Source organism: Arachis stenosperma, chromosome 1 (genome assembly GCF_014773155.1).
Source record: "Arachis stenosperma cultivar V10309 chromosome 1, arast.V10309.gnm1.PFL2, whole genome shotgun sequence".
In the NCBI taxonomy this organism is placed as follows: Eukaryota; Viridiplantae; Streptophyta; class Magnoliopsida; order Fabales; family Fabaceae; genus Arachis; species Arachis stenosperma.
In genome coordinates, this window is record NC_080377.1 from 87,949,067 (window position 1) to 88,021,155 (window position 72,089).

The 72,089-nt window shown below is 38.3% G+C and overlaps 2 protein-coding genes, 1 long non-coding RNA gene and 1 other non-coding gene across 4 annotated transcripts; 3 read left to right on the forward strand and 1 right to left on the reverse strand.

The window, feature by feature from the left end:
- Positions 1-15,643: 15,643 nt before the first annotated feature.
- LOC130934015 (uncharacterized) lies at positions 15,644-17,759 on the forward strand. Its single transcript, XR_009067753.1, has 3 exons — positions 15,644-15,732; positions 15,813-15,872; positions 17,747-17,759. It is a non-coding gene; the product is annotated as an uncharacterized LOC130934015 (long non-coding RNA).
- Positions 17,760-22,703: 4,944 nt separating this feature from the next.
- LOC130981870 (uncharacterized) lies at positions 22,704-23,726 on the forward strand. Its single transcript, XM_057905614.1, has one exon. The coding sequence runs from the start codon at positions 22,704-22,706 to the stop codon at positions 23,724-23,726; it is 1,023 nt and encodes a 340-aa protein (XP_057761597.1).
- A 16,811-nt stretch (positions 23,727-40,537) lies between these two features.
- Positions 40,538-40,644, reverse strand: LOC130953452 (small nucleolar RNA R71). Its single transcript, XR_009075626.1, has one exon. It is a non-coding gene; the product is annotated as a small nucleolar RNA R71 (small nucleolar RNA).
- Positions 40,645-67,039: 26,395 nt separating this feature from the next.
- LOC130981880 (uncharacterized) lies at positions 67,040-68,521 on the forward strand. The gene is made up of 3 exons (XM_057905625.1): positions 67,040-67,120; positions 67,442-67,915; positions 67,994-68,521. Exons 1-3 carry the CDS (start codon positions 67,040-67,042, stop codon positions 68,519-68,521), a joined length of 1,083 nt encoding a protein of 360 aa, XP_057761608.1.
- Positions 68,522-72,089: the final 3,568 nt, after the last annotated feature.

A 72,089-nucleotide genomic window follows, 5' to 3' on the forward strand; every position in this document is an offset into this window, starting at 1 on the left:
ACAATTAGACATCTTCTACTATGGGCTTACAGAAAAAGCTCAGATGTCTTTAGACCACTCAGCTGGTGGATCTATACACATGAGGAAGACAATTGAAGAAGCTCAAGAGCTTATAGACACTGTTGCTAGAAACCAATATTTGTACTCTAGCAATGAGTTCTCTCCAAAAGAGGAAGTCATGGCAGTAGTCACTGATCCTAATCCTCAAGAACAGATGATTGAGCTTAATCAACAATTGCTCCGGATGACAGAACAGTTAGCAGAATTTAAAGAGATGCTCTATGAAACTAAAGTTGCTAACAAGAACATAGAACTGCAGTTGAATCAAGCAAAACAGCAAATATCTAAACAGATAACAGAGGAATGTCAAGCAGTTCAACTGAGGAGTGGGAAGACACCGAATAACACTGCTCAAAGTAGTAAAAAGTCAGTAAAGGAACAATTGACAGAGGATAGCCAAACCACTATCCAAAATCCCTCTGAGGACAGTAAGAGCCCAGAGAGGAATACTAATGGCGTTCAAACGCCAGAAAGGGAGGAAAAGCTGGCGTTAAACGCCCATTCCCTGCCCAGTTCTGGCGTTCAAACGCCAGAAAAGGGAGAAAATTTGGCGTTAAACGCCCAATGGGTAGCCAAGTCTGGCGTTCAAACGCCACAAAGGGGTCAGACACTTGCAAGTGCTGATAACAACCCCCTTAAGCATGCTTATTCAACCACTTCTGTAAGGAATAAACCTGCAACAACTAAGGTTGAAGAATATCAAGCCAAGATGCCTTATCCTCAGAAACTCCGCAAAGCGGAACATGATAAGCAATTTGCCCGCTTTGCAGACTATCTAAGGACTCTTGAAATAAAGATTCCGTTTGTAGAGGCACTTGAGCAAATACCTTCTTATGCTAAGTTCATGAAAGAAATCTTAAGTCATAAGAAGGATTGGAGAGAAACTGAAAAGGTGTTTCTCACTGAAGAATGCAGTGCAGTCATTCTGAACAGCTTACCAGAAAAGCTTCAAGATCCAGGAAGCTTTATGATACCATGCACATTAGAAGGTGCTTGCACCAAGACAGCCCTATGTGATCTTGGAGCAAGCATCAATCTAATACCTGCATCCACTATCAGAAAGCTTGGGTTGACTGGAGAAGTCAAACCAACCCGGATATGCCTCCAACTTGCTGATGGCTCCATTAAATATCCATCAGGCATAATAGAGGATATGATTGTCAAGGTTGGGCCATTTTCCTTTCCAACTGACTTTGTAGTGCTGGAAATGGAGGAGCACAAGAGTGCAACTCTCATTCTAGGAAGACCTTTCCTAGCAACTGGACGAACTCTCATTGATGTGCAAAAAGGGGAAATAACCCTGAGAGTCAATGAGGATGAGTTCAAGTTGAATGTTGTCAAAGCTATGCAGCATCCAGACACATCAAATGACTGCATGAGCACTGATATTATTGACTCTTTGGTGGAGGAGGTCAATATGACTGAAAGTCTTGAATCAGAGCTGGATGACATCTTTAAAGATGTTCAGCCTGATCTGGAGGAACTAAAGGAAATAAAAGAAATTCTGAAAATTCCTCAGGAAGAAGATACGCCTCCTAAACCAGAGCTCAAACCACTACCACCATCCCTGAAATATGCATTTCTGGGAGAAGGTGACACTTTTCCAGTGATCATAAGCTCTGCTTTGAATCCACAAGAAGAGGAAGCACTAATTCAAGTGCTAAGGACACACAAGACAGCTCTTGGGTGGTCCATAAGTGATCTTAAGGGCATTAGCCCAGCAAGATGCATGCACAAAATCCTATTGGAGGATGATGCTAAGCCAGTGGTTCAACCACAAAGGCGGCTAAATCCAGCCATGAAGGAGGTGGTGCAGAAAGAGGTCACTAAGTTACTAGAGGTTGGGATTATTTATCCTATTTCTGATAGCCCCTGGGTGAGCCCTGTCCACGTTGTCCCCAAGAAGGGAGGCATAATAGTGGTTCATAATGAAAAGAATGAACTAGTTCCTACAAGAACAGTTACAGGGTGGCGCATGTGTATTGACTACAGAAGGCTCAATACAGTCACCAGAAAGGATCATTTTCCTTTACCATTCATAGACCAGATGCTAGAGAGACTAGCAGGTCATGAATACTACTACTTTTTGGACGGCTACTCAGGTTACAACCAAATTGCAGTAGATCCTCAGGACCAAGAGAAAACAGCGTTTACATGTCCTTCTGGAGTATTTGCCTACAGAAGGATGCCTTTTGGTCTGTGCAATGCACCTGCAACCTTTCAGAGGTGCATGCTCTCTATCTTCTCAGATATGGTAGAGAAATTTCTGGAAGTCTTCATGGATGACTTTTCAGTATTTGGAGACTCATTCAGCTCCTGCCTTAACCATCTAGCACTTGTTCTGAAAAGATGCCAAGAGACCAACCTAGTTTTAAACTGGAAAAAATGTCACTTTATGGTGACTGAAGGAATTGTCCTTGGGCATAAAATTTCGAACAAAGGAATAGAGGTGGATCAAGCTAAGGTGGAGGTAATTGAAAAATTACCACCACCTGCCAATGTTAAGGCAATCAGAAGCTTTCTTGGGCATGCAGGATTCTACAGAAGGTTTATAAAGGATTTTTCAAAAATTGCCAAACCTCTGAGTAATCTGCTAGCTGCTGACACTCCATTTATCTTTGATAATGAGTGTCTGCAGGCATTTGAGACTCTGAAAGCTAAGCTGGTCACAGCACCAGTCATCTCTGCACCAGACTGGACATTACCATTTGAACTAATGTGTGATGCCAGTGACCATGCCATTGGTGCAGTACTGGGACAAAGGCATGGTAAGCTTCTGCACGTCATTTATTATGGCAGCCGTATTCTAAATGATGCACAGAAGAACTACACAACCACAGAAAAGGAGTTACTTGCAGTGGTTTATGCCATTGACAAGTTCAGATCTTATTTAGTAGGATCAAAAGTGATTGTGTACACTGACCATGCTGCTCTTAAATATCTACTCACAAAGCAGGATTCAAAACCCAGGCTCATAAGATGGGTGTTGCTTCTGCAAGAGTTTGATATAGAAATAAGAGACAGAAAAGGGACAGAGAATCAAGTAGCTGATCACCTGTCCCAGATAGAACCAGTAGCAGGAGCATCCCTCCCTCCTACTGAGATCTCTGAAACCTTTCCGGATGAGCAATTGTTTGCTATTCAGGAAGCTCCATGGCTTGCAGACAGTGCAAACCATAAGACTCAAAGTTTTCCTTCTGTAACCATGGAGAGGAAGCATGAAGAGCTTCTCTCAAATCAGAGTCAAACAGAGCCCCCACAGTCAAACTCTAAGTTTGGTGTTGGGAGGCCACCACCAACTTCTAAGTTTGGTGTTGAACCCCCACATTCAAACTCTAAATTTGGTGTTGGGAGGTTCTAACATTGCTCTGAACATCTGTGAGGCTCCATGAGAGCCCACTGTCAAGCTACTGACATTAAAGAAGCGCTTGTTGGGAGGCAACCCAATGTTATATTTATTAATTTCCTTTGTTATTTTATGTTTTCTATAGGTTGATGATCATGGGAAGTCACAAACTCAATTGAAAAAGCAGAAACAGAATGAAAAACAGGAAGAAAAACAGCTCACCCTGGAGGAAAACCTTGCTGGCGTTTAAACGCCAGTAAGGGCAGCAAATGGGCGTTTAACGCCCAGTCTGGCACCATTCTTGGCGTTTAACGCCAGAAAGGGGCACCAGACTGGCGTTAAACGCCAGTATTGGGCACCAAGCTGGCGTTAAACGCCAGAAATGGGCACCAGCCCGGTGTTTAACGCCAGGATTGGTAGTAGGAGCATTTTTGCTCGCCACTTGGTGCAGGGATGAATTATCCTTGACACATCAGGATCTGTGGACACCACAGGATCCCCACCTACCCCACCTCTCTCTCTCTTCTTTCTTATTTTGCTCGAGGACGAGCAAATCTTCTAAGTTTGGTGTGGTAAAAGCGTTGCTTTTTGTTTCTCCATAACCATCTATGGCACCTAAGGCCGGAGAAACCTCTAGAAAGAGGAAAGGGAAGGCAAAAGCTTCCACCTCCGAGCCATGGGAGATGGAGAGATTCATCTCAAAAGGGATGCACTTTCCTCCACAAAACTATTAGGAGCAAATCAACACCTCCCTAGGAGAATACAACTAAGGGTGGAGCACCAAGAACATTTCATCCTCCTCCATGAAATTAAAAGAAGATCATAGAATCATGAGAGAGGAGCAACAAAAGCAAGGAAGAGACATTGAGGAGCTCAAGCACTCCATAAGATCTTCAAGAGGAAGAACAAGCCGCCATCACTAAGGTGGACCCGTTCTTTAATCTCCTTGTTCTTTATTTTCTATTTTTCGAAATTTTTATGCTTATGTTTATCTATTCTTGTGTCTTATTACATGATCATTAGTATCTTAGTGTCTATGCCTTAAAGTTATGAATGTCCTATGAATCCATCACCTCTCTTAAATGAAAAATGCTTTAATCACAAAAGAACAAGAAGTACAGGATTTCGAATTTATCTCTGAAACTAGTTGAATTAGTTTGATGTGGTGACAATACTTTTTGTTTTCTGAATGAATGCTTGAACAGTGCATATGTCTTTTGAATTTGTTGTTTTAAGAATGTTAAAATTGTTGGCTCTTGAAAGAATGATGGAAAAGGAGAAATGTTACTAAGGATCTAAAAAATCATAAAAATGATTCTTGAAGCAAGAAAAAGCAGTGAATACAAAAAAAAAAAAGAAGAAGAAAAACGAAAAAAAAAAGAGAAAAAGAAAAAGAAAAAGAAAGAAAAATAAAGAAATAAAGTTGTGATCCAAGGTAAAAAGAGTGTGCTTAAGAACCCTGGACACCTCTAATTGGGGACTCTAGCAAAGCTGAGTCACAATCTGAAAAGGTTCACCCAATTATGTGTCTGTGGCATGTATGTATCCGGTGGTAATACTGGAAGACAGAGTGCTTTGGGCCACGGCCAAGACTCATAAAGTAGCTGTGTTCAAGAATCATCATACTTAACTAGGAGAATCAATAACACTATCTGGATTCTGAGTTCCTAAAGAAGCCAATCATTCTGAATTTCAAAGGATAAAGTGAGATGCCAAAACTGTTCGGAGGCAAAAAGCTACTAGTCCCGCTCATCTAATTTGGAGCTAAGTTTCTTTGATATTTTGGAGTCTATAGTATATTCTCCTCTTTTTATTCTATTTTGATTTTCAGTTGCTTGGGGACAAGCAACAATTTAAGTTTGGTGTTGTGATGAGCGGATAATTTGTACGCTTTTTGGCATTGTTTTTAGTGTGTTTTTAGTATGATTTAGTTAGTTTATAGTATATTTTTATTAGTTTTTAGTTAAAATTCACTTTTCTGGACTTTACTATGAGTTTGTGTGTTTTTCTGTGATTTCAGGTATTTTCTGGCTGAAATTGAGGGTCCTGAGCAAAAATCTGATTCAGAGACTGAAAAGGACTGCAGATGCTGTAGGATTCTGACCTCCCTGCACTCGAAGTGGATTTTCTGGAGCTACAGAAGCCCAATTGGCGCTCTCTCAACGGCATTGGAAAGTAGACATCCTGGGCTTTCCAGCAATGTATAATAGTCCATACTTTGCCCGAGATTTGATGGCCCAAACTGGCGTGGAATATCAGCCTCAGAATTTCCAGCGTTTAACGCTGGAACTGGCATAAAATTTGGAGTTAAACGCCCAAACTGGCATAAAAGCTGGCGTTTAACTCCAGAAAAGGTCTCTACACGAAAATGCTTCATTGCTCAGCCCAAGCACACACTAAGTGGACCCAGAAGTGGATTTTTACGTCATTTACTCATTTCTGTACACCCTAGGTTACTAGTTTACTATTAATAGGATCTTTTGACATTGTATCTGTACCTCGTGACATTTTTACACGTTTCTTTGTGTACATTCCATGGCATGAGTCTCTAAACCCCATGGTTGGGGGTGAGGAGCTCTGCTGTGTCTTGATGGATTAATGCAATTACTACTGTTTCTTATTCAATCATGCTTGCTTCCATTCTAAGATATCACTTGCTCTTAACCCGGATGAATGTGATGATCTGTGACACTCATCATCATTCTCAACTATGAACATGTGCCTGACAACCACCTCTGTTCTATTTTAGATTGAGTAGATATCTCTTGGATTCCTTAACCAGAATCTTCGTGGTATAAGCTAGAACTGATGGCGGCATTCAAGAGAATCCGGAAGGTCTAAACCTTGTCTGTGGTATTCTGAGTAGGATTCAATGACTGAATGACTGTGACGTGCTTCAAACTCCTAGCAGGCGGGGCGTTAGTGACAGACGCAAAAGAATCAATGGATTCTATTCCGGCCTGACCGAGAACCGACAGATGATTAGCCATGCTGTGACAGAGCATAGGAACATTTTCACTGAGAAGATGGGAGGTAGCCACTGACAACAGTGAAACCCTACATACAGCTTGCCATGGAAGGAGCCTTGCGTGTTTGAAGAAGAAGACAGTAGGAAAGCAGAGATTCAGAAGACGGAGCATCTCCGAAACCTCAACCTATTCTCCATTACTGAAAAACAAGTAACCAATTCATGATCTTTTGCATTTTACAATCAATCCTAATAATTTCTGATATCCTGACTAAGATTTACAAGATAACCATAGCTTGCTTCAAGCCGACAATCTCCGTGGGTTCGACCCTTGCTCACGCAAGGTATTACTTGGACGACCCAGTGCACTTGCTGGTTAGTTGTGCGGGATTGCAAAAGTGTTATTGCAATTTCGTGCACCAGACAGCCGGACCTTCAGCAGCCCCGTCCTCTTCTACAGCAGCAACTCCATCTTCTTCGACAGCCCCTTCTTCAGCACCTGAGCCGACTTATCTACTGGTTCAGCGTCTGTTTCGGTTCTTAGAGCGCGAGAGGCGCCATGTCAGGCGCCGACTGGATCGGATGGATCAGGCACTCCTCTCCCTTGGCGCTGAGTTACCTCCACTTCCAGACTCTCCGGCCTCCGATGAGCAGGATCATCAGGAGGAGGATGCGGATGCGCCGACTCAGCAGGATGCACCTCCAGCCGCTCCTGACACCACAGAGATTCCACAGAACCATGAGGAGCTGGCCCCACAGCCTCAGACAGATTCAGCACCTACCGTTGTACCTTCCACTGATCCTCCAGTTTAGCATCGAGGACGATGCTCGATCTTAAGTGCGGGGAGGTCACCGGTAGCATCATTAGAGGACCGGTGAACATTTTGGCCACTTTCCTAGTTATCTTACTTTGCATACCTTTTGTATATATTTGATGCATTTTGAGCTTATTTTGGATACTCTTACTATTTTAGTTCGTTTTGGATACCTTTACTACTTATTTTGGGTTTTAGATGTTCTGGATGCTTTTGGATATTTTTAGGTGTTTTGGATGATAGATTTTATACTTTTAGTTGGATTTTTCTTTATACATTTTTGCATATTCTCTTGTGTATATCTTTTTTTTTTTTAATTTGTGGTTGTGATTAGAAACCATGTTACCCTGTCACCCTTTTTGCATAAGAAAGTGTTTTAAGTGAAAAGAAAAGGGTAAACTAAGGAAAATTTTTGAGATTTTTCAATCACAACAATGCTTAGTCAAATATTGAGATTTCCCAAGAAATTTAATTATAGGGCACCAACCCAATTGATTGAAGAAAATTATGGTGAAACTTGCTTGAATTCTTACTTTGTGAAGCATGTATTGAATTAAGAACACAAGCTTGTGAGACTTGAGCCAATTGATGTGGTTACATTTTATAACCACTTATTTTCCATCCTTGTGTGAAATTGTTCTCTATCTATGATTATAGCCACTTATATATCCATTTATTTCTTGTATTCATGCATTTGTATGATTGAGGCCATTATTTTATTAGCCCACTTACCCAAATAACCTACCTTTTACTCTCTATTGTTAGCCAATTTTGAGCCTATGCTTAGCTAACTTGTTCTCATTTTAGCACATTACAAGCCCAAGGCGGAAAACCAATGGAAAGTCCTTGTTGGGATCTTTGATTAGCTTAGGCTAGTGAGAGTGTTTATTATTCAAAGTTGGTGAGGCGTGGGAACATTGGATGGGATAAAAAGGGTAGTACACTTTCATATTTAGGAATTGGGAACATATTCATGTCTTGATTGAATGTATAAGACCTTATGCAATTGATGTCCTTGCACAAAGTATAAAAAGAAAAGAAAAAAAGAAGAGGAAAATAAAATGAAAAAAAGGGGATATAGAAAAAAATGAAAAGAGAAGAAAAAAAAATTAATAAAAGGGGACAAAATGCCCCAAAGTGAAGTCAATAAAAAGGAATCAATGCATAAGTGTTATGAATCAAGGAATAGAATGCATGAACATGTAAGAAAAAGTGAAGAATGGGTAGTTAGAATAGTTTGAATTTGTATAGGTCACTATATAGTTAGGTGGAAAAGTCTATACTAATCAAAGATCTAATTCTAGTCCACTTAACCATAAATGATCCTACCTTGACCCTAACCCCATTACAACCTAAATGAAAGACCTCATGATGAATGTATGCATGCATTGAATAAGTGTTGATTGTAGAAGAAGATCAAATTTTGGAAAGCATGATTAGAGGAGAATTGAGTGAATTAACCCTTAAACACTTGAGTCAATAGAGCGGATACACATCCGGTGAGGGTTCAAAAGTTCAATTACATGTGTTCACCCATATTATTTATATTCTTGCAAGTTTGAACCCTTTTTGATGATTCAATACAATTGTGGTTTGGACTTAATTCCTATTGCCCTAGCTCTTGTGCTTACACATGTTCTCTTGGGAATTGATTTGGTTGAACTAAGCATTTGCATTTACTTTAGGTAGTTGCATTTAGATAGGACTCATATAGTTTAGTTGTATTCAATAAATGTCATACCCCTTAGTTCCTTCTTATTTTAGCATGACGACATGCTAAGGTTTAAGTGTGGGGAGGTTGATAAACCCCATTTTTAGGGTTTATCTTGTATTGAATTTAGAGTATTTTGATAACCTTTTCTCGCATTTAACCTATGAATCAGCATGATTTTGTAATCTCTCCCGTATTTGTGCTTAAGTGTAAAAACATGCCATTTAAGCCTTGTTTTGATGAATTCTAATTCCTCTTTGATTCCATAAGATGACTTGATGTGTTTGCTAGTAATCTCAGGTTGAAATAGGCTAGACATGGATTAAAGAAGCAAGGAAGGAAGCATGCAAGTGGAGAGAAGCACAAAAGACAAAGAATTGATCTCGGCCAAGCACGCGCACGCGCACAAGGCGCCCGCGCGCACATTGCAGAATCGGCCAGGGACGCGCACGCGTACCGTGTGCACACGCGTCGAAGCCCGCACATGACTTCATTAAAGCAACACGTGCCTGGCGATTTGGAAGGGTTTCTGAACCCATTTTGGCGCCAATTACTGATAGAAAGGAATAAAAGGATCAAGGATTGAGGGGAAGGCATCAATCTATCATATAGCATAATTAGGATTAGTTTAGAGTTAGTTTTAGAGAGAGAAGCTCTCACTTCTCTCTAGAATTAGGATTAGGTTTAGGTTAATCTCTCTTCTTAGATCTAGGTTTAATTCATGCTTTAATTCACTTCTCCTTTATCAAATCTTAATCTTCTCCTCTTCATCTTTCTAGTTAGATGCTTTAATAATTGTAATTCTTCATTTTGTTTTGGATAGATTGTTGTTCATTTATTTTCTTTCAATAATGCAATTTGAGGTAATTAATGATAATTGTGATTTCCTTGATTGTTGTTGTTAATTCTTTGTATTCAATTGTAGTTAGAATTCATTCTTGTTGTGATTTACTATACTTTTCTTTTGTGCCTTCCAAGTGTTTGATGAAATGCTTGGTTGGATTTTAGTATAGATTTTGTTCCTCTTGGCTTTGGTAGAGTGATTAGTGACTCTTGAGTTATCTAATTCCTTTGTTGATTGATAATTAGGGATTGCTAATTGATTTGAATGCCTCTAAAGCTAGTCATTCCTCTAGGAGTTGATTAGGACTTGAGGAATCAAATTAATTCATCCACTTGACTTCCCTCCATGGTTAGAGGTTAGCTAAGTGGGAGCAATGAACAATTCTCATCACAATTGAGGAGGATAACTAGGATAGGACTTCTAGATCTCATATCTTGCCAAGAGCTTTGTTAGTTATTAGTTTATTTCCTTTGTCATTTATATTTCTTGTATAAAATCTCAAAAACCCCAAATATAACTCACAACCAATAACAAGACACTTTATTGTAATTCCTAGGGAGAACGACCCGAGGTTTCAATACTTCGGTTTATAAATTTAGGGGTTTGTTTTAGTGACAAACAATCTTTTGTATGAAAGGGTTATTGTTGGTTTAGAAACTGTACTTTACAACGAGATTTCATTAGTGAAATTCTAAACCTTCAAAAATCTAATCATCAGTAACTACAAGGGGGTCCACCATAACTATTGTCTTCGTATGAATCATAGAATGGTTGTTGGTCATAGTGCATTGGAGGGGTTTGTTGCTAAGAGGGTTGATTAAATCCTTGTGGCTCCTCCCATCGTTGATTGTTCTAACCTCGATGCATGTTCCCATTATGGCTTCCATTTTCTACAACATAATTTGAACTAAACTCATAGCCAAAGGGGTGAGAATTCATAGTAGTAAGAGAAAATAATAACAAAAACTAATAAAAATAAGCGACAAAGTCCTAAAACTAACAAAAACAAGTAAACTATAAAAAAACAAATATTTACAATAACCAATAATAAGGCACACGTTTGTAATTCCTCGGTAACGGCGCCATTTTGATGATCGAATTTTTGTGTGGTCTAGAATTTTACAATAAATTCTCGTTACAAGTATAGTTTCTAAACCAACTAAAATCTTTTCATACAAAAAATTTGGTTGTCACAAGTAACAAACCCCTAAAAATAATAGCCGAAGTATTCAAACCTCGGGTCGTCTCTCAAAGGAATAGCAGGGAAGTGTATTTATTATTAGTTATGAGTTGTATATTTTGGGGCTTTAAGATAGGAAACAAGAAAAGTAAATTGCAAAGGAAACAAACTAACAACTATAAAAGCTCTTGGCAAGGTGTGAGAACTGGAAGTCCTATCCTAGCTATCCTTATCAATTGTGATGAGAATTGTTCATTGCTCCTGTTATGGACCGCTCTAGGCCTAGTCCACCTACTCGCCGGGTTGGAGCAGCACCTCCGGCCCAGACCTAAACCAACAATAAAGGAACCCGATGGGTCGGCTCTCGTATACCCGACCCGGGCAGCATACGGCCACGCTTCCTGTGTGGACCAAACCACCTAGCTAAAACGGTCGGGTCGGAGTCCTCGGAACTGGATCCGAATCCCCGACCTAACGGTTAGGATTGCCAACGCTTTTCCACGTGAGCAGGAGGAGCACAAAGTATCTTGGATAGTGGGCCAGGTCACCTTTAGGCCCACCCAGCACGGTATATAAGGGGAGAGGTCAGCACTCCCCCAAGGTACACATCATTTTACCTAATTTGGCTACCAACTCGTACGGACACTGACTTGCTCGTCGAAGTGTCCTTGCAGGTGGCCACCCCCTCCCCGCTCCACATGCTTCCTCTGACATTATCGACATTCGAATCTTCGCTCTACGTCAATCCAGGGTCTCATCCGTTCCCCCGTGTCTAAGCACCCGACCTATCCAGGAACCGAAGTCTCTAGGTAACGAACAGCTCCCACTTAGTTAACCCTCTAATTTTGAAGGAAAGTCAAGTGGATGAATCAATTTGATTCCTCAAGTCCTAGTCAACTCCTAAGGAAAGACTAGCTTTAGTGGAATCCGAATCAACTAGCAACTTTCAATTATCAATCAACAAAGGAGTTTGATAACTCAAGTGTCACTAATTACTCAACACTTGGAAGGCACAACACAAAAGCACAGAAAAGCAATAAGAGATAATAAAATCCAAACAACCAATTGATGGCATCAATAACATAAATCGAAGAAATCAATCATAAATATGAAATACCTCAAATTGCATTAAATAAAAAATCAAATCTAACATGAGAATTCATAAACTAAATGGGGAAGATAAAGTAAATCACCAAAAGAGGATAAACTAAAATGCTAGAATAAATAAGAGTAGAAGAGAACTAAATTAAAGTAGAGTAGAAATCTGAAATTGAAAATAGCTAAATATAAGAATCCTAAAACCTAGAGAGAGGAGAGAGTCTCTCTCTCTAGAAAACTACATCTAAAACCTAAATTGTGAATAATGGGAAGTTGTGTAAATGCCTCATAATTCCCCCACTCTGCAGCTTCTATTCTGTGTTTTTGGGCTTGGAACTGGGCCAAAATGGAGCCCAGAAGTCACCTCCAGCGTTTTCTACATTTTCTGCACGTGGCGCATGTCATGCTTACGTGTCAGTCACGCGTACGCATCGATGGTCTTCTTCGCGTGTCACGCGTATGCGTCAGGTGCGCATGCGTCGCTGTGCAATTCTCCAAATCACGCGCACGCGTCAGGTACACGCACGCATCAGGTACGCACACGCGTCGCTCCTCGCTGGTTATCTCCTTTAATTCCTATGCTCCTTCTACTTTTGCATGCTTTATTTCCATCCTCTAAGTCATTCCTACCCTGTAATCCCTGAAAACCCTTAGCATACATATCACGGCATCGAATGGTAATAAGAGAGGATTAAAGCTAGCAAATTTAAGGCCAAAGAAGCATGTTTTCAATCATAACACAAAATCAGGAAGGAAAATGTAAAACATGCGAACTTTATGAATAAGTGTGAGAGTAGTGGATAAAATCCACTCAATGAAGCACAAGATGTACCACGAAATAGTGGTGCATCAAGAGTCTAATGTGAAATTCAGCTGTCTACATCAGTGTTCTGTTACCATTTGTGCATCAAAAATTAGCCTAGGGACTAATGTGAGTCACATTCATAAAGTTTGAGGACTAAATAGAGGCAATTGAAACTTCATGGACTAAATTGAAGCTTGCATGTAAGTTAAGAGACCAAATAGAGTATTATCTCTAGACTAGCAAGATGTATTATCGTATGAATATACAGGTTAATGATCAAATTAGTCCTTGAAAGATTAGTCGATCGTCATTTTTATCCTGAATGATTTTTTAATCAAATTAGTCCCTTAAAGATTTAACATTAATCTCGTTTGTCCATTCGTCAAATACTTAACACCTTCCATTAACATTTTCCACATGTATCATTAAATGATAAATCAGCAATGATAAAATGACGTTATTTTTTGGTATTAGGGTATATTGTGTCAAAATGTGCTGTTTCTCTTTTCCTCTCTCTCAAAATGCATGAAATATCGCAATAGTCAGAGAGAATAGAATGGAGTTCAGATGAATCATTTGAAGGGATGAGGAAGCCATAATTGGTGATACTGTGCAGAGTGCGATTGCGCTCATTCTTCATGGTTTAGGGTACCAATGCTAAGCCATGGTTGGCGCTATGACCACTAACTAGTGACATTAACGACATGGCAACATGGAGCAATAGTGACACCAATTACACAGAGAGCCAGAGAGACTGACACAGTGATGCAACAGAAAAACCGACAGTAATTTTGGTCAGATTTCAAAGTTTAAAGGTAGACAAAAGTGAGAGATTGAGAGAAGTGAAAATGGAGCCATGGAGCTTGGAGGTGGAGGTAAGGTTGTGGATTGTAAATCATAAAAGTGAGAAAGATTGAGAGATTGGGGAGTTATTACTTGGATTTCCATATCTTTAACTCAGATTGGGCTTTGAATTGGTCAAAATGCATTCTGGACTAAGAAGATAACTTTTAGATTGGCTTCTTTCTAAAATGCAACCATGTGCCTCAAATGCCATCCTGACGATTCAACGACTTTCTCCGATGTTGCTCAAGGCAACTTCCTCCAATTCAAAGTGTAGAACCGCAACAGAAGGGAGAGGTAGAATTTTAAAATCATACCCTTTGATCAAAGCATTGTGTTCTTCTCTTTGATTAGAGCTATGTTACCTTTTCTCTCTTTGTGTGTTTGATATTTTGTATTTTGTGTGAAGAAGGAAAGAAAGAGTGTCTGAGCAATGATTGGTGAGAGCTTCAAATAGGGAGAGATGAAGAGAAACAGTGTTGTTTTGATATGTGTTGTGTCACTTAACAATTCATGTGGCAAAATATTAACAAAAACGGAGATGCGCAAGGAACAAAAGGCATTCTACTCCATCCAAGCGATTCAAGCCCCACCTCAAGTCCTTCAAATTGAGGCACCCCCTAGAATATGTGGCTTGTGCTCTAGCACCGCACATTACACTGATCAATGCCACCAAGTACAAGAGGACTAGACTCTCGCAGTAGCCAATGTGAGCCATAACCGTCCACCTTATCAGTCTCAAGGCCAAAACAACTACCCTCATGGTAATAATTCCAATCAAGGGTGGAGGAATAATGCACAAGGGAACAATCAAAATCAAAGATGGAACAACTCTTTTTCTTACTACCACAATAACCACCAAGCCAATCAATACCACAACAATAACCATCAAGAACCTCACCAAAACTAAAATAATCATTCTAGATACCAGGCACCCCACCAAAGACAACAATCTAATCAACCTTCTTCTTCTTCCACCAACCAAGTTGATGATTTAAACTGTGCACTCCAACAAGAGTAAGAAATACTTAGAGCTGTGGTGGAGAAAAATGAAGAGAACAGTAGAGCACAATTCAGTAACATGAGTGCTCAATTGTCCAACATAACCGTATTTCTCTCAAAGATGTGCCTACCTCCTACCAACAACACCAACACCAACCAAGCCTCTAGCTCATCTAGCCTTCCTTCTCAACCCCTCTCAAAGCTAAAAGGTAGCATCAATTCAATCTGTAACAACCCTGATTTTCGAGTATGCGAGATATTTTCTGAAGGCACGGATTTCGCCAGAAGATCAGTAAAGGGAACACTTCTTTTATATCAACAAGTATCTCAATCCTCATTGTCATTATGTCATCCTTAAGCTAGAACCTTTTCCAAGGCAAGCTCGATAACGCGGACACGAAGAACATAGTTTTTGAACCGTATCGGTTAGGAGTTTAGATCCGGTTTTTCGTAGATAGTCTCAGTTTGACGAACTGGACTCGATTCATGAGAGAAGAGAGATAATAGGGTAATATTATCATTATATTAGTAATAAAAGTTTCTTGAATGATATTATAAGGTTACCTGGTCAGTTTTAGTTAAAAACAGAAAATCGGTTTAACCGGATTTACGGTTTACTGGTGCAGCTTAGCACCAGCACTCTCTGATGACTTTAGCAATGCTAAGGCCTCATTATTCATGTTTTATTCTCATAATAAATATGTTACTAGTGTCATTTATGCTAGTAGCTCAGAAAATAATTTTTAGAGATGTTTTTGCAAGTGTTCCGATACACATAGTTTTAGTAGTTATACACCAGAGATATTTTAATATTATTTTAATCCACCTCCAAGCCAACCAATCACAACTCACCCTACACCCCGAAAACCCCCAAGGCTGCCTCATTTGCTCATTGTGGCCGAAAATAACCAAGAGAAAAAGGAGAGAAAGTTCTTGGTTCATAAATCTTCAAAGCTTGATTTCTTCTGAACTAAAACTCAAATCAAAACACCGATTTCACCAAAATGATCCTCTCTTCTTCCTCTACATAACCATGTGAATTATCAAGGCTGGAAATAAGGTGAGATGGCTGTCTCCCTCCCTCTTCAATTCGGTTTCAAGGAAACATGGGTAAAAATGTGTTTTCTTGATGTGTTTTAGGAGGAAAAAGTGCTTAAGGACCACCTGAAAGTTTGATTGAATTAGGAGCAGCAAAACCAGGTAGGGTGTCACGAAATTAATCTTGATTATTTGTGTTTGATTTGTGTGAATGTTGTATAAATTGGCTGTGCTAAAAATTGGTTGCATATATGATTGATTCTTGGTGAAAATTTGGTGAAATTTTGATGAAATTTGATGAAATTCAAGCTTTATGTTCATGTTCTTGGAGCAGCTGGAAAAACGAAACCCTAGGCTTAAATTGAGGTTCAATTTGTGATGAAATCATGTAGAAAAGATGGGGTTTTAGTGGCTGCTAATTTATTATGAATTGTAGTAAAAATCGGTTGCTGAAAAGACTGAAAAACGGGTAAAAACAGAGAAAGAATTTGAAGAATTTATGAAGAACATGAAGAACACTTTGAGTGTGATGAAGAACAATGAAGAACAGGCCTTAGATCTTAAAAAGGGCAAGGAAGTAAAATTTTTGGTGTTTAAGGGGTTGTTTAGTAATTTATGAAAGTTAGGATGGTAAAAGTAGAAATATTAAAAGTTACGGGTGGTAAAAAGTGAATTTTAAAGGTTAAAAGTAAAAGGTAAGTTAATTTTCGAAAATATAATAATAAAATAATAAATAATAATAAAATATTAAATAATAATATTTAATTAAAAATATTATTTTAATAAAAATAATAAAATAATGCAGAAAAGGCAGTTTTCTGTAAAAGCTTTAGAAAGACAACTTTAAGTGCAGAATCTCATAATTACCTTCATAAAACACTTAGGGAGTGGTAAGAACATATTAGTGAGGCAAAGATAAAAGAAAGATAAAAAGTTGAAGAAAAGATAAGACTCAAAGAAAAAGTCTGTAAAGTTTTAATGACAGAAAAACAGATAAAATTAGTGAACGAACTAGAACAACATAGTTAGTCCTTGAGTTGCGACTAGGGTTAGGTATAATATGAAAAGTTAAACTGTTTCAGTATAGACTTAATGAACCTATACTTGGGGCAGAATAACTATTCATACCGAAATTTACATAAGCTTTAAATACATACGTTAAGCAGAGAAATCAGAGTAAAGTAAAGAGATAAAGAGAAAAAGAGTGATATGGATACAGAAGAAAGAGGTACCGCATAAGAATGTGAAAGTGATAATGAATAATGAGAATGTTAATGAATGATGATAATGAGAATGATTATGTAAGAATCTGCTGCAGAGAGGCAGTCAGATAGATGGTGGTACGACCACTGAGAACGCTTTCCTGGGATACCTTGCTATAATGCTTTGCTGTAAGACAGAGGTTGCTTACAGAGGTATCAAGATGAATGTGCTCCTGTAAGACAGAGGTTGCTTACAGTGAGTGTGTTGTGGCTCCTGTAAGACAGAGGTTGCTTACAGTGAGTATGTTGTTGCTCCTGTAAGACAGAGGTTGCTTACAGTGAGTCTGTTGGGCATATATCGGCTAATAAGTTTCGCCCTGCAAGACAAAGGTTGCTTGCAGTGGATACCCTGCAAGACAAAGGTTGCTTGCAGTGGATATTGCCAACAGGAAAGCCTTATCCAGACAGAGGTTGCTGGGTAACGTCGGGAGCGGGTATGTAACCGACAGATGAGCTCATTACCTGCGCTAGGACTAGACATGCATCATACTTGGTTGTGCATTTTCTCTATTATGATTGTTGCATGAATGTATGCTTTCTTTGTTTGTGTTCTATTCTCCGTGTTTGTGTCTGTGTTTTACTTTCTTGTATTCTTCTGTTTGCGATCTTTTTCTGTTTTCTCTATTTTCTCTATTTATCTGTCTTCTGTTACTACTTCTCTATATTCTGCTATTAGTCTGCTAAATAAGACAAAATTAACAAATGTAACTAATAACCCCGGCCCTACTAAGAACTCCCCAGTTCTTACCCCTTCTCTCTCCCTTCCCCCTCCAGATGGAAGCATGAGTACCCTTCCGTAGTTTGCTGATGACCGTTCGTAAAGAGAATTCCGCTCTAGGTAGTCTTCTGAGTCTAGGGTGAATCTCTTTATCTATGTATATGTATATACTGTGAGACCAGCCAACGTCTGCACCCCGTTCGTATGCGCACTTTAATCTGAATCCTGTGTACGAGACTCCCGTTGTGTGGCTACTTGATGAGGTACCAGAGAGACGTCAAGTGGCAATGTCTGATCGTGCAGAGGAGTAACAAATGATGTTCTACCTTTTGATGATGTTCCACCTGACTTGAGTTTTGAAGACCTAGAATGTACTTTCCCTCGCTTTAGTAGTTTAGAGGGACTAGGCGAGTATAGAGTCTAGGCTAGCCTGGGTGCCAGCTTAGGGACTTCTTGAACAGGTCAGGACCTGGGATGTTGTCTATATATATATATGTATATAGATATTATTTAGTTATATCTAGGGGTGTTCTAACTAAAGGTCTATACTCTAACAAAGGCTGGATCACTGAATCTTGTTAACTGCTTGTAATGTATTTATGTGTGGTTGTTTATAACTGTTTTATCTGTTATTATTTGTGAATTGATTATAAATGATTATGTTTATTAATCCAAATGTTTTCAAAAAAAATATATATATATATACCTCGCAATTTAACTACGCTTTTAACAACGAATCAGGCTCATATGATAAATAATAGATAATAACTAGGAAGACAAATTGGTAGCACTCAGTTTCCGGTGTGTCCTAGGCGTACTGAAAATTGGGTCATTACAATTTGGTATCAGAGCAGTTCGTTCCCAATAGAGCCTGGGGAGTGGACTGACTATGCTTCATTGCATACTCTGCTTGTGTGTCTCATGCTGTTAGGGTAACTTTAAGATACATTTGGCATGAATGTCTATGAGTGCTCATTTTGGGAATGTTCGTGCTAAACTTGAGATATTAAGACTGATCACCTTAATGTTGATTGTTTGGTGCGGATAAGACCTCAATGACTGTGAATAGGCATGGTTTAATTGAGCTCCGAACGATGAATCGACGTGAGCCACAGCTATTTTCATAGCTGTTATGATCTTAATGGCTATGGATGTGTGAGATTTGGATGCTATCAGCAACAGACCAATCTCTTCGTTAGGATGGCATGAAAGAAATAGACCGCTTGAAGATGGATTCTTGCATGCGGCTGAAATTTTGAGGGCAAAATTTTCTTTTAGGAGGGTAGAATGTAACAACCCTGATTTTCGAGTATGCGAGATATTTTCTGAAGGCACGGATTTCGCCAGAAGATCAGTAAAGGGAACACTTCTTTTATATCAACAAGTATCTCAATCCTCATTGTCATTATGTCATCCTTAAGCTAGAACCTTTTCCAAGGCAAGCTCGATAACGCGGACACGAAGAACATAGTTTTTGAACCGTATCGGTTAGGAGTTTAGATCCGGTTTTTCGTAGATAGTCTCAGTTTGACGAACTGGACTCGATTCATGAGAGAAGAGAGATAATAGGGTAATATTATCATTATATTAGTAATAAAAGTTTCTTGAATGATATTATAAGGTTACCTGGTCAGTTTTAGTTAAAAACAGAAAATCGGTTTAACCGGGTTCACAGTTTACTGGTGCAGCTTAGCACCAGCACTCTCTGATGACTTTAGCAATGCTAAGGCCTCATTATTCATGTTTTATTCTCATAATAAATATGTTACTAGTGTCATTTATGCTAGTAGCTCAGAAAATAATTTTTAGAGATGTTTTTGCAAGTGTTCCGATACACCTAGTTTTAGTAGTTATACACCAGAGATATTTTAATATTATTTTAATCCACCTCCAAGCCAACCAATCACAACTCACCCTACACCCCGAAAACCCCCAAGGCTGCCTCATTTGCTCATTGTGGCCGAAAATCACCAAGAGAAAAAGGAGAGAAAGTTCTTGGTTCATAAATCTTCAAAGCTTGATTTCTTCTGAACTAAAACTCAAATCAAAACACCGATTTCACCAAAATGATCCTCTCTTCTTCCTCTACATAACCATGTGAATTATCAAGGCTGAAAATAAGGTGAGATGGCTGTCTCCCTCCCTCTTCAATTCGGTTTCAAGGAAACATGGGTAAAAATGTGTTTTCTTGATGTGTTTTAGGAGGAAAAAGTGCTTAAGGACCACCTGAAAGTTTGATTGAATTAGGAGCAGCAAAACCAGGTAGGGTGTCACGAAATTAATCTTGATTATTTGTGTTTGATTTGTGTGAATGTTGTATAAATTGGCTGTGCTAAAAATTGGTTGCATATATGATTGATTCTTGGTGAAAATTTGGTGAAATTTTGATGAAATTTGATGAAATTCAAGCTTTATGTTCATGTTCTTGGAGCAGCTGGAAAAACGAAACCCTAGGCTTAAATTGAGGTTCAATTTGTGATGAAATCATGTAGAAAAGATGGGGTTTTAGTGGCTGCTAATTTATTATGAATTGTAGTAAAAATCAGTTACTGAAAAGACTGAAAAACGGGTAAAAATAGAGAAAGAATTTGAAGAATTTATGAAGAACATGAAGAACACTTTGAGTGTGATGAAGAACAATGAAGAACAGGCCTTAGATCTTAAAAAGGGCAAGGAAGTAAAATTTTTGGTGTTTAAGGGGTTGTTTAGTAATTTCTGAAAGTTAGGATGGTAAAAGTAGAAATATTAAAAGTTACGGGTGGTAAAAAGTGAATTTTAAAGGTTAAAAGTAAAAGGTAAGTTAATTTTCGAAAATATAATAATAAAATAATAAATAATAATAAAATATTAAATAATAATATTTAATTAAAAATATTATTTTAATAAAAATAATAAAATAATGCAGAAAAGGCAGTTTTCTGTAAAAGCTTTAGAAAGACAACTTTAAGTGCAGAATCTCATAATTACCTTCATAAAACACTTAGGGAGTGGTAAGAACATATTAGTGAGGCAAAGATAAAAGAAAGATAAAAAGTTGAAGAAAAGATAAGACTCAAAGAAAAAGTCTGTAAAGTTTTAATGACAGAAAAATAGATAAAATTAGTGAACGAACTAGAACAACATAGTTAGTCCTTGAGTTGCGACTAGGGTTAGGTATAATATGAAAAGTTAAACTGTTTCAGTATAGACTTAATGAACCTATACTTGGGGCAGAATAACTATTCATACCGAAATTTACATAAGCTTTAAATACATACGTTAAGCAGAGAAATCAGAGTAAAGTAAAGAGATAAAGAGAAAAAGAGTGATATGGATACAGAAGAAAGAGGTACCGCATAAGAATGTGAAAGTGATAATGAATAATGAGAATGTTAATGAATGATGATAATGAGAATGATTATGTAAGAATCTGCTGCAGAGAGGCAGTCAGATAGATGGTGGTACGACCACTGAGAACGCTTTCCTGGGATACCTTGCTATAATGCTTTGCTGTAAGACAGAGGTTGCTTACAGAGGTATCAAGATGAATGTGCTCCTGTAAGACAGAGGTTGCTTACAGTGAGTGTGTTGTGGCTCCTGTAAGACAGAGGTTGCTTACAGTGAGTATGTTGTTGCTCCTGTAAGACAGAGGTTGCTTACAGTGAGTCTGTTGGGCGTATATCGGCTAATAAGTTTCGCCCTGCAAGACAAAGGTTGCTTGTAGTGGATACCCTGCAAGACAAAGGTTGCTTGCAGTGGATATTGCCAACAGGAAAGCCTTATCCAGACAGAGGTTGCTGGGTAACGTCGGGAGCGGGTATGTAACCGACAGATGAGCTCATTACCTGCGCTAGGACTAGACATGCATCATACTTGGTTGTGCATTTTCTCTATTATGATTGTTGCATGAATGTATGCTTTCTTTGTTTGTGTTCTATTCTCCGTGTTTGTGTCTGTGTTTTACTTTCTTGTATTCTTCTGTTTGCGATCTTTTTCTGTTTTCTCTATTTTCTCTATTTATCTGTCTTCTGTTACTACTTCTCTATATTCTGCTATTAGTCTGCTAAATAAGACAAAATTAACGAATGTAACTAATAACCCCGGCCCTACTAAGAACTCCCCAGTTCTTACCCCTTCTCTCTCCCTTCCCCCTCCAAATGGAAGCATGAGTACCCTTCCGTAGTTCGCTGATGACCGTTCGTAAAGAGAATTCCGCTCTAGGTAGTCTTCTGAGTCTAGGGTGAATCTCTTTATCTATGTATATGTATATACTGTGAGACCAGCCAACGTCTGCACCCCGTTCGTATGCGCACTTTAACCTGAATCCTGTGTACGAGACTCCCGTTGTGTGGCTACTTGATGAGGTACCAGAGAGACGTCATGTGGCAATGTCTGATCGTGCAGAGGAGTAACAAATGATGTTCTACCTTTTGATGATGTTCCACCTGACTTGAGTTTTGAAGACCTAGAATGTACTTTCCCTCGCTTTAGTAGTTTAGAGGGACTAGGCGAGTATAGAGTCTAGGCTAGCCTGGGTGCCAGCTTAGGGACTTCTTGAACAGGTCAGGACCTGGGATGTTGTCTATATATATATATGTATATAGATATTATTTAGTTATATCTAGGGGTGTTCTAACTAAAGGTCTATACTCTAACAAAGGCTGGATCACTGAATCTTGTTAACTGCTTGTAATGTATTTATGTGTGGTTGTTTATAACTGTTTTATCTGTTATTATTTGTGAATTGATTATAAATGATTATGTTTATTAATCCAAATGTTTTCAAAAAAAAATATATATATATATACCTCGCAATTTAACTACGCTTTTAACAACGAATCAGGCTCATATGATAAATAATAGATAATAACTAGGAAGACAAATTGGTAGCACTCAATTTCCGGTGTGTCCTAGGTGTACTGAAAATTGGGTCGTTACACAATCACCTTGAGGAGTGGTACAATTCTTAAGAAAGTCGAGCACGAGCCTGTCAAGCTAGCGGAGGATGCTCCTAATGTAGAAGCTGGTGACACAATGGAGATTGATGAAGATGAAAAGGAGGAGGAAGTTGCACGGAAGGAAGAAGAACAATTGAGGACTAAGGTACTGAAGCGGAAGATTACCTTAGAGGAACAAATTCCTATACCTTTCCTTACGTTAGCTAAGAAGGCCAAGAAGCATGAGGAGCTTGATCCCAACATAGTACAAATCTTCAAGAATGTTGAGGTAACTATTCCGCTTTTTGATGCCATACATCAAGTTTCGAAATATGCTAAGTTCCTTAAGGACGTGTGCACTCATAAAGAGAACATTGGTGGACTAGGGGTGAATCCTCTAGGAAATTCTATTTCTTCTGTGATGGAAGATTTTCCTGAAAAATATGGTGATCTCGATGCTTGCTTAGTATCTTGTATGTGCAACTTAGGAGCATGTGTAAGCGTCATGCCACTCTCGATTTATGAGGAGTTGAACCTTCTACTGTTGAAGAGATCTGGAGCTAGGTTTGTGCTTGCGGACAAGAGTATAATCTCAGTTGTGGGTGTTGCTGAAAACATGCTGGTGAGAATTCAAGACTTAATCTTTCCAGTGGATTTTCATATCCTAGAAACACCTCCCATCAATTTGGATAGGACATCCTCCATCTTACTTGGGAGGCCATTCTTGAAGACATCCCGGTTTAAATTAGATGCATTTGTAGGGGATTATTCATTTGAAGCTAAAGGGAAGGTGGTGCAGTTCAATTTGGAGGAATCTATGAGGCAACCTTTAGGAGTTCACTCAATTTTTGGTTGTGACATTGTTAAAGATGATATAGTTGAAGAAAAAACTGGAAGTGATGATGAGATAAGTGTCAGTGGAGACTTGGGTGTAGGGAGACTCAGCAAGGAAAAGGGGAAGGATCTACAACTTCCATACCCTGAAGCAGACAAGGCACCTAATTATGGTGAAATTGACAAGTGTGAGCATTCACCCTTGAAGGACGCTCTTCCCAAGGCCAACAATAAAGATAAGATGGTGTTCCTACTTATGGATGCACCCAAGGGAGGAGGAACTTAAGCTCATGACCGTCCAACTTAAGGACGTTAAAGAAAAGTTCTAGGTGGGAGACACCCCACCATGGTAAAATCTTCCTTGTAGATAAATTCTTGCATTCTAAAGTTCTTGTGTGAATTTTGTGATTTCTTGATGTTGTTGAATTTGTTTGGGTGTGCTAGAATTTTTTTGATTTTATTGAATTGTTGTGATATTCATGAGAATTTCATTAATCTTGGCTTGGTTGAATTGGTTATGTTGAAGAAAATGCTTCATTTTGAGTATTGCATGAATTTGTGAATGTTTTCCTGAACTATCTTATTTGAATCCCTGCCAAGTTTGTGTTAAAATTGCCTTTCCTCATGTTTAAAAAAAAAGAGGGGGTCACCCACGCGCAAGCGTGGGACACGCATACGCGTCGATGCGTGATAAACCATTATTTTATGGTTTATCTTGTGCTAATTTGAGTGGTTTTTATCAAGCCTTTGCACACTTTTTCATACTATTTGTATGGTTTTACATTTTCCCTTCCTAACTTTGTGCTATGATTGAGAACATGCTTTTTTGGCCTTAAATTTTCTAGGTTTAAATCCTCTCTTATTACCATTCGATGCCGTGATATGTGTGTTAAGTGCTTTCAGAGATTACAGGGCAGGAATGGGTTAGAGGATGGAGAGGAAGCTTGCAAAAAATTGAAGGAACACAAGAAACTAAGGAGATAACCAGGGAGCAGTGACGCGCACGCATGGCTCACGCGTGCGTGCAACATGGAGAAAATTGCATTGACGCGTGCGCGTGCCTGACGCGTACGCGTCGACTGGAGTTCTGCAATATGACAAGAGCGTGTGCTTGATGCGAACGCGTGACATGCCAAAACGACCAGCGACGCGAACGCGTGACTAACGCGTACGCGTGACATGCGCGATCTGCAGAATTAACAGAAAATGCTGGGGGCAATTTCGGGCCGTGTTTTGACCCAGTTTTCGGCCCAGAAACATAGACTAAAGCAAGGGAACATGCAGAGACTCAGGACAAACATTCATTATTCACAATTTTAGGTTTTAGATGTAGTTCTCTAGAGAGAGAGAGATGCTTTATCCTTTCTCTTAGGTTTTAGGATTAGGATTTATTCTTCTTCTTCTCAATTCAATGTTCAATGTTCTTTTAATTTACTTTCTCTTTTATTTGTTTATAAACTCCATGTTAGATTTGATTTTCTGATTTAATACACATTAAGGTATTTCAGATTTATGATTGCTTTCTTCTATTTATGATATAAATAATTTGGATTTTTCTCCTCCCTTTGCTTTGGTTGAGTAATTGGAGACACTTGAGTTATCAAACTCCTTGTTGATTGAAAATTGGAATTCTTTGCTGATTGATTTGAATTCCTTTAACTCTAGTCTTTTCTTAGGAATTGGCTAGGACCTGAGAAATCAAATTGATTTATCCACTTAACATACCTTCATCGTTAGAGGTTGACCAAGTCGGAGCAAAATCCAATTCTCATCAGTCATCACAATTGATAAGGATAACTAGGATAGGACGTCCAGTTCTTATACCTTGCATTGGTTTTCATGATAATTAGTTTACTTTCTTGTCATTTACATTCCTTGTTCGAACCTTTCAAAAACCCAAAAAGATACTTTTCTCATAACCAATAATAACACACCTCCCTGCAATTCCTTGAGAGACGACCTGAGGTTTGAATACTTCGGTTTATTTTTATTGGGTTTTGTTATTTGTGACAAACAATTTTTTGTACGAAAGAATTTTAGTTGGTTTAGAAGCTATACTTTCAACGAGCCTTTATTTGTGAATTCTAGACCATACTAGAACCCGTTCGTCAAAATGGCGCCGTTGCCAGGGAATTGCAAATGTGTGCCTTATTATTGGTTATTGTAAATACTTTTTTTTGCTTATTTGTTAGTTTTTGTTAGTTTAGGACTTAGTTGCTTAATTTTAGTAAATTTTATTTTTCTTTCCTACTATGACTTCTCACCCCTTTGGCTACGAGCGTGGTTATAAGTATGTTACAAGAAGAGGAGTTTATAATGCCAACATGCACCATGGTTGGAACAATCAAAGATGGGAGGAGCCACAAGGATTTGATCAACCCTCTTAGCAACAACCTCTACCAGCTTACTATAAGCAACAACCATTCCTTGATGCATATCAAGATAATGGTTATGGTGGACCTTTACGTGACACTCAATACCCACCACAACACGTCTATGAACCCCTTCCTCAACATAGCTTTGAACCACCATACTCACAAGCCCCTTTCCACCATTCACCTTCATATGACCCTAATCCATATCCACCATACCAACCACCTTATGAGCCAAACGAACCATTCAAAGAACCACCCCAATTCCAACCCAACAATTCCCAAGAACCACCACCTTAATATATACCACCTCCATATCCCTATCAAGATGGACCATCTCCATATCCTTATCAAGATGAACCACCTTCCTATCATGAATCCTTTCTCTGAAGTAATGAATCCTCATACCCACCCCAATCTCCAATGAATGAAACCCTCAGTGTACTTCTTCAAAGGCAAGAAAGGATGAATAAGAAGGTACTAGAATTCACAGTTGCCTTAACCGAAGTAATAAATCAATTAGCCTCCCAATACTTAAATATTCCAAATACACCCATGGCCACTCATAGAGAATCAAGTGAGGAGCGTAGTATGAAAGAGAGATTGGAAACTCCGGTGGAAATTGAGGATTGTGATTTTGTATTAGAGCAAGTGGAGAAAGTCAAAATTATCGAAGAAGAGGAAGTGGTTGAAGACTTAGGAGATGCGAAACCTCCATGGGAAAGTCAAGTCATAGAGCCTCCTTCCAAGATGTTTGAAATTGATGTTGAGGAGGGTGTACTACCTCCAAGGCATATCATGGTTGAAGACTTTGAGGAGATTGATCAAGAGACAGATTCAATGATTGATGAATCCTTATCCACAATTGAATCCTCTCCCATTGGACTTGATATGGAGATTAAAGAAGAAGAAGCACAACCTCCCATGCCCTTGGTGAGCAATGAAGAGATTGAATTGGAAGAAAGCTACCAAGAGGAAGAGGTTGAAGTTGAAGAGGCTTGTAAAGAGGTGGAAGTTGTTAAGGAAGAGCTCAAGGAAATGGAGCTGGAAATCACCTTGCTAAAGTTGTTGGAGACCTCTCCTCTAAAGCCATCACCATCTATTCCTTCATTCAAGTGGGTAAATCTTTCATCTCTAAGCTTAAATAGTCCACTTGAATATGCCTTGCTTGAGACGGATGGGCAACTTAAAGCTCTTTGTGGCTATAAGAGTAAGAGGGAGATGGTCAATGGTAAGAGTTGTCATACAAAGTTTAATATGGTTGCACGTACCAAGTTGAAGTGCAAGGATTGGTGTAGAGCTCAATTAAATGGGTCTAGGAAGTTGTGTGGACGCTTCGCTGAGAATTCAAATTGCTTGCCACCTGGTTGGAACAATGATGATAAATAAGAAGACAGGTGCAACGGCAGGGTTTGGGACCCCGGAGTTCCTCTCAACAATCAACACTCTTAGGGCCTTGTCACTTGCTTTAACTTGCTCAAGGGCTTTATGTGCCTAGTTTTGGACCCCGAGGCTATTGTGTAAATCATGTTGCTTGTATGCGAAGTTTGTATTCGTAGATTTTGATGAATGACAAACCAAACAAACGACATGAAAGACAAACCAACAAACAACTTGAATGAACAAGCATGATTGAAAGATCAACCAACATTCAACGTTGAGGAATGAAGAGTTGAAAGCAACACAACAACAACAAGAAACTCAAGTCCACAACATTTGAAGACAAGTATAGTGTCTTAGGACTTAGGTAACTTCTTGTTAAGAACCAATTGCTAAATCTCTCAACACACACTCACAAAATGTTTTGATGCACATCTTGCAATTCGATGCTAGCCAAATGGTTTAAAAACTTGTTTTCAAAGGTACAAAAGCATAGGAATTGACTCCAACAAGTTTGAGATCAATCCTAAGCATTTTGAAGTGATTTTAAGCCATTCTTTAAGGTTTGCATCGATGCACACTCATCTTGCATCGATGCAAAGCATGCAACGACTTGTTGCATCGATGCAAAGATGTTTGCATCGATGCAACCTAGCTGAAAATTCAAATTTCAGCATCAAAGACACATTTGCATCGATGCAAAGTGTTATGCATCGATGCAAATAATTCAAAAACATAAAAAACGGCTAGTTTTGACATAAATGCTCCATCCCATTAATTCCCCAACGTTTCTAAGGTTTGGGGAATCTATAAATGGATGGATTGAAGCCTTATTTCACAACTTTGAGTATTTGGAAACTATCTTGTTCATATTCTTTTATTCTACACATTTTTAAAGTGATATAACACACAATTTGAGAGAGCAATATCAATTGGTTCAATAGTGCTAAACTTGTAATCATACACTCTTCTAGAGAGTACTCATTTCATCTCAACAATTCTCTGAGAATTGTTTTCTTGTACACCTTGTAAATTGGAGTGTGATCTCCAAGGTTGAGTCAAGAGTTATAAACACTATAGTCGGTGAGGATACCAAAGAGGTATACTAAATACTCAAGGCAAATCTTAGAGAAAGGTATCTCTAAGTGGAGTAGGTTAGTATACGAGTGGTGATCATATACCGTGAGGTGTTAGAAACTAAGGACTCAGATTGTAAAAGGTTTTGTGCGAGCACCTTGAAGCTTGGCAATAGTGGAACTTCTCAATTGCGATTGAGAAAGAAAGTGGACGTAGGACAAGGATTGTGCCGAACCACTCTAAATAGCGTTTGCATCCTTCCAAACTCATCTTTTCAATATTATTGTCTTTTACTTTTGAGCAAATAAATTGTGATCGAAAAGTAGCTTCGTAAGTACTTAAGGAGTGGCTTAAGTCCGATTGGTGAAAAGCTTGATCAATTTATTTGAGTTGGTGTCTATTGGAAAGTAAAAGCTCCTTATAAATGCTTAGCAATTGAGTTAAGCTCTTGGAAAAATACTAGTACAATAACACTTTTGTATATTGTCTTTAACTTTCGCAAAAAGATTCATTGTTGTTGAATTACTCAATTCACCCCCCTCTTGAGTAATTGTGCATAGGATCTACAAGTGGTATCAGAGCTTAACCCTTTGAAAGACTTAACTGTTTAAGGGAAAAGATCATGGCAAGCACAGGCTTTAACAACAACAACACTAGCGAAGGTAACTCAACCGCTAGACCTCCTCTTTTTAGCGGAACAAATTACTCTTATTGGAAAAATAAGATGAGAATTTGGATCCGTTCTCAAGATGTGAGAATTTGGAAAGTAATTGAGAATGGAAATCACATTCCAACAAAGACAACAAGCGCTAAAGAAGAAGGAGTCTCCGTCTTGAAGCAAGTACCGAAAGGAGAAGATGAATATAGTGACGATGATTGGAAGAAAGTGGCAATGAATGATAAAGCCATCAACTTCATTCATTGTGCACTTAACGAGCATGATTATATGAAGATCTCTACATGTGAAACCGCTAAAGAGATTTGAGATAAACTCCAAATCACTTACGAAGGAACCGACCACGTTAAAGAATCAAAGGTATTTATGTTGGTTCATGAATGGGAAAATTTTAAAATGAAAGATGAAGAGAGCATTGAAGAAGCTCTTGAAAGACTCTCCAAGATCTTCAACAATCTAAGCATGCTTGGCACAAAGTACAATGATAAACAAATTGTGACCAAGGTGCTTACAAGCCTTACACCAAAATGGAACTCCAAAGTGAACGCCATTGTGGAAGGAAGGCTCTATGATCAACTTACATTTGATCAACTGCGAGGAAATCTTCTCACCTATGAAATGACTATGCTAAATAGACAAAAAGGTGAAGAAAGCAAGAAGAAAAGTCTCGCCCTTAAAACAACATCACTGCAAGAAGAGAGTGATGATAATGAAGAAGAAGGAGATGAAGAATTTGTACTCTTATTAAAAAGATTCAATAAGTTTGCAATGAAGAAAAACTTCAAGAGCAAAACAAAGGTACCAAAATGCTATGAGTGTGGAGAAGTTGGACACATCAAACCCAATTGTCCAAAACTTCAAAAGGAGGACAAAAACAAGAAATTTCAGAAGAAGGAGAAAGCATACATATCATGGGAGAACGAGGATGAATCCGACTCCGATGACAACGAGGTTGCAAATCTTTGCTTAATGGCAAGCGAAGAAAAGGTTAGTGATAACAACCCCACTTCTTTTAATTTACAAGATGAATATGATGCCTTACTTGAGGTGTACACAAAACTTACCCAAGATTATTCTCTCCTAAAGAAAAAGAATATGGAACTTTTAAAACAAAATGAGATGTTGAAAAACGAGAATATCAATCTTGGAAAAGATAAGTGTAGCACAAGTAGTGATCCATACAAATCTTGTAAAATGCATGAAAATGAAATTACAAATCTTAAGAACACTTTAGCTAAGTTCAATGAATCTTCAAAGAACTTAGATAAAATGTTGAAAAACCAAAAGCATGTTCATAATAAGGAAGGCTTGGGTTTTGAAAAAGGAAAATTTAAAAATGCTAAAACTCCTATTAGGCAACCGCAAGCCCAAAAGGTAAGCATGCCTAAAAGGAATGAAGCCTTTAAACATCCTCCTCAACATGCTTCATTTAGAAATTATAATCACAATGTATATAGATCAAAAGATGTTGCATTTAGGAAACAACCTAGGCAACCATTTAGAAACATGCATAGGATGCATAATCCAAATGTCATATGTCATTATTGTAATAAAGTAGGTCATATAGCACCCGTATGCTTTACTAGAATTAAACATATAAACTTTCGTAGTCAAGATACGAGATGGGCACCTTATGGGCATTATGCTCATACTAACCATCAAGGACCCAAATTCACTTGGGTACCTAAAACCAAATTTTAATTATTTTGTAGGTACATGTTGGAGCTAAGGATACAAATTGGTATGTTGATAGTGGATGCTCCAAACACATGACCGGCGATGAATCAAAGTTCACCGCAATAGAGCCTACAAACGGAGGAAACGTGATCTATGGAGACAACAACATCGGCAAAGTAATCGGCGTTGGAAAAGTTTATGAGTTGATGAATGAGTGATTAATCTTGAGGTAGATTGAAGAATTTGAAGATTATAAACAATGGAGGATCAACAAATTGAAGCTTATAATGGTTTAAGTGAGTATATACATGTTGGAACTCAAAATGATGCATGCTGCATCGATGCAACCAAGCTTTGCATCGATGCAAAGCACACGACGTGCTATGTGCATCGATGCAAAGACCATTGCATCGATGCAAACACGACCAAATTACACAAAAACAAGTGAATTTGGCATTTTTGAGCAACAAAACCCCATTTTTGAGCAAAGTCACTTTTCATTGCTTTATGCTTATTTGATTATATGAATTGTTAAACTAACTCCTAGTAAGTTAAGGATTTCTATTATGGTTTAAATACTTTGATATTTCCTTCATAATTTTGTTTAATGATTAATGCTTGTATGCTTGTTTGGTGAAATAACTCAAAATAGGCTTGGTACCCCTATTTTAAGTTAATATGCATGCCTTGATATATTTCATTTCTTTAGGGGGAATTATGCATGCTTATTATATATAAAAAAAAAAAGAGGAAATCAAATTCTTTTTTGATAGGGGGAATATCTCATTGTTTTATGCATTTCAAACTCCCTTTCTTTTTGATAATGTCAAAAGGGGGAAGAAAAGTTTGAGGATATTTGAAGTTTTGAACTTTTGAAAAAGGAAGAAAAGTTTGAGGTTTTGATCTTTTGAAAAAGAAGAAGTTTGAGGATTTGAAAAGAAGAAATAAGTTTGCGAAACAATGATTTCAAAAAGACTTCCGCTAAGCAAAAACTTTGATATCTAAATCTTTAAGGGAACAAATGCACACATTTAGGGGGAACTCTTGCAAAATTTTTTTGAAAAAGTCTTCTCCAAAGCTTTCTATAAAACAAAGTGCATTATTGTTGCTTTCAAAATCATTTATAAATACATATCCTCAAAATTGGTTTGTCATTATCAAAAAGGGGGAAATTGTAAATCATGTTGCTTGTATGCGAAGTTTGTATTCGTAGATTTTGATGAATGACAAACCAAACAAACGACATGAAAGACAAACCAACAAACAACTTGAATGAACAAGCATGATTGAAAGATCAACCAACATTCAACGTTGAGGAATGAAGAGTTGAAAGCAACACAACAACAACAAGAAACTCAAGTCCACAACATTTGAAGACAAGTATAGTGTCTTAGGACTTAGGTAACTTCTTGTTAAGAACCAATTGCTAAATCTCTCAACACACACTCACAAAATGTTTTGATGCACATCTTGCAATTCGATGCTAGCCAAATGGTTTAAAAACTTGTTTTCAAAGGTACAAAAGCATAGGAATTGACTTCAACAAGTTTGAGATCAATCCTAAGCATTTTGAAGTGATTTTAAGCCATTCTTTAAGGTTTGCATCGATGCACACTCATCTTGCATCGATGCAAAGCATGCAACGACTTGTTGCATCGATGCAAAGATGTTTGCATCGATGCAACCTAGCTGAAAATTCAAATTTCAGCATCAAAGACACATTTGCATCGATGCAAAGTGTTATGCATCGATGCAAATAATTCAAAAACATAAAAAACGGCTAGTTTTGACATAAATGCTCCATCCCATTAATTCCCCAACGTTTCTAAGGTTTGGGGAATCTATAAATGGATGGATTGAAGCCTTATTTCACAACTTTGAGTATTTGGAAACTATCTTGTTCATATTCTTTTATTCTACACATTTTTAAAGTGATATAACACACAATTTGAGAGAGCAATATCAATTAGTTCAATAGTGCTAAACTTGTAATCATACACTCTTCTAGAGAGTACTCATTTCATCTCAACAATTCTCTGAGAATTGTTTTCTTGTACACCTTGTAAATTGGAGTGTGATCTCCAAGGTTGAGTCAAGAGTTATAAACACTATAGTCGGTGAGGATACCAAAGAGGTATACTAAATACTCAAGGCAAATCTTAGAGAAAGGTATCTCTAAGTGGAGTAGGTTAGTATACGAGTGGTGATCATATACCGTGAGGTGTTAGAAACTAAGGACACAGATTGTAAAAGGTTTTGCGCGAGCACCTTGAAGCTTGGCAATAGTGGAACTTCTCAATTGCGATTGAGAAAGATAGTGGACGTAGGACAAGGATTGTGCCGAACCACTCTAAATAGCGTTTGCATCCTTCCAAACTCATCTTTTCAATATTATTGTCTTTTACTTTTGAGCAAATAAATTGTGATCGAAAAGTAGCTTCGTAAGTACTTAAGGAGTGGCTTAAGTCCGATTGGTGAAAAGCTTGATCAATTTATTTGAGTTGGTGTCTATTGGAAAGTAAAAGCTCCTTATAAATGCTTAGCAATTGAGTTAAGCTCTTGGAAAAATACTAGTACAATAACACTTTTGTATATTGTCTTTAACTTTCGCAAAAAGATTCATTGTTGTTGAATTACTCAATTCACCCCCCTCTTGAGTAATTGTGCATAGGTTCTACATATTGGAATTGCAAACATTGGTGGAGATTCCGGGATGAGTTCAAGCACAAGCCACCATGACAAGGAGCTCACTATATGTCCAACTTAAGGACTTTAACTAAAAGTACTAAGTGGGAGACAACCCACCATGGTATAATCGTTCCTTTTATTCCTAGTTTATTTTATTTTAATTTTATTAGTGTCATTCATAATGTTTGCATTAGCATCTGCATACTAAATTCTACATTTTGCATAATAAAAAAAGGGGGCAAACCACGCGTGCGCGCAGGCCATGCATGGGCGTCGATTGTAGTTTCGCATCCCCATCCAACGAACAGAAAGTTGCGATGGAATCGTGCGGCTGGTGTACTCTGCGCACAAATCGACCCACGTGCACGTGTCTATGACGTGAGTACGTCAATTTGCCACAAGGGAAAGCCACGCGTACGCGTCACGCACGCGCACGCGTGGATAGGGAAATTGGCGTAAATAGCATGTGGGACAGAAAGTTGTGCTGCCCCCATGCTGGAACTGTGCTAGAGGCATAAGGTCATCCACGCGTACGCGTCCCTGACGCGTGCGCGTCCTTTTTCCTTCCAAGACCACCCACGCGTACACATGGGCGACGCGTACGCGTCGCATGGCAAATACAGTTCTCACGAGCACGCGTGTTGCACGTGCGCGCGTCGCTTCCCGATTTTTCATTCCTTTCTCCTTTCTTCCTTCATTTTTCTTATTGCATTTAACAATTTTTCTCTTTCATGCTTAGTTATTTATGGTTTCTTTTCCACTTTTCTTTTTCTTCACGCATTAATTTTTATATTGGTGTTGGAGCTTTATTTGGGTCTTATATTATTATACTTGACCTTGTGGATATCATCAAAGAGTGATTTGACAATTAATATTAATTTTTAGATTTTTACATGCATACCAAGTGTTTGTGAAAAGCCCGTATAGCATTGTGCATCCTTCATTATTCTATCCTTCTACTCTAATGCCTGTTTTTCACATAACCCTTCCAATATTTTATTAATTAAATATAATTTTCAATACAAATATTATTGTTAGTCTGTTACGACTGATAATATATTTTGGCTTTTAATGCTTGATCTATGCTACTCATGCCTTTGACAGTATGCCAATAAATATCTTGCATTTAATTGCCTCAATTTATCATGCTATATTTCCATTGATGTCCTAATTTCATGGAGTCGCAACCATGTGTTAACGACATTCTTCTTTACTTTGGCATGATTATCACTCGTACTGCCCCCTTCCTTGCTCTATCCCTTTGACTTCATGTCCCTTTCTCTTCTCCCTTTTTAGGATGGCCACCAGGAAGGGTAAAGAGAAAGCCTCTATAGAAAGCACCAGCTGAGGAACCACAATCTCCGCCCATCTGCACAGCTTTGCATGCACCGAGGACGGTGCAATCTTTAAGTGTGGGGACGTCGATACCGACTTCCGTGGGTTAGTTATTTTCTTTTCAACACCAATATTCAATTTTCTATGTTAATTTAGTTGTTGCATTTGCATGTTTGATTGCATATTTGTTTGATTTTGTGCATGTTGTTCTACTACTAATTGGTTGAAGCAATATTTTCCTTTTTCAAGACCCTTTTTATAGCATTTCACTAATTTAAATCAAAATTTTTGTGTTAAAACTTGTTGGAAGTTGTGTTTGGAACATGAATTATAACTAAGAATACACAATCCTGTGAGATTTGATTTTAATTACATGGTTACATTATTTAACCATAATATTTTATTCTTGTGTGTTTCCTTCTCTATGATTACAATCTTTACTTTGTTCCACTCTATATGTCCAATGTTTAGTATATTTAAATGTATGCATATGATTGAGGCCATTATTTGATTATTAGCTCATTTATCCCAATTAGCCTACCCTTACATTTACCTTTGTTAGCCACTTTGAGCCTTTTAATCCCCATTTGTTCTATATTTTACCACATCACTAGCCTTAAGTGGAAAAACAATTAAATACCCCAATTGAATCTTTGGTTAGCTTAAAGATAGGGATTGTGTATCAACTAAGTGTGGGGAAACTGTGAGAACATGCGTTAATAAGGGAATGTCTTATGATTATCAGTTTGATAAAATATTGGGAAATTAGGTATCTACTAATGTAAGACCAAAAAAATTAAAAAGCATTGTGCATTGATGGCTTATGTTTACTTTTATATTTTTAATAAAAAATATAAAAAAAAGAAAAAACCAAAAATATTCAAGTAATTAAGTAAATAAATAAATAAATAAGGGGACAAAATTATCCCAATGTTAAGTTTAATGAAAGGTCAATGCATATGTGATAAAATCAAAAGAAATATTTGGTACATTAGTATGTGATACAAAAGTGGGAATTATGGGTAGCTAGACATAATTTTAGAGTTACATAGAATATGTGTGTGTGTTAGGTGAAAGCTTAGGTTAGTCAAAGATTCATATTTTGGCTCACTTAGCCATACATATATCATCACCCTCACCTTAGGCCCTTTACAACCTTGAAAAGACCTCATAATGTTTGCATTGGTATACTAAATATTTTTTTATTGGTTAGATGAAGAACAAAGTTTTAGAAAGCATGACTAGAGAAGAGTAGAGTGATCAATCCTAGACACTTGAGAGATTAGAGTGCATATACACTATCAGTGAGGGTTCAATGCTTAATTCTATGTTCCCTGCTTTCATGAGCTATCTTCTTACAAGTTTACTTGTCTTTATTGTATGATTTGAATTAGTGGAATCTGATCTACTTTTTGTCTTGAAAAACTTGTTTACTTTTGACCAAGTAGATAGAGCCATCTTAGCATATAGTTGCATTCATATATAGGTTGCATTTCATGAGTCTTACTTTCCCACATTCATTCTTTTTGTCTCCTTGAGCTTAGCATGAGAACATGCTAATGTTTAAGTGTGGGAAGATTGATAAACCACTATTTTACGGTTTATCTTGTGCTAATTTGAGTGGTTTTTATCAAGCCTTTACACACTTATTCATACTATTTGCATGGTTTTACATTTTCCCTTCCTAACTTTGTGCAATGATTGAGAACATGCTTCTTTTGCCTTAAATTTGCTATGTTTAAATCCCCTCTTATTACCATTCGATGCTGTGATATGTGTGTTATGTGTTTTCAGAGATTACAGGGCAGGAATGGCTTAGAGGATGGAGAGGAAGCTTGCAAAAAATGGAAGGAACACAAGAAACTAAGGAGATAACCAGCAAGCAGCGACGTGCACGCATGGCTCACGCGTGCGTGTGACATGGAGAAAATTGTAGTGATGCGTGCGCGTGCCTAACGCGTACGCATGGATTGGAGTTCTTGATGAGCGGATAATTTATACGCTTTTTGGCATTATTTTTAGGTAGTTTTAAGTATGATTTAGTTAGTTTTTAGTATATAATTATTAGTTTTTATGCAACAATCACATTTCTAGAATTTACTATAAGTTTCTGTATTTTTCTGTGATTTCAGGTATTTTCTGGATGAAATTGAGGGACCTGAGAAAAAATCTGATTCAGAGGTTGAAAAAGGACAGCAGATGCTGTTGGATTCTGACCTCCCTACACCCGAAATGGATTTTCTGGAGCTACAGAATCCCAATTGGCGCGCTCTCAATTGCGTTGAAAAGTAGACATTTTTGGGCCTTTCAGAAATATATAATATTTCATACTTTTTCCGAGATTTGATGGCCCAAACTGGCGTTCCAAGTCAGCATAAAAATTCTGGCGTAAAACGCCCAAACTGGCACCAAAATTTGAGTTAAACGCCCAAACTGGCACCAAAGCTGGCGTTTAACTCCAAGAAAAGCCTCTACACGTGAAATCTTCAATGCTCAGCCCAAGCACACACCAAGTGGGCCCAGGAAGTGGATTTCTACACTATCTACCCTAGTTAGTCATTTTCTGTAAATCCTAGCTACTAGTTTTAGTATAAATATTACTTCTTCTTATTGTATTAGACATCTTGGTTATTCTGGTTCCCCCTCTGAGGCTGAAGCCAATGAACACCATTATCACTTTTGTATTTTCAACAGTGGAGTTTCTACACCTCATAGATTAAGGTGTGGAGCTCTGCTGTTCCTCATGAATTAATGCAAAGTACTATTGTTCTTCTATTCAATTCACGCTTATTCTTATTCTAAGATATTCACTCGTACTTCAACCTGATGGATGTGATGATCCATGACACTGATTATCATCCTTCCTTATGAACGCATGCCTGACAACAACATCTGTTCTATCTATGAGAGCTTGAGTGTGTATCTCTTGGCCTCCTGGTTCACGACGCATAGTTGCCTCTCCTGACAACAGAGCTTTCCATTCTGTGCAATCAGAGTCTTCGTGGTATAAGCTAGAATCAATTGGAAGCATTCTTGAGATTCGAAAAGTCTAAACCTTGTCTATGGTATTTCGAGTAGGATCTGGGATGGGATGACTGTGACGAGATTCAAACTCGCGAGTACTGGGCGTAGTGACAGTGCGCAAAAGGATCAATGGATCTTATTCTGACACAATCGAGAACCGACAGATGATTAGCCCTACGTAACCCGTAGCCGGACCATTTCACTGAGAGGATGGATAGTAGCCATTGACAACGATGATCTCCCAACCTATAGCTTGTCATGGAAGGGAGTACGCATGATTGGATGAAGGCAGTAGGAAAGTAGAGATTCAGAAGGAACATAGCATCTCCATACGCTTATCTGAAATTCCCACCAATGAACTACATAAGTATTTCTATCTTATTTTATGTTTTATTTATCTTTTTATCATCAAAACCTCATAACCATTTGAATCCACCTGACTGAGATTTACACGATGACCATAGCTTGCTTCAAGCTGACAATCTCCGTGGGATCGACCCTTACTCACGTAAGGTATTACTTGGACGACCCAGTGCACTTGCTAGTCAGCTGCACGGAGTTGTGAGAGAAGTGTGAACTCACGATTTTGTGTACCAAGTTTTTGGCGCCGTTGCCAGGGATTGTTCGAGTTTGGACAATTGACAGTTTATCTTGTTGCTTAGATTAGATAATTTTCTTTATTTTATTCTTTAAAATTTTTAAGAATGAATTCTAGAGTTTCAGATGATGCTTTTATCATCACAGGAGCCTTTTTGATTCACATCAATTTGGCTATTGTATGTAATGTCCTGCTGAAGCTTGTTTAGCCCTCTGTAATCCTTTTTAGACTGAAGCTTTAGACTAACATTGCATGATTCCTGCAATTCATAATAAAAATTTTGAGTTTCTTATTTCCTTTTCCAAAATAATTTTCGAAAAAAAAAATTATAAAATCATAAAACAAAAAAATATTTTGTGTTTCTTGTTTGAGTCTAATGTCAAATTTTAAGTTTGGTGTCAATTGCATGTTTCTATTTTTTTTGCAAATTTTTGAAAACTCATGCGTGGTGTTCTTCATGATCTTCAAGTTGTTCTTGATGATTTTCTTTGTCTGATCTTTAAATTCTCTTGTTTTGTGTCTTTTGTTGTTTCTCATGTGCATTCTCAATTTGTTAGTGTCTCTAGTATGAAAACTTCTAAGTTTGGTGTCTTGCATGTCTTTCTTTTCTTAAAAATTTTTCAAAAAAAAATATGATCTTGATGTTCATCTAGACATTCAAAGTGTTCTTGCATGCATTGTTTATTTGATCTTAGTTTTTCATGCTTAGTTTTATTTTGTTGTTTTTCTCTCTCATCATTAAAAATTCAAAAAAATTTCAAAATTATGTCTTTTCATGTCAATAATACAGAGAATTGAAGATTCAGAACATCCAGCAAAGGAATCATAGAGAAAAAGCTGGGCGTTCAAAACGCCCAGTGAAGAAGGAATTCTGGCGTTTAAATGCCAGCCAGGGTACCTGGCTGAGCGTTTAACGCTCAAGAAGGTAGACAAGTGGGCGTTAAACGCCATATGGATACCATTATGGGCGTTTAACGCCAGGATAGCACCAAGGAGGTAAATTTCGTTTTCAAATCAAATATTTTTCAATTTTTCAAGTTTTAAAACTAATTTTTCAAAATCTTATCATTTTTATATCCTCTCTTATCAATCATCTCTTTTTCAAAACCAAATCTTTTTTATTTTTCTTTTAATATTTTCAAAAATCCTTGCTAACAGTTAATGTTGTGATTTAAAAATTTCAAGTTTGTTACTTTCTTATTAAGAAAGGTTCAATATTTGAATTTTAGAATCATATCTTTTAATTTCTTGTTAGTCAAGTCATCAATTTTAAAATCAAATCTTATTTTTTTAAATTCTTTTTCAATCATATCTTTTTAAAATCATATCTTTTTAAAATCAGATTTTTTCAATCATATCTCTTTTAATTTGATTTCAAACTCTTTTTTTATCTTCTTATCTTTTTAAAATTATTTTCAAACCTTTTTCAACTAATCACTATTTCTTACCTTTTTCAAAACCACCTAATCACTTTTTCTCTCCCAATTTTTGAAAATCACTAACCACTTTTTCAAAAAACTTTTTTGTTATTTTTGAAAACTCTCTCTCTCATCTCCTTCTATTTAATCACTAACACTTATTGTCCTTTGATAATTCGGACCCCCTTTCTCTCTATAAGTTCGAATTATCTACCTCACCCTTCTATTCTCCTTTTCCTCTGACACATCAAGGAATCTCTATACTGTGACATAGAGAATTCCATACTTCCTTGTTTTCTTCTCTTTCATATGAGTAAGAACAAAGATGAAGGCATTCTTGTTGAAGCTGACCCTGAACCTGAAAGGACTCTGAAGAGAAAGTTAAGAGAAGCTAAAGCAAAACTCTCTGGAGAGGACCTAACAGAAATTTTCGAAAAAGAAGAAGACATGGTAGCCGAAAATAACAACAATGCCAACAATGCAAGGAAGGTGCTTGGTGACTTTACTCCACCTACTCTCGACTTCTATGGGAGAAGCATCTCTATTTTTGCCATTGGAGCAAACAACTTTGAGCTTAAACCTCAATTAGTTTCTCTAATGCAACAGAATTGTAAGTTTTATGGACTTCCATTAGAAGATCCTCATCAGTTCTTGGCTAAATTTTTACAAATCTGTGACACTTTTAAGACCAATGGAGTTGATCTCGAGGTCTACAGACTCATCCTTTTCCCATTTGCTATAAGAGACAGAGCTAGTATATGGTTGAAATCACAACCTAGAGACAGCCTGAACTCTTGGGAAAAGCTGGTCAATGCCTTCTTAGCTAAATTCTTTTCACCTTAAAAGATGAGTAAGCTTAGAGTGGAAATTCAAACCTTTAAACAAAAGGAAGCTGAATCCCTCTATGAAGCTTGGGAAAGATACAAGCAATTGATTAGAAGTGTCCTTCTAACATGCTTTCAGAATGGAACATCATAGAAATCTTCTATGATGGTCTGTCTGAGTTATCCAAGATGTCATTGGACCATTCTGAAGGTGGATCTATTCATCTGAAGAAGATGCCTGCAAAAGCCCAGGAACTCATTAAAATGGTTGCAAATCACCAGTTCATATACACTTCTGAAAAGAATCCTGTGAACAATGGGACAACTTAGAAGAAATGAGTTCTTGAGATTGATACTCTGAATGCCATATTGGCTCAGAACAAAATATTGACCCAGCAAGTCAATATTATTTCTCAGAATCTGACTGGATTGTAAGCTGCATCTGGCAGTGCTAAAGAAGCCTCCTTTGAAGGAGAAGCTTATGACCCTGAGAATCCTGCAATGGAAGAGGTGAATTACATGGGAGAACCCTATGGAAACACCTACAATTCTTCATAGAGGAGTCACCCAAATTTCTCATGGAAGGATCAACAGAAGCTTCAACAAGGCTTCAATAACAATAATGGTGGGAGAAATAAGTTTGGCAATAGCAAACTTTTTCCATCATCTTCTCAGCAACAGACAGAGAATTCTGAGCAGAGCCTTTCTGGCTTAGCAACCATAGTCTCTGATCTATCTAAGACCACACTAAGTTTCATGAATGAAACAAAATCCTCCATTAGAAATTTGGAGGCACAAGTGGGGCAGCTGAGTAAAAGAGTTATTGAAACTCCTCCTAGTACTCTCCCAAGCAATACAGAAGAGAACCCAAAAAGAGAGTGTAAGGCCATAACTATGACCAACATGGCCGAACCTAGAGAGAGAGTGAAAAGGCAGTGATTCCCAGTGAGGAAGACCTCATGGGACGTCTAATGACCAATAGGGAGTTCCCTCATGAGGAACCAAAGGAATCTGAGGCTCATCTAGAGACCATAGAGATTCCACTGAACTTTCTATTACCATTCATGAGCTCTGAAGAATATTCTTCTTCTGAAGAAGATGAAGTTACTACTGAAGAGCAAATTGCTCAGTATCTAGGAGCAATCATGAAGCTGAATGCCAAATTATTTGGTAATGAGACTTGGGAGGATGAACCTTCATTGCTCATTAATGAACTAAACACCTTGGCTCAGCTGAAGATACCTCAAAAGAAATCGGATCCCGGAAAATTCTTAATACCTTGCACCATTGGCACCATGACCTTTGAGAAGGCTCTGTGTGACCTGGGGTCAAGTGTAAACCTCATGCCACTCTCTGTAATGGAGAAACTAGGGATCTTTGAGGTGCAAGCTGCAAGAATCTCACTGGAGATGGCAGACAATTCAAGGAAATAGGCTCATGGACTTGTAGAGGATGTCTTAGTGAAGGTTGAAGGCCTTTACATCCCTACTGACTTCATAATCCTAGACACTGGAAGAATAAGAATGAATCCATCATCCTTGGCAGACCCTTCCTAGCCATAGCAAAAGCTGTGATTAATGTTGACAGAGGAGAGTTGGTCTTTCAAGTGAATGAGGACTACCTTGTGTTTAAGGCTCAAGGATCTCCTTCTGTGCACATGGAGAAGAAGAATGAAAAGCTTCTCTCAGTACAGAGTCAAACAAAGCCCCCACATTCAAACTCTAAGTTTGGCGTTGGGAGGTCCCAACCATGCTCTGAACATCTGTGAAGCCCCATGAGAGCTCACTATCAAGCTATTGACATTAAAGAAGCGCTTATTGGGAGGCAACCCAACTTTTATTTATCTATCTTAAATTTCTATTTTATATTTGTATTTTATGTTTTCTTTAGGTTGATGATCATGTGGAGTCACAAAAATAACTGCAAAAATCAAAGCAAATTCAAAAACAGCATTAAAAATAGCACACTCTGGAGGAGGAACTCACTGGCGTTTAAACACCAGTGAGGGTAGCAGAATGGGCGTTAAACACCCAGTCTGGCACCATTCTGGGTGTTTAACGCTAGAAAAGGGCACCAGACTAGTGTTTAACACCAGAAAAGGGCACTAAGCTGGCGTTAAACGCCGGAAAGGGAAGAAAAGCTGGCGTTAAACGCCAGAAATGGGCAGCAACCTAGCGTTTAATGCCAGGATTAGCACTCAGAGGGCGTTTACACGCCAGAATAGTGCATGGATGAGAATTCCTTGACACCTCAGGATCTGTAGACCCTACAGGATCCCCACCTACCTCAACTCACTCTCTCTCTTCTTCACAAATTCTAATAATACCCTTCCCCAATACCCCTCACCAATCACCTCCATCTACTCTTCCCCAAATACCCTACCTACCCCACGATTCAAAATTCAAAAACTTTCCCTGCCAAACCCAACCCCTCACACACGGATACCCCTCTCTTTCACTCTTATATAAAACCCTCATCACTCTTTCATTTTCACGCCTCATCCACACTTTTCCCCTCCTTGGCCGAACCCTTCTTCACCCTCCATCTCCTCCATCTCTTCTTTTCCTCTGTTCCCTCTTTCTTCTTTTGCTCGAGGACAAGCAAAACTTTTAAGTTTGGTGTGGTAAAAGCATTACTTTTTGTTTTTCCATAACCATTTATGGCACCTAAGGCTGGAGAAACCTCTAGAAAGAGGAAAGGGAAGGTTAAAGCTTCCACCTCTGAGTTATGGGAGATGAAGAGATTCATCTCAAAGGTCCATCAAGACCACTTCTATGAAGTTGTGGCCCAGAAGAAGGTGATCCCTGAGGTCCCTTTCATGCTCAAATGGAATGAGTATCCAGAGATCCGACATGAGATTCGAAGAAGAGGTTGGAAAGTTTTCACCAACCCCATTCAACAAGTCAAAATCTTAATGGTTCAAGAGTTCTATGCTAATGCATAGATCACTAAGAACCATGATCAAAGTGTAAACCCAAACCCAAAGAATAGGCTTACCATGGTTCAGGAGAAATACTTAGATTTCAGTCCGGAAAATGTAAGGTTGGCATTCAACTTGCCAATGATGCAAGGAGATGCACGTCCCTACACTAGAAGGGTCAACTTTGATCAAAGGTTGGACCAAGTCCTGATGGACATATGTGTAGAAGGAGCTCAGTGGAAAAGAGACTCCAAAGGCAAGCCGGTTCAATTGAGAAGGCATGACCTTAAACCCGTGGCTAGAGGATGGTTGGAATTCATCCAACGCTCTATTATCCCTACTAGCAACCGATCCGATGTAACTGTGGATCGGCTATCATGATCCATAGCATCATTGACGTTAGGATTTTTGCTAGTAAAGAATTTTATAAAAATAGTCGCGTTGTAGATATAGATTCTAAACCAACAGAAATCCCTTCGTGCAAACGTTTTGATTGTCACAAGTAACAAACCCTTTTTAAAATTGATAACCGAGTATTTAAACCTCGGGTCGTCTTCTCAAGGAACTGCAGGGAAGTGTGTTCTTATTATTGGTTATGGAGATTGTAAATTGGGGTTTGAGAATGAGGAATGAATATGGCAAATAATTTAAATGGCAATTAAAATAAATAAATACTAAGGCAAATCCTTTGGCAAGGTATGAGAAATTGGAAGTCCAGACTTAGTTATTCTTATCAATAATAATGAAAGTTGAATCTTAATTCCACTTAGTTAACCTTTGCTAAAGCAAAGGAAAGTCAAGGGACTAATTAGTTTGACCTTCGAATCCTATTTATTTCCTAAGAAAAGGTTGGGATTATTAAAGTTCAATTCAATTAGCAAAGATAACAGTTATCAATTATGTTGAGCTAAGATAACTCCTGAGTTACTGATTTCTTAACCGAGACCAAAAGGAAAAGGAATTAAATCTACTGGAATAAAAATGTCTTCAGATTGGGAATAATCAATAACATAAATAAAAGAAAGCAATATTAACTGAAATACCTTAAATAACATTAATTTGAAAGAGTAATCTGTAACATAGAAGAATTCATACTAAATTGAAAAGCAAGTAATGAAAAAGGAATATTGAACCTGATAAAAAGATAATCCTCAAAGCAAATAAAATTCTAAATCTAAATCCTAATCCTAAAGAGAGAGGAGAGAACCTCTCTCCAACTAAACCTAAATCATGGAAAGTGACTAAAATTCGGAGACTCCCCTCAATGGATGCATTCCCCCACTTCATAACCTCTGGTCTATGCCTTCTGGACTTGGATTTGGGCCAAAAATGGCTTCAGAACTCGCTATGAGCGTTTTCTGTAATTTCTGGTGCGTGGCCTCTGTCACGCGTCCGCGTGGGTCACGCGGTCGCGTCAATTGGAGTTTTCCTTGTCGCGCGGTCGCGTCAGTCATGCGGCCGCTTCATAGGTGTTCTTCTTTAGGTGCGCGGTCACGTCAGTCATGCAGCCGCGTCGCTGCTTCTTCGCGCTTGGCATGCGGCCACGTCGTCCATGCGGTCGCGTCGCTGCCAGTTTCTTCAGAAACTCCGTTTTGTGCTTTCCTTCTATTTTTGTATGTTTCCTTTCCATCCTTTGAGTCATTCCTGCCTTAGAAGATCTGAAACTACTTAACACACTAATCATGGCATCGAATGATATTAAAGGGTAATTAAAATAATTAATTTTAAAGCATAGGAAACATGTTTTTCACATACATCACATAATAAGGAAGGAAAAGTAAAACCATACAATTAATATGAATAAGTGGGTGAAGGATTGAATAAATCACTCAAACTAAGCACAAAATATATCACAAAATATGGGTTTATCAATCATGATTGGAGAGGAAGTGGAAGTTCATGAAATTATACCTCTAGAACTATACAAGGTTGCTGACAAACCTTCCACTTTAGCAAGGTTAGCCTTCCCTCATCTCATTTGTCACCTATGCAATTTAGCTGGAATTGTCATAGAGGAAGACATCCTCATTGAAGAGGACAAGCCCATCACTAAAAAGAGGATGGAGCAAATAAGAGAGCCCACTCATGGACCTCAACAAGAGCATGAGGAAGTCCCTCATCAATAAATCCCTGAGATGCCTCAAAGGATGCATTTTTCTCCACATAACTATTGGGAGCAACTCAACTCCTCTTTGGGAGATTTGAGTTCCAATATGGAGCAACTAAGGATGGAGCACCAAGAGCACTCCATTATTCTCCATGAAATTAGAGAGGATCAAAGAGCTATGAGGAAAGAGCAACAAAGACAATGAAGAGACATTAAGGAGCTTAAGCACTCCATAGGATCTTCAAGAAGAAGAACTAGCCTCCATCACTAAGGTGGACCCGTTCTTTAATCTCCTTGTTCTTATTTTTCTGTTTTTTTTTTATTTTTGTGCTTGATGTTTTGTCTATGTTTCTGTCTTTATTACATGATCATTAGTGTCTTGTGTCTATGTCTTAAAGTTATGAATAATTCCATGAATCCTTCACCTTTCTTAAATGAAAAATGTTCCTAATTACAAAAGAACAAGAAGTACATGAATTTCAAATTTTATCTTGAAATTAGTTTAATTATTTTGATGTGGTGGCAATACTTTTTGTTTTCTGAATGAATGATTGAACAGTGCATATTTTTTATAGTGAAGTTTATAAATGTTAAAATTGTTGGCTCTTGAAAGAATGATGAACAAAGAGAAATGTTATTGATAATCTGAAAAATCATAAAATTGATTCTTGAAGCAAGAAAAATCAATGAAAAACACAAGCTTGCGAAAAAAAATGGTAAAAAAGAAAAAAAGAAAGAAAAAGAAAAAGCAAGCAGAAAAAGCCAATAGCCCTTTAAATCAAAAGGCAAGGGTAAAAGGAATCCAAGGTTTTGAGCATTAATGGATATGAGGGCCCAAAGGAATAAAATCCTGGCCTAAGCAACTGAACCAAGCTGTCCCTAACCATGTGCTTGTGTCATGAAGTTCCAAGTGAAAAGCTTGAGACTGAATGGTTAAAGTCGTGATCCAAAGCAGAAAGAGTGTGCTTAAGAACTCTAGACACCTCTAACTGGGGACTTTAGTAAAGCTGAGTCACAATCTGAAAAGGTTCACCCAGTTATGTGTCTGTGGCATTTAGGTATCCAGTGGTAATACTGGAAAACAAAGTGCTTAGGGTCACGGCCAAGACTCATAAGGTAGCTGTGTTCAAGAATCAACATACTGAACTAGGAGAATCAATAACACTATCTTAATTCTGAATTCCTAGAGATGTCAATCATTCTAAACTTCAAAGGATAAAGTGAGATGCCAAAACTGTTCAGAAGCAAAAAAGCTACTAGTCTCGCTCATCTAATTGGAGCTAAGCTTCATTGATATTTTGGAATTCATTGTATATTCTCTTTTTTTTATTCTATTTTCTTTTCAGTTGCTTGGGGATAAGCAACAATTTAAGTTTGGTGTTGTGATGAGCGGATAATTTATATGCTTTTTGGCATTGTTTTTAGCTAGTTTTTAGTATGATTTAGTTAGTTTTAGTATATAATTATTAGTTTTTATGCAAAAATCACATTTCTGGACTTTACTATGAGTTTGTGTATTTTTCTTTCATTTCAGGTATTTTTTGGTTGAAATTGAGGGACCTGAGCAAAAATCTGATTCAGAGGTTGAAAAAAGACTGCAGATGCTGTTGGATTCTGACCTCCCTGCACTCAAAATGAAGTTTCTGGAGCTACAGAAGCCCAATTGGCGTGCCTTTAATTGCGTTGAAAAGTAGACATTTTGAGCTTTCCAGCAATATATAATAGTTCATACTTTGCATGAGATTTGATGGCCCAAACTGGCGTTTGAAATCAGCATAAAAATTTTGGCGTAAAACGCCCAAAGTGGCACCAGAATTGAAGTTAAACGCCCAAACTGGCACCAAAGCTGGCGTTTAACTCCAAGAAAAAGCCTCTACACGTGAAAGCTTCAATGCTCAGCCTAAACACACACCAAGTGGGCCCCGAAAGTGGATTTCTGCACTATCTACCCTAGTTACTCATTTTCTGTAAACCCTAGCTACTAGTTTTAGTATAAATATTACTTCTTCTCATTGTATTAGACGTCTTGGTTATTCTGGTTCCCCCTCTGGGGCCGAAGCCAATGAACACCATTATCACTTATTTATTTTCAATGGTGGAGTTTCTACACCTCATAGATTAAGGTGTGGAGCTCTGCTGCTCCTCATGAATTAATGCAAAGTAGTATTGTTCTTCTATTCAATTCACACTTATTCCTATTCTAAGATATTCACTCGTACTTCAACCTGATGGATGTGATGATCCATGACACTCATCATCATCCTTCCTTATGAACGCATGCCAGACAACCACTTCCGTTCTATCTGCGAGAGCTTAAGTGTGTATCTCTTGGCCTCCTGGTTCACGACGCATGGTTGCCTCTCCTGACAACAGAACCTTCCATTCCGTGCGATCAGAGTCTTCGTGGCATAAGCTAGAATCAATTGGCTGCATTCTCGAGATCCGAAAAGTCTAAACCTTGTCTGTGGTATTTAAAAAACCCTTATTTTATGATTCATCTTGTGCTTAAATTGAGTGTTTTTATTAACTCTTCACCCACTTATTCATGTAAACTCCATGATTTTACCATTCCTTCCTTGTTTTGTGATATATGAGAAAACATGTTTCCTATGCTTTAAAAATATTAAATTTCATTATCCTTTATTACCATTTGATACCGTGATTTGTGTGTTGAGTACTTTAAGGTTTTATGGGGCAGAAATGACTTAAAGGATGGAAAGGAAACAAACAAAAATGGAAGGAAAGCACAAAATAGAATTTTTGAAGAAACTGGCAGCGACGCGTCCGCATGGACGACGCGAACGTGTGCTTTGCGCAAATTGGCATCTGCGCGATCGCATGGATGACGCGAACTCGTGACTCGCGAAACACAGATGACGCGGGCGCGTGACTGACGCAACCGCGTGAAAGAGCAACACTCCAGATGGCACGACCGCGTGACCCACGCAGACGCGTGACGTGCGTGATCTGCAGAATTTGCCGAAGTCGGTGGTGGACGAAATTGTGATCATGCTTGTATTATTTGTGATCAATGTTCTAATTGGCTCTTTGGTATGTACACAAAAACTATTGTGGCTCTTGGTTAAATTCACAACTCCGTTCAACTAACCAGCAAGTGTACTGGGTCGTCCAAGTAATAAACCTTACGTGAGTAAGGGTCGATCCCACAGAGATTGTTGGTATGAAGCAAGCTATGGTCACCTTGTAAATCTCAGTTAGGCAGATTAAATTTGTTTATGGGTTTCGAAAATTAATAATAAAAGGAAATAATAAAAGGGATAGAATACTTATGCAGATTCATTGGTGGGAATTTCAGATAAGCATGTGGAGATGCTGCATGGCTCAAGGACGCCTGCCCTCCTACTGCTTCTACTCAATCCTTCTTACTCCTTTCCATGGCAAGCTGTGTATAGGGGTTCACCATCAACGGTGGCTACTTTCAATCCTCTCGGGAAAATGGTCCTCTGCGGCTGTCACTGGAATAGAATCCCTTGATTCTTTTGTGTTTGTCACTAACGCCCAGCACTTGCAAGTTTGAAGCACGTCACAGTCATTCATTACCGGAATCCTACTCGGAATACCACAGACAAGGTTAGACTTTCCGGATTCCCAGGATCCTACTCGGAATACCACAGACAAGGTGAGACTTTCCGGATCCTCATAAATGCCGCCATCTATCTAGCTTATACCACGAAGATTCTGTTGGGGAATCTAAGAGATACACGTTCAAGCTCGGTTACATGTAGAACGGAAGTGGTTGTCAATCACGCGCGTTCATAAGTGAGAATGATAATGAGGGTTATCTAACTCATCACATTCATCATGTTCTTGGGTACGAATGAATATCTTGGAATAAGAATAAGAGAGATTTGAATAAAAGAAAATAGAACTTCATTAATACTTGAGGTACAGCAGAGCTCCACACCCTTAATCTATGGTGTGCAGAAACTCCACCGTTGAAAATACATAAGTGAAAGAGGTTCAGGCATGGCCGAATGGCCAGCCCTCTCCATGATCAAGTGACCGAATATTCAAAGAGATTAAACTGTCAAAAGATGTCTAATACAATAGTTAAATGTTCTATTTATAATAAACTAGCTTATAGGGTTTACATGAGTAAGTAATTGATGCATAAATCCACTTCCGGGGCCCACTTGGTGTATGCTTGGGCTGAGCTTGATCAATCCACGAGCTGAGGCTTCTCTTGGAGTTGAACTCCGAGTTATGACGTGTTTTGGGCGTTCAACTCCGGATCATGACGTTTTTCTGGCGTTTAACTCCAGACAGCAGCATGTACTTGGCGTTCAACGCCAAGTTACGTCATCATTTTTCGAGTAAAGTATAGACTATTATATATTTCTGGAAAGCCCTGAATGTCTAATTTCCAACGCCGTTGAGAGCGCGCCAATTAGAGTTCTGTAGCTCCAGAAAATCCATTTTGAGTGCAGGGAGGTCAGATTCCAACAGCATCAGCAGTCCTTTTGTCAGCCTTTTTCAGAGTTTTGCTCAAGTCCCACAATTTCAGTCAGAATTTACCTAAAATCACAGAAAAACACACAAACTCATAGTAAAGTCCAGAAATGTGAATTTAACATAAAAACTAATGAAAACATCCCTAAAAGTAGCTTGATCATACTAAAAACTACCTAAAAACAATGCCAAAAAGCGTATAAATTATCCGCTCATCACAACACCAAACTTAAATTTTTGCTTGTCCCCAAGCAACTGGAAATCAAATAGGATAAAAAGAAGAGAATATACTATAAATTCCAAAATATCAATGAATATTAATTATAATTAAATGAGCGGGACTTGTAGCTTTTTGCTTCTGAACAGTTTTGGCATCTCACTTTTTCCTTTGTAGTTTAGAGGGATTGGCGTCTCTGGGGAACTTAGAATTTGGGATAGTGTTATTGACTTTCTTAGTTAAGCATGTTGATTCTTGAACACAGCTACTTATGAGTCTTGGCCGTGGCCCTAAGCACTTTGTTTTCCAGTATTACCACCGGATACATAAATGCCACAGACACATAACTGGGTGAACCTTTTCAGATTGTGACTTAGCTTTGCTAAAGTCCCCAGTTAGTGGTGTCCAGAGCTCTTAAGCACACTCTTTTGCCTTGGATCACGACTTTAACCACTTAGTCTCAAGCTTTTCACTTGGACCTTCATGACACAAGCACATGGTTAGGGACAGCTTGATTTAGCCGCTTAGGCCTGGATTTTATTTCCTTGGGCCCTCCTATCCATTGATGCTCAAAGCCTTGGATCCTTTTTACCCTTGCCTTTTGGTTTTAAGGGCTATTGGCTTTTTCTACTGCTCCTTCTTTTTCTATATACTCTTTTTAGCCATTTTTTTTCACTGCTTTTTCTTGCTTCAAGAATCAATTACATGATTTTTCAGATCATCAATAACATTTCTCTTTGTTCATCATTCTTTCAAGAACCAACAATTTTAACACTCATAAACAACAATATCAAAAGACATATGCACTGTTCAATCATTCATTCAGAAAACAAAAAGTATTGTCACCACATCAATATAATTAAATTAAATTCAATAATAAATTCGAAATTTATGTACTTCTTGTTCTTTTGAATTAAAACATTTTTCATTTAAGAGAGGTGAAGGACTAATGGATTTTATTTATAGCTTTAAGGCATGGTTACACACTAATGATCATGAAATTAAGACACAAAACATAGATAAACACAATATTAAAAACCGAAAACAGAAAGAAATAACGAACAAGGAATGGATCCACCTGAGTGAGGGTGGCGCCTTTTTGAAGAACCAATGGTGCTCTTTGAGCTCCTCTATGTCTCTTCCTTGCTTCTGTTGAATGATTCCTAGTAATTTTTGTGTTCCTCCCCTTAGTTGCTTCTAATATTTGTGTGGAGGACAACTTATCCCCTGAGGTATCTCAGGGATCTCTTGATTTGCAGCCACATGTTCTACCACTGAGCTATGACGGCTTATATTTTTAGTCTTTCCATCTCCCATGACTCAGAGGTGGGAGCTTTTTGTCTTCCCTTTGAGGTTTCTCTGGCTTTAGGTGCCATTAACGGTAATGAAAAAGCAAAAAAGTTATGCTTTTACCACACCAAACTTAAAATATTGCTCGCCCTCGAGCAAGAGAAGAAAGAAGAGAAGAAGAAGAAGAAGAAGAAGAAGAAGAAGGAGAAGTTGAATTGTAAAGGTAGGTGGGGTGTATGGGGAAGAGTGGAGAAATGTGGGTGATGAATGAAGAACAGAAGGGATGACCATGAATGGAGAGAGAGAGGGCGAGGTAGGTGGGGATCCTGTGAGGTTCACAGATCCTGAGGTGATCCTGTGGGGTCCACAGATCCTGAGGTGTCAAGGAATTCCATCCCTGCACCAAATAGGCATGTAAAATGCCTTTGTGCATCATTCTGGCGTTTAAACGCCCATTGGTGCATATTCTGGGCGTTCAACGCCCATGTAAAGCATGTTTCTGGCGTTGAACACCAGTTTCATGCTTGTTACTGGCGTTCAGCGCCAGCTTTTCTTCTCTAGGCACATTCCTGGCGTTCAGCGCCAGAATGTTGCTTGTTTCTGGCGTTCAGCGCCAGAATGGTGCTCTGTTCTGGCGTTGAACGCCGGCCAGATGCACCTTACTGGCGTTGAACGCCAGCCTGTGCGTCCTCCAGGGTGACAATTTTTTCTTCTGCTGTTTTTGATTCTGTTTTTAATTTTTATGATTTTTTCGTGACTCCTCATGATCATGTACCTAATAAAACACAAAATAACAATAAAATAAAAATTAAATAAATAAAATTGGGTTGCCTCCCAACAAGCGCTTCTTTAATGTCAATAGCTTGACAGTGGCTCTCATGGAGCCACAAGGTGATCAGGTCAATGTTGTATAGTTGTCCACACCAAACTTAGAGTTTGGATATGGGATCTTAACACCAAACTTAGAGTTTGGTTGTGGCCTCACAACACCAAACTTAGAGTTTGACTGTGTGGGCTCTTCTTGACTCTGAACTGAGAGAAGCTCTTCATGCTTACTCTCTTTTGTCACAGAGGGATGGCCCTGTGCCTTAAACACAAGGTAGTCCCCATTCAATTGAAGGACTAATTCACCTCTGTTGACATCTATCACAGCTCCTGCTGTGGCTAGGAAAGGTCTTCAAAGGATGATGCAATCATCCTCTTCCTTCCTAGTGTCTAAGATTATGAAATCAGCAGGGATGTAAAGGCCTTCAACCTTTACTAACACGTCCTCTACTATTCCATAAGCTTGTCTCAATGACTTGTCTGCCAGTTGTAATGAGAACAAGGCAGGTTGTACCTCAATGATCCCCAGCTTCTCCATTACAGAGAGTGACATAAGATTTATCCCTGACCCCAGATCACACAGAGCTTTTTCAAAGATCATGGTGCCTATGGTACATGGTATTAAGAACTTGCCAGGATCTTATTTCTTTTGAGGTAGAATTTTCTGAATCCAAGTATCCAGTTCATTAATGAGCAAGGGAGGTTCACTTTCCCAAGTCTCATTACCAAATAACTTGGCATTCAGCTTCATGATAGCTCCTAAATATTGAGCAACTTGCTCTCCAATTATATCTTCATCCTCTTCTGAGGATGAATAGTCTTCAGAGCTCATGAATGGCAGAAGGAGATTTAATAGAATTTCTATGGTCTCTGTATGAGCCTCAGATTCCTTTGGATCCTTAATAGGAAACTCCTTCTTACTTGAGGAACGTCCCAGGAGGTCTTTCTCACTAGGATTTTCGTCCTCCTCCTCCCTTGTACATTCGGCCATATTGACTATGTCAATGGCTTTGCACTCTCCTTTTGGATTCTCTTCTGTATTACTTGGGAGAATACTGGGAGGAGTTTCAATGACTTTCTTACTCAGCTGGCCCACTTGAGCCTCCAGATTTCTAATGGAGGATCTTGTTTCACTCATGAAACTGAAAGTGGCCTTTGACAGATCAGAGACTATATTGGCTAAATTAGAAGTGTTTTGTTCAGAATTCTCTGTCTGTTGCTGAGAAGATGATGGATATGGCTTGCTATTGCCCAGCCTATTGCGTCCACCATTGTTAAAACCTTGTTGAGGTTTTTGTTGATCCTTCCATGAGAAATTTGGATGATTTCTCCATGATGAGTTATAGGTGTTTCAATAAGGTTCACCCATGTAATTAACCTCTGCCATGGCAGGGTTCTCAGGATCATAAGCTTCTTCCGAAGCTTCCTCTCTAGTACTGTTGGATGCATGTTGCAATCCATTCAGATTTTGAGAAATCATGTTGACCTGTTGAGTCAACACTTTGTTCTGAGCCAATATGGCATTCAGAGTATCAATTTCAAGAACGCCTTTCTTTTGAGGTACCCCATTGTTCACGGAATTCCTCTCAGAAGTGTACATGAACTGGTTATTTGCAACCATGTCAATGAGCTCTTGAGCCTTTTCAGGCGTTTTCTTTAGGTGAATAGATCCACCTGCAGAATGGTCCAATGACATTTTCGAAAATTCAGAGAGACCATAATAGAAAATATCTAATATGGTCCATTCTGAAAACATGTCAGATGGACATCTTTTGGTCAGCTGCTTGTATCTTTCCCAAGCTTCATAGAGGGATTCACCATCTTTTTGTTTGAAGGTTTGAACATCCACTCTCAGCTTGCTCAGCTTTTGAGGAGGAAAGAATTTATCCAAGAATGCAGTGACAAGCTTATCCCATGAGTCCAGGCTATCCTTGGGTTGTGAATCCAACCATACTCTAGCTCTGTCTCTTACAGCAAAAGGGAAAAGCATGAGTCTGTAGACTTCAGGATCAACTCCATTCGTCTTTACAGTCTCACAGATCTGCAAGAATTCAGTTAAAAACTGATAAGGATCTTCAGATGGAAGTCCATAAAACTTGCAGTTTTGTTGCATTAAAGCAACTAGCTGAGGTTTCAGCTCAAAGTTATTGGCTCCAATGGCAGGAATGGAGATGCTTCTTCCATCAAACTTGGACGTTGGCTTTGTGAAGTCACCAAGCATTCTCCTAGCATTATTATTATTATTTTCGGCTGCCATCCCTTTCTCTTGTTCGAAAATTTCTAAAAGGTTGCTTCTGGATTGTTGTAATTTAGCTTCTCTTAATTTTCTCTTCAGAGTCCTTTCAGGTTCTGGATCAATTTCAACAAGAGTGCCTTTATCCCTGTTCCTGCTCATATGAAGGAGAAGAAACAAGAAAAGAAAGAGGAATCCTCTATGTCACAGTATAGAGATTCCTTTATGTTAGTAGAAAAAGAAAGAGGTAGAAGAATGAAGAAGAGGGTTCGGATTTTGGATGAAGAGAGGTGAAGAGAAGTGTTAGTAATTAAATAATTAAATAGAAGAAGAAAAGAAAAAGGAATTTTCGAAAATAATTTTGAAAAAGAGGTTAGTAATTTTCGAAAATTAGAAATAAAATGTAATTAAAATTAAACATGAAACAATTAATTAATTAAAAAGAATTTTTGAAAAAGAGAGAGATATTTTCGAAAATAGAAGAGGGAAAAGTAGTTAGGTGGTTTTGAAAAAGATAAGAAACAAACAAAAAGTTAGTTAGTTGATTGAAAAAGATTTGAAATCAAATTTGAAAAAGATATGAAGATAGTAAGTTAGATAAGAAATTTTGAAATCAAATTTTGAAAAAGATAAAATTTTTGAAAAAGATCAAATAAAAGATAAAAAAGATTTAATTCAAAAATTTTGAAATTACTTACTTCACTAACAAGAAACTACAAGATAAGATTCTAGAACTTAAAGATTGAACCTTTCTTAACAAGAAAGTAACAAACTTCAAATTTTTGAACCAATCACATTAATTATTAGTGAATTTTTCGAAAATTACATATAAAGATAAGAAAAAGATTTTGAAAATATTTTGAAAAAGATTTTTGAAATTTTCGAAAAATAAAAAAATGAAAAAGATATGATTTTTGAAAAAGATTTTAAAAAGATAAGATTTTTAAAATTGAAATTTTGACTTGACTTGTAAGAAACAACTAATTTTGAAAATTTTTGACCAAGTCAATCCCAAAATTTTGAAATTTTGGAGGGAATTAAGAAAAAGATATTTTTTTTTGAATTTTTAATTATGAGAGAGAAAAACAACAAAAATACTTTATTGCATGAAATTTTTGGATCAAAACAATGAATGCATGCAAGAATGCTATGAATGTCAAGATGAACACCAAGAACACTTTGAAGATCATGATGAACATCAAGAACATATTTTTGAAAAATTTTTGATGTAAAGAAAACATGCAAGACACCAAACTTAGAAATCTTTAATGCATGGAAAATATGAATGTAAAAATGCACATGAAAAACAAGAAAAGACACAAAACAAGAAATCATCAAGATCAAACAAGAAGACTTGTCAAGAACAACTTGAAGATCATGAAGAACACTATGAATGCATGAAATTTTCGAAAAAAAATGCAAGAAAATTTTTTAAAGCATGCAATTGACACCAAACTTAAAATTTGACTCAAGACTCATACAAGAACACAAAATATTTTTAGTTTTTTATGATTTTCTAATTTTTTTGTATTTTTATTAATTTTTTTTTGAAAATAATGTGAAGAAAAACGAAAAATAAAAGAAAAATTTTGAAAAAGATTTTTGAAAAGAAAATTACCTAATCTGAGCAACAAGATGAACCGTCAGTTGTCCATACTCGAACAATCCCCGGCAACGGCGCCAAAAACTTGGTGGACGAAATTGTGATCATGCTTGTATTATTTGTGATCAATGTTCTAATTGGATCTTTGGTATGTACACAAAAACTATTGTGGCTTTTGGTTAAATTCACAACTCCGTTCAACTAACCAGCAAGTGTACTGGGTCGTCCAAGTAATAAACCTTACGTGAGTAAGGGTCGATCCCACAGAGATTGTTGGTATGAAGCAAGCTATGGTCACCTTGTAAATCTCAGTTAGGCAGATTAAATTTGTTTATGGGTTTCGAAAATTAATAATAAAAGGAAATAATAAAAGGGATAGAATACTTATGCAGATTCATTGGTGGGAATTTCAGATAAGCATGTGGAGATGCTGCATGGCTCAAGGACGCTTGCCCTCCTACTGCTTCTACTCAATCCTTCTTACTCCTTTCCATGGCAAGCTGTGTATAGGGGTTCACCATCAACGGTGGCTACTTTCAATCCTCTCGGGAAAATGGTCCTCTGCGGCTGTCACTCGCATGGCTAATCGTCTGGAGGCATCACCCATGGTTGATGGCTACATCCCATCCTCGCAGTGAAAACTAATGCTCACGCACTCTGTCACAGTACGGCTAATCACTGGTTGGTTCCTGCGCCTACTGGAATAGAATCCCTTGATTCTTTTGCGTTTGTCACTAACGCCCAGCACTTGCAAGTTTGAAGCACGTCACAGTCATTCATTACCGGAATCCTACTCGGAATACCACAGACAAGGTTAGACTTTCCGGATTCCCAGGATCCTACTCGGAATACCACAGACAAGGTGAGACTTTCCGGATCCTCATAAATGCCGCCATCTATCTAGCTTATACCACGAAGATTCTGTTGGGGAATCTAAGAGATACACGTTCAAGCTCGGTTACATGTAGAACGGAAGTGGTTGTCAATCACGCGCGTTCATAAGTGAGAATGATAATGAGGGTTATCTAACTCATCACATTCATCATGTTCTTGGGTACGAATGAATATCTTGGAATAAGAATAAGAGAGATTTGAATAAAAGAAAATAGAACTTCATTAATACTTGAGGTACAGCAGAGCTCCACACCCTTAATCTATGGTGTGCAGAAACTCCACCGTTGAAAATACATAAGTGAAAGAGGTTCAGGCATGGCTGAATGGCCAGCCCTCTCCATGATCAAGTGACCGAATATTCAAAGAGATTAAACTGTCAAAAGATGTCTAATACAATAGTTAAATGTTCTATTTATAATAAACTAGCTTCTAGGGTTTACATGAGTAAGTAATTGATGCATAAATCCACTTCCGGGGCCCACTTGGTGTATGCTTGGGCTGAGCTTGATCAATCCACGAGCTGAGGCTTCTCTTGGAGTTGAACTCCGAGTTATGACGTGTTTTGGGCGTTCAACTCCGGATCATGACGTTTTTCTGGCGTTTAACTCCAGACAGCAGCATGTACTTGGCGTTCAACGCCAAGTTACGTCGTCAGTTTTCGAGTGAAGTATAGACTATTATATATTGCTGGAAAGCCCTGGATGTCTACTTTCCAACGCCGTTGAGAGCGCGCCAATTGGAGTTCTGTAGCTTCAGAAAATCCATTTTGAGTGCAGGGAGGTCAGATTCCAACAGCATCAGCAGTCCTTTTGTCAGCCTTTTTCAGAGTTTTGCTCAAGTCCCTCAATTTCAGTCAGAATTTACCTGAAATCACAGAAAAACACACAAACTCATAGTAAAGTCCAGAAATGTGAATTTAACATAAAAACTAATGAAAACATCCCTAAAAGTAGCTTGATCATACTAAAAACTACCTAAAAACAATGCCAAAAAGCGTATAAATTATCCGCTCATCAGTCGGCCCCAGTGACTTCTAAACCTCTTTTTGGTCCAGATCCAAGCTCAGAGAACACAGATTAAAGTCTATAAATTGAGGAATCCACCCATTCATCAAGGGGGAATACCAGATACAACATATATTCATACATAGTTTTAGGATTTAGATGTAGTTTTTAGAGAGAGAGGTTCTCTCCTCTCTCTTAGGATTAGGATTAGGATTTTTGTTAGGATTTAGGAATATTTTCATCTTCTTTATCTCAGGTTCAATATTCCTTTCATTTATTTTCCAACTTAATTTATGAATTCCCATGTTACATTTGATATCTTTATTAATTCAATTTGAGGTATTTCAGACTCATGATTTCTTTCTTCTATTTATTATATAAATAATTTAGATTTTTCCCTTTTGGCTTTAGTTGATTAATTGGTAACTCTTGAGTTGTCAAACTCATCGTGATTGATAATTGTTATCTTTGCTGATTAATTTAGATTCCTATAACTCTAGTCTTTCCTTAAGGAGTTGACTAGGACTTTAGGTGTTAAATTGATTTGTCCACTTAACTTACCTTCATAGTTAGAGGTTGACTTAGTGGTAGCAAAAATATAATTCTCATCACCATTGATAAGGATAACTAGGATAGGACTTCCAGTTTTCATACCTTGCCAAGAGTTTTATTAGTTAATAATTTATTGATTCCTGCAATTTATTTCTCTTATTCAAACCTTTTTAAAACCCAAAAATACTGTTTTTCATAACCAATAATAAATCATACTTCCCTGTAATTCCTTGAGAAGATGACCCGAGGTTTGAATACTTTGGTTTATAAATTTATTGGGTTTTGTTACTTGTGACAACCAAATGTTTGTAAGAAAGGGATTCTTGTCGGTCTAGAAGCTATACTTACAACAGAAATTTATTTGTGAAAATTCTAGATCGCGTGAGAGTTTCGCTCTTCAAAATGGCGCCTTTGCCGGGGAATTGCAAACGTGTGCCTTATTATTAGTTATTGTAAATATTTTTCTTTTACTTGTTTATTTATTTCTGTTTTCCCTTCCTATTTCTAATAGCTACTATGAGTTCTCACCCCTCTCGCTTTGAGTTTGGTTCTACTTTTGTTGAAAGGAATGGAAGCTATAACAGGACTATGCATCACGGTCTAAGCAATCAAAGATGGATGGAGCCAAGAGGATATGATCAACCCTTTAGGCAATAACACCTTCCTAGATATCATGGACGAGGACCACTCTACAATGCATACCAAGCTGATAGATATGGTGGACCCCCTTGTATCTACCAACAAGCCCCACCCTGTGCTTATAGACCATCCTCTCAACATAGCTTCGAACTACCACACTCACAAGCCCCTTTTCACCATTCACCCCCGTATGACCCTTATCCGCCCCAATTCCAATCCAATTACTCCCAAGAACCACCACTTCTCTATGTACCATGTCCATATCCATCAAGCCAAGAATCAGAGGTTTGCTTCGAAGAATCAGTAGATCAATTTCATGCAACCCTTCATCAATTGGAGCAAGCAATAAATCAATTATCTTCTAGACGTTCGGACACTCAAGGAACTCCCATGGCTTCATGTAGAGAATTTAATGGAGAACGTAGCATGAAGGAGACACTAGAAACTCCAGTGGACAGTATAAAGTATAACTTCGTACTAGAAGAAGTAGAGGAAGCTGTCATTATAGAAGAAGAAGAGTTGGTTGAAGATTTAGGAGATGCTGAACCTCCACAGAAATCCAGATTTGTGGAGAATTCCGTCAAGGATGCTACAATTGATGTTAAGGAGGATAGTGCACAACCCCCAAAGCAGGTATCTTATGAAGAACTGGATGGAATAACCCATGACGCATGTTTCCTTGAGGATGATAATCACAAGTCAAGTTCTCCTAGTAATGAACTTGCATCTGCAAGTGAATTCTGTGAGATAGAAGAATCTTCCCCAAGTAAATACAAAGATGATGCAGAGGTAGACTTTTCTCAACCTCCCAATTATGACTCAAGTAATGAGGAAGATATCGAAGACCTTGATCAAGACATGGTTGAAATTGAAGAAATTTGCAAAGAAGTGGATGAATTCACTGAAAACCACAAGGGAGCAAAGCTTGCAGAGCCATCGGAAACACTTTTCCCAAGGCCAGGACCACCCAACTCCAACTTTAAGTGGGTAAAATCCTTGACCTTTATCTTTACTTTTACACTTGAATATGGTTTACCTGAAATAGATGGCCAGCTTAGAGCTCTTTGCGGCTTTAAGAGCAAAAGGGAAATAACTCGCACTCAGAGTTGGTATGCGAGATTCAATGAGGTTTCACACTTCAATTTAAGGTGCAAGGATTGGTGTCAAGCTCAATTGAAAGGATCTCGGAAGCTGTTTAGTCACTACAGTGAGAATTCAAATTACTTATCACTCGGCTGGAAAAATGCAAATCAAGACAAAAACGGGTGTAAAAGTAAAATTTGGGATCCTGGAATCTGTTCTGACATTCAACACCCCGGGAGCCTAGAAACCTGTTTGAAACTGCTCAAAGGCTTTAAGTGCCTTGTTTGGGTCCCCGGAGAATGCTGGCATTCTAAACACTGGTGGAGATTTCTAGATGAATTCAAGCACAAGCCACTGTAAGAAGAAGCTCATCAAATGTCCAACTTAAGGACTTTAACTAAAAGTGCTAGGTGGGAGACAATCCACCATGGTATAATCGTTCCTTTTCCATTTTACTCTATTTTTGAATTTTGATTAAACCTGGAATATTTGCATGATATTCATTGCATTTTGCATTTTGCATACTGCATCACAAAAAAAAATTTTACCCCACGCGAGCGCGCAGGCCACGCGTGGGCGTGGAATGGACATCGGCGTAAAGATCCAACGCCTAGAAAGTTGCGTTGGAATCGTGCGGCTAGTGTGCGTTTGGCACAAAACGGCCCACGCGTTCGTATCCCTGAAGCAAACGTGTCTCTTGCACAAAAATGATCCTACGCGTTCGCGTCGCATGGATATTATGGCCCCTAAATGGAAACAGAGAGTTGCGCCAAAATGACGCTGGAACTGTGCGTCTAGCACAATTCACAATGACACGTTCGCGTGCCTCAAGCGTCCGCGTCACTCATCTCTTACCCAAGTTACGCGATCGTGTCAATCACGCGACCGCGTCAACCCCTTTCACCCTAATCACGCGATCGCGTACTCCTCGCGTTCGCGTGGATTTGAATCCACTGAATCCAAAATCACGCAAAACCCTACCCATCGTGCCCCACCCCCCATTCCCCCCTTCTCCTTCCTTCTCTGCAACCCCATACCTCCTCTGCAACCACCACCGCCGCGCCTAACACCCCAACCACCAGACAACCCCGCGACACTCCCCCTCCCTTCTTTCTTTCCTTTTTCTCCTCCCTCACCTCTCTCTCTTCTCACCCACCTCCCCCTCCGCCACTGCCCCTCCCGCCGCGGCTAACCTCAGCCCACCGCTGACCACCTATCCTTCCGAGCACCTCAACTCTTGACCCCATCTCCTTCCTCCACCCTCCCTCTCCTCCATCACCCTCAACCGCCCACCATACCATCCCTGCCACCACCTCAGCCCACCGCCGCGCCACACCTTCCATCGCCGTCGCATCAGCAACACTACCACCACTTTCTCACCATCTCTCTGCTCCATACCTCTGTTCATACACACACTAGGTTTTACCGAACACCGTTCCCTTTACCAGTTTCGTAGTTTGTTTATTTTTCAGATTCTGTTCAAATTAGGATAGTTAGAGATGCATGATTGTAGTGGATTTTAGGTGGTTAGGTAGCTAGGATGTGGTTAGTGGATTTAGGCCTGACAATTGCACCGTTCTTGTTACCTGTTTTATCTATTTCGCAATTCTGATTTTGTTGTGATAATTATATTGTTCATATGTTATTCTTCCATACTTCATGCTGCTGTTACATTGTTCCTTCCTGTTCATGCTATTTGTGTCTCTTTGCAGCATTATTTATTTTTATATGAACTACTTTATCCTGCTATGTATTTCCCAGGAACATCCAATTTTAGCCGGAATTTTGACCAATTTTCTACAGATTATTTCATTTTTTTCCATTCATGTCTTGGTTTTGGCAATTTTGATTTTTGCAATACTCAGCTACCACCAAACCAATTCATGAATGCATAGGGCTAGCATTCTTATTCCATTTGATTCCCTGGTTAACACTTTGCATTATTGATGATTTCATTCTCCTTTTCCACTTCCCCTATCTATATGAATTATCATCAGCTAACTGCAAATCTTGCTTGAATATGAGTTGCTTATTCTTTCAATCTGTGGATTTCTTGTTAACTAGGAAACCCATCATCATGCCACTTACCTTAACTGTCTTTTTCCTAACTCACCGCTTTTACTTTCTAACTTCCTTTTTACCTATTAACCATTCCAAATTTCTGACTTCTCGTTTTACTTCACTACTTTGATTTTCTAACTCAAGGCTTGATCATTGCTTTTCCTATTTAACATAAATTCCACTTATCATGTATTTTGGATTGTCATTTTCATTTTCAAACTTTTTCACTTGACCATATTCCAAAATGCACATATATTTAACTCATTTCATGCTCCTCTTGCTCTTTTTCCACTATGTGCTTATATTGCTATCATTTTATTTGCTTACGTGTTTTTCTACTTTTATTCTTCAATTATATCTTGGAATTTCTGCTTTTCAGGATGTCTGAATCTCAAAGCAGAGGAAAGGGCAAAGTAACCACTGGCAAAAGGAAAAGAGGCGAATCTTGCATGATGATTCCTGGCAGGAGAAGAATTTTACCCTGCAGGAAAAAGCTGATTAGTTGGTCCCTGCAGCTGACCCAGTGAAATTTGCAAACAAATACTGTGAGCTGAAGTACCCAGTTTTTGCCACATCCAGGAACTTGTACCTAGAAAGGACACTCAAAATTCCAGAAGAACTCAAGCAGTACACTTCAGACCAAATTAAACAGAGAGGCTGGTTCTTCCTAGAGAGAAACTTGACTGAGATCAACTCATTCTGAGTCAGAGAATTCTACTGTAACTACTTTCTATCATCCTTGGATGCAGTACAGCTCAGAGGCAAACAAATTCTAGTTATTGAGGAAGCCATAGAAGACATCCTCCAGCTCCCACCTAAATCAGATCAGCCAGACGGTTACCAAAGAGCTGAGGAGGATATGAGATTCATGAGATTTGACTGGGATGCAGTGAAACAGGCTATCACTCTTGATCCTACTGTTCCATGGGTCATGGGAAAGAGCACAGTGGTACCCAAGGGAATCAGGCTCATATATCTGAATGATGAGGCTCAGCTATGTCAACAAATTCTGAGTAACTACGCAATGCCGAGCACTCATGAGGCGGAGGTGCCAGTTGCTATGATTACCCTCATCTGGTGTGTGATGATGGGTAAGAACCTATATCTACCCCGCTTCATTCGGCATTACATGGCCAGGGTCCATGTTAGAGGCACCCTCCCATTTCTATTACTGATTACTCAGTTGGGTCGCTGAGCTGAGGTACCTTGGGAAATCGCTGATGAAAAGCCATCTGCCGCAGACTGCAGAAAGATCATTCTCCACAGCAGGAAGTTTCAGGCTCTTGGCTACCAACCTCCGTTTCTCACTGGCTCTGCTGAGGCAGCTACATCTTCAGCTGCTCCTTCCGCTTCCACTGCCCCAGTCCCATCCACTGCACCCCCACCTGCTCCTGAGCCCGTCTATTTTCTAGTACACCGACTCTTTGACCGCTTAGACCAGATGGAGCGCCGTCACCAGTAGCACTTTGAGAGGTCTGAACGTCGCAACAGGCGACGTTATGAGAGGTCTGAGCGTCGCCATATGTGACGCTATGAGCACCTCAAGCTAATGATCCGATCTAGTGGCGACATCTCCTCCGAGCCCGACACACCATCAGACACATCTGAGGAGGAGGCGAGCGATCATGAGGAGGATGCACCTACCCAGGCTGAGCAGGGAGGACCCGAGCATACTGCCCCACATCATGAGGAGCACCACCAGCAACAGACTGCTGATCCGGAGATTCCTTTACAGACAGAGCCTCTGCTTCAGCAGACCACTCCTCCTACACTTACAGAGATTGCAGACCTTCCGACTACCACTGAGACACCGGCAGCCCATCCTTCCGGAGATGACACTTCTTCACACCCAGTTTGAGTGAGCATTGAGGACGATGCTATTATTTAAGTGTGGGGAGGTTGCCATCTCTAGCATATTTTTTTGGTGAACCACTACATACTCTTATCTTATTTTGTTTAGTTTCTATATTTTATTTGCATATTTTTCTCCTTTTTTTTGCTTTTGTTGTATTTCTGCATTTTGCACTTTGGGCTGTATATATCTCAGATATTCTAGCTTAATTTGCACTCTTAGTTTACTAGTTATATATTAAGTGGATTAATTGGTATAGTTTGCCCTTTTAGCATATGATAAGTCGGTTTAATTGAAAATAAAAGAGTAAGCTAGGAACTTTAGTAAATTAAAACAATCCACACACCTTGTATATATAGCATTACATGTTAGTTAGTTAACAACATTTATTCAAGGAGAAACACTAAGATTTTAAGGGGCACCTTAAGATTTACATTGAGTTGAATGGAAACTCTTGATTTCTACTTGCCTGACATACATAACTGATATATGATTTCTGAGCTTGAGAACACACAGCCCGTGAGTTTTGAGCTTAATTGTATGGTTACTTCAAACCATAAATTTCATTCCCGTGTGTTTCACATTTCTTTTCTATGCTTGCAATCTTTATTTTGTTTTAACCTATATGTCCAATTATAGAATATAGATACATACCAAGAGATGATTGAGGCCATTATTTATAATTTTGCTCACTTATCCCAAAAGGCCTACCCTTTTACATCACCCTTGTTAGTCCCTTGAGCCTTTTGACCCCTCTTCTATTTTATAACCACACTACTAGCCATAAGCAGAAAAACAAAATAAAAATCCCAAGTTGAATCCTTGGTTAGCTTAAGATGGATATTGTGTATAATTTAAGTGTGGAAAATTTTATTGGAACATGGGATGATAGAAAAAGGTAAAGAATTAAATTGAACAAGTTATTTCAAAATTTGGGAAGCATGCTCATTGATAAACCACTATTTTATAGTTTATATTGTGTTTAATTGTGTGGTTTTGTCATGATCCTTACCCACTTATTCATCAATTTATAGTTTATATTGTGTTTAATTGTGTGGTTTTGTCATGATCCTTACCCACTTATTCATCAATTTAGCATGCATTTAGATTTCCTTCCTGAATTTATTACATGTTTGAAAATTGCTTCCTAGAGACTTTAATTATTTAATTTTAATTCTCCTTTATTCCATTCGATGCCGTAATCTGTGTGTCAAGTGTCTCATGCTTTATAAGGCATGAATGAGACGGAGATTGGAGAGGAAGCTAGCAAAAATGGAAGGAACACAAGAATTTGAGGAGATAACTAGCGAAAAGTGACGCGGTCGCATGGCTCACGCGACTGCGCGAAGGAGCGCAAATCGTGGTGACGCGGCCGCATGGCTTGCGCGGCCACGCGGATTGGAAAGCACAAGCAACGCGGTAGCTTGGATGACGCGAACGCGTGAAGAGGAAAAGCGCAAGCGACGCGTCCGCATGGATGACGCGATCGCGTGAAATGCGCGATCTGCATAATCTGCAGAATCCGAAACCAGCGATTTTGGACCCTATTTCGGCCCAGTTTTCGGCCCGAAACAGTAGACTAGAGTCAGAGAATATGCAGAAATAACGGAGACACATTCATTCAGTAGTTGAGATCTAGTTTTTCACTCTCTTAGGTTTTCTCTCTATAGCTTTTAGAATTTTAACTTTCAATTGGTCTTAGCATTGGAACATTGAGAAGAGTTATTTCCTCATCAAGACCTCATCACTCTAGTTTGTTCTCTTAACTTGGTTTTATTCTTCCATGTTCTTTGTTATGTTCAATTTTGTCATTCAGATACTTTTATGATTAATTAATGCAAGGACTATTTCTTTTTAATTTAATTTCAATTCCAATAATCATGTCTTCTTTTAATTCCCTTTCATGTGCCATGAATTCTTTATTTACAATGCGTGAGTAGTTTCATTACTTGATGGGGAATTGATTAAAAGGAACTCTGAATTGGAAGGATTGAAGGAAAATTTGTAGTTGGGTTAATTGTTGGATTGCTATCATGTCACCAACGCCAATCCCTTTGAACTAAGTGGGTTGTAACTCGTGAACAGATCTGGCATTCCAACTTGTTTGACTTTCCCTTACCTAGTAAGGGATAACCAAACAGAGTAACCATTAATTATAAATTAATCTTAGAAATCATTCCGTCAATGATAGAGATTCTAACCAATCAATTCCCAGTCAAGGCTTTCATTTATATTATTTAAAATTCCTCAATTTAAATCCCAATTTACTTAGCTCAACTTTTTGGAATATCTTATTAATAAAACAGCACACTTTTCTGCAACTCGTTGGGAGACGACCTGGGACTTAAAACTCCCAGTAATTTTAATTTAAACTTTCTATGACATATTTCTAAATTGATAGGCAGATTTTCGGTGAGTTAAGAACTATACTCGCAACGTAACCATTTTAATAAACTTTTAATTCACCAGCTTCTGCACTCCATCAATTTTTGGCGCCGTTGCCGGGGAGTTGCAATAGAGTGCTAATTTTATTAATTAGATTTTATTTACTTGCATTTTATTTAATTTTGCTACTATGAGCTGCGTGTTTCTTCTGTCAAATGACACGTTCACTTCCTGATCCGCGCTTGCTAATATTCGATCCTGAAATTGAAAGAACAATTTCACGAATAAGGTGAGAACAGCGTAGGTTAGTCCACTCTGAGGGCAGATCTGAAAGTGAATCTGAGGAAGAGACCAGCCCCCGTTCTACTGATTCGGTTGTTTTACGTGCAGAAAACATGGCAGCTAGAAGAGTTACCATTCAGGAGGAAGGAGCTCCTGATTTTACAATGCAACCGTTTCAAGCGCTTCATCCAGCGGTAGCTATGGATTTTGAAATAAAGACCGCACTGCTAAATTTGATGCCCAAGTTTCATGGCCTACCTGCTCAAGAGCCTATCAAGCACTTGAGAGATTTCTAGGCAGCCTGTTCTATTGTCAGGCGTAATGGCACTGATGAAACTTCAATTCTGCTAAAAGCTTTTCCGTTCTCTCTTGAGGGAAAAGCAAGAGAGTAGTACTACACTCAACCTCTAGCAAATGTATCCAACTGGGATACACTCAGAAAGGAGTTTCTGGAGAAATTCTTTCCATCTTAAGTTACTGATAAACTGAGGAAGGATATCTCTACAATTGTTCAGGATGACAATGAGACTCTCTTTGAATGCTGGGAGCGCTTCGATAATCTTCTGGAAGCATGCCCCCACCACATGATTGACAAAATCGTGCTACTCAGCTATATCACACAAGGTATGAGGCCCCAAGATAAGACCACATTGGAAAGTGCCAGCAATGGGTCTATGAAGAAGTACAAGACCACTGATGAAACTTGGCAATTGATCAGTAATTTAGCTGAATCTACTCGGAATCACAGACAGAAGCAAGGTCGTTCAAGGGCCGTTACAGAAGTATCTTCTGGCATAGAGACTGCTGCTCTAAATCGAAGCATCTGTGAAATGACCAACCTGCTGAAGCAAATGCAGTTAAATCAACAAGCTCAGCAAACTCAACCGCAGCAAAACCAACAACTAGTTCCACAAAGAATTTGCAGAATTTGTGCCGATTACAGTCATTACACTGATGAATGCCCGCAGCTCCAACAAGAAGACAACATGGTGGCATCCACTCACAACTTCTATGACCGCCCCAACCAAGGGTACAATCAAAGTGGAAATAATAACCATGGATGGCAGGACAATTCAAACCAGAATTGGAGGGACAACAATAATAGGGGAGGCAGAGATAATCAGGGAAATCAGAGGTGGAATAATTACAACAACAGGCAGCAAAATCAACCTTACCGAGCATCTCACCTGAGGCAAAACCAAGGACCACCGAACAATCAGCAGCAAACCTCTCAAATTACTCATTCTTCTGTATCTTCTAATGAAGATTTATTACAAGCTTTTGAGAAAAGACAACTGGCCATGGAAAATACCATCGTGAACAGTATTAACGCCAGTCTGAATGGTTTCACCTCTACTCTGCAAGCTTTTATGACACAACTTGGTTCAACAAAAAATTCCAGTAACCAACCTTCAAGCACCACTGGAATCCCCTCTCAACCATTACCCAATCCAAAGGAAGGCATTAATTCCATCACCCTGAGGTCCGGAACCACACTGCAGAAGAGGAATCAGGAGGAACCAAGCTCACCAGAATACGCCTCAGCTGAAGAGGTGGTAGAAATCGAAGATGTTTCAGAGGAAGAGGATATATAGGACATAGCTGAAGAAGATATAGCTCAACCACAGGAAGAAGCACAAAAAGGTGCAGGCACCACAGAAAACACTACTCCCATCCCATTTCCACAACTTGCAAGGAAGCCTAGGAAGCAGCTGGAACCTGATCCTAAAATGGTAGAAATATTCAAAAAGGTTGAGGTAACTGTTCCCCTTTTTGATGTTATTCAGCAGGTACCTAAATATGCAAAGTTTCTAAAAGACTTATGTATCCATAAAGACAAAATTAATGAATTAGAAACTATTCCTTTAGGTAGTTCTATATCTGCTTTAATGGGAGGATTACCTGAAAAATGTAGTGATCCAGGTCCTTGCATAGTTAATTGTACTATTGGTGGTGTAGTAATTTATGATTGCATGTGTGATTTAGGAGCATTGATGAGCGGATATTTTATACGCTTTTTGGGGGTAATTTCATGTAGATTTTAGCATGTTTCAGTTAGTTTTTAGTAAAATAATATTAGTTTTTAGGCAAAAATTATATTTCTGGACTTTACTATGAGTTTGTGTGTTTTTCTGTGATTTCAGGTATTTTCTGGCTGAAATTGATGGAGCTGAGCAAAAATCTGACTTAGGCTGAAAAAGGACTGCTGATGTTGTTGGATCCTGACCTCTCTGCACTCGAAATAGATTTTCTGGAGCTACAGGAGTCCAATTGGCGCGCTCTCAAAGGCGTTGGAAAGTAGACATCCAGGGCTTTCCAGCAATATATAATAGTCTATACTTTGCGCAAGGATAGACGACGTAACTTGGCGTTGAACGCCAAGTACATGCTGCTGTCTGGAGTTAAACGCCAGAAAAACGTCATGATCCGGAGTTGAACGCCCAAAACACGTCAAAACCTGGAGTTTGACGCCAAGAAAGGCCTTTACACGTGGAAAGCTTTAGTCTCAGCCCCAGCACACACCAAGTGGGCCCCAGAAGTGGATTTCTGCACCAATTATCTTAGTTTATTCATTTTTCTGTAAACCTAGGTTACTAGTTTACTATTTAAACAACTTTTACAGACTTATCTTGTACCTCATGACATTTTCAGATCTGAATCACATACTTTTTGACGGCATGAGTCTCTAAACTCCATTGTTGGGGGTGAGGAGCTCTGCAGCGTCTCAATGAATTAATACAATTCCTTTATTTTCCATTCAAACACGCTTACTCGTATCTAAGATGTTCATTCGTGCTTAATTGTGAAGAAGGTGATGATCTGTGACACTCATCACCTTCCTCAATCCATGAACGTGTGCCTGACAACCACCTCCGTTCTACATCAGACTGAATGAATATCTCTTAGATTCCCCAACAGAATCTTCGTGGTATAAGCTAGATAGATGGCGGCATTCATGAGAATCCGGAAAGTCTAAACCTTGTCTGTGGTATTCCGAGTAGGATTCCGGGATTGAATGACTGTGACGTGCTTCAAACTCCTGAGGGCTGGGCGTTAGTGACAGACGCAAAAGAATCAATGGATTCTATTCCAACCTGATTGAGAACCGACAGATGATTAGCCGTGCTGTGACAGAGCATAGGAACGTTTTCACTGAGAGGATGGGAGGTAGCCATTGACAACGGTGACACCCTACATAGAGCTTGCTATAGAATGGGTTTTGCGTGTGGAGAAAGGATTTCAAGGAAGAGTTGAAATTCAGAGGACAAAGCATCTCTAAAACTCCAACATATTTCTCACTACTACACAACAAGTAACGCTATTATTCCCTATTATTTTAACTTACAATTTTAAATACTTTGGCTTCTTACAAATAAATCCAAATAACTTTATTAGCCTCCTGACTAAGATTGATAAAATAACATTGATTGCTTCAAACCAATAATCTCTGTGGGATCGACCCTTACTCACGTAAGGTATTACTTGGACGACCCAGTGCACTTGCTGGTTAGTTGAACGGAGTTGTGAACATACTAAAGATCAAAAGATAGAAATCACAATTTCGTCCACCAAGTTTTTGGCGCCGTTGCCGGGGATTATTGAGTTTGGACAATTGAAGGCTTATTTTATTTCTTAGATTAGGAATAATTTATTTTTATTTTTATTATTATAGAGTCATTAAATCTTGATAGGATAGTTTCTTTTCAAAAATTTCTTTTCAAAATTTATTATTTTTCGTTATTAGTTGCTAATTTTCGTGAGTTTAGTGTCTTGTTCTAAGTTTGGTGTCAATTGCATATCTTATATTTTTCTTTAAAATTTTCGACTTGTGTTCTTTGTTCTTCATTGATCTTCAAGTTGTTCATGTTTATTTTTCTTGTTTGATCTTTAATTTTTCTTGTTCTGTGTCTTTTCTTGTTTTTCTTGTGCTTTTTCAAAACATTAGTTTTCAAAAAATTTATTTTATCCATAAAAATAATACATCTTTAAAATACGTTACATTTTTTTAAATCAGTTGGTTATAGCGTTGGCTTATGTTCTTGCCAATTGGGCACCAGTTCTTTTGAAAATCTTTTTTCAAAAATAATTTTTCTTGATCGAATCTTGTGCCAAACTTTAAGTTTGGTGTTTTCTTGTTAATCTCCTTATAATTTTCGAAAATTTTCTTAGAGTTTTCTAAAAATTTTAAGTTTGGTGTTCTTTCTTTTGTTCTTGGTGTTCTTGTGAATCTTCAAGGTGTTCTTGGATATTTCTTGTGTCTTGATCTTAAAATTTTTAAGTTTGGTGTTCCTTGGTGTTTTCCCTCCAAAAATTTTCGAAAATAAGGAGCACTAAATCTAAAAATTTTAAATCTTGTGTCTTTTGTGTGTTTTTCTCTTTCATCATAAAATTCAAAATTAAAAAAAAAATTTTATTTTCTAACCAATTTTAAAACTACTTTTTCGAAATTTTTAATATAAAATTCAAATTTCAATTCCAAATTTTTCGAAAAATTTTTCACAAAATATTTTCAAAATATTTTTTTTATATATATTTCGTTTTATTTATTCCACTTTTATAAAATAAATAAAATCAACATATAAATTATCCCTTGTGATCTAGTATGGAAGCAAGTAGGAATGAACAGTCCAAGAGGACTCTGGGGTCATATGCTAACCCCACTACTGCTTCATATGGGAGTAGTATTTGTATACCTTCCATTGGAGTTAGTAGCTTTGAGCTGAATCCTCAGCTCATTATCATGGTGCAGCAAAATTGTCAGTATTCTGGTCTTCCACATGAAGAACCTACAGAGTTTCTGGCACAATTTCTGCAAATTGCTGATACAGTACATGATAAGGAAGTAGATCAGGATATCTACAGATTATTACTGTTTCCATTTGCTGTAAAAGATCAAGCTAAGAGGTGGTTAAATAACCAGCCTAAGAACAGCATAAAAACATGGAAACAGCTGTCAGAAAAATTCCTGAATCACTATTTCCCTCCCAAACGGATGACACAGCTAAGGCTAAACATCCAAGGCTTCAAACAAGGAGATAATGAATCCCTTTATGATGCTTGGGAGAGATACAGAGAGATGCTAAGAAAATGCCCCTCTGAAATGTTTTTAGAATGGGTGCAATTAGACATCTTTTACTATGGGCTTACAGAAAAAGCTCAGAT

What these genes read in the sequence shown, in the direction of transcription:
- LOC130981870 (XM_057905614.1), top strand. Translation starts at nt 22,704, where the DNA reads ATGGAGATTGATGAAGATGAAAAGGAGGAGGAAGTTGCACGGAAGGAA.
- LOC130981880 (XM_057905625.1), top strand. Translation starts at nt 67,040, where the DNA reads ATGGCAGCTAGAAGAGTTACCATTCAGGAGGAAGGAGCTCCTGATTTT. An exon ending in TTCAAGCGCTTCATCCAGCG is followed by an intron (nt 67,121 to 67,441) that starts GTAGCTATGGAT and finishes ACAATTGTTCAG; the next exon opens with GATGACAATGAGACTCTCTT. An exon ending in TCCAACAAGAAGACAACATG is followed by an intron (nt 67,916 to 67,993) that starts GTGGCATCCACT and finishes CATGGATGGCAG; the next exon opens with GACAATTCAAACCAGAATTG.